Source organism: Spea bombifrons, chromosome 3 (assembly GCF_027358695.1).
Source record: "Spea bombifrons isolate aSpeBom1 chromosome 3, aSpeBom1.2.pri, whole genome shotgun sequence".
Taxonomy (NCBI): domain Eukaryota; kingdom Metazoa; phylum Chordata; class Amphibia; order Anura; family Pelobatidae; genus Spea; species Spea bombifrons.
This window is the reverse complement of record NC_071089.1, coordinates 81,443,102-81,515,190: the sequence shown is the minus strand read 5'-3', so window position 1 is coordinate 81,515,190 and position 72,089 is coordinate 81,443,102. Positions and strand designations below refer to the sequence as shown.

The following is a 72,089-nucleotide window of genomic DNA, read 5'->3' as shown; positions in this document are numbered from 1 at the left end:
GGAAAAAAAAAAAAAAAAAAAGGGGGCGGAACAGCCCTGGTGGGCAGAGATCCCAGTACTGGAACCAGGTGAAAAAGGGGGAAGCACAAGGGGAAGGGGAGAAGAGGGAAATCGGGGAAGAAAGGAGAGGGGACAAACAAACGAACAAACAGAAAAAAGAAAAAAAAAAAAAAAGGGGGGGGGGGAGAAAGGAAAGAAAGAGACCACTCAACGCACCAGAATGATACCTCATAATGCTGCTATCCGTCCCGTGGAGCCGTCAGCGTAAGCAGAAGACCTCCAGGGGGTCCACACCTTCAGGAAACTGTCAGTAGTGTTGTGTATGTAAGCAGTGAGTTTTTCCATGTGCATGATATGCCAAATTTTAGCTAAGATTTGCTGTCGGGAAGGGATGCACGTATTCCAATTTTTAGCGATAGAGAGTCGCGCAGCCGCGCATATCCTGTGAATGAGACGTTGGATGCACCTGGGGAATCGGGGGTCAGGATGATCTTTATTAAGCAAAGCCGTTAAAGGGCACCTATCTACCCGTGTACCCACAAGTTTACATTTCCTATTTCTAATGTTAGATATATGGTCTTTAGACCAAGAACTCTAGTATTTTTGCAGCAGGTGCAAACAGATACAAAAAAAAACAGCTAATTTCCTGCTACTACGCATAAACATTACTTTATATTTCAATGGTAAAGCTTACAGGAATGTAACCTACACGTATTTTGTGCCTCACACTGAACAGACCAGGAAGTTGCAGATTCCACCATCACATTGATAAATAAGGTGGTATTGGCACCCTTGTTATTTCTGACCTTTTCGCTCCAGTGGCTCATTTATAAATCTCCCCTTTTCAGAAGGTAATGTATTTAAAATTAAAAGAAAGCTTGACTTATTGGATTATTTAGTACATTCCTGCGAGACTTCTTTTGTGGATTGCAGACGATTAATGATTCCTGCAGAGACAACGAACAGATGAAACGTCAGTAGACGTATAAAAAACCGGTAAACTGTGTAGCAGATATTGCCAAAAGCTATTACTATATAAATCTGACTTTTCCAGCTATTTACTATAACCAGAAGAATTTCGTCTAATCTCTAATTAGTGGCAGAAATATTTCAACCAGGGCCAGTGTTAGCAGCAGAAATTGAGAGTGTGTATTCTTGCCTGTGGTGCACTTGTTTATGATCGCCCTGGATTCAACACAAACAATACTTTGCAAAAGTTTTAGACAGGTGTAAACAAATGCTGCAAAGTAAGAATGCTTTCAAAAATATACATGTTAGTAGTTAATTTTTAGCATATAAGAAAATGCAAAGTGAGTGAACAGAACAAATTAGTTACTATTTTGTGTGACTACCCTTTGCCTTCAAAACCGCATCGAGTCTTCTAGGTACACTTGCACTAAGTTTGGTATAATTGGTATAATCTACAAAATCCCCAACAGGTGCTAATGTTCATCAATTTATTATGTAGGTTGAAACACAATCATTCGCTGAAACAGGAACAGCCAAACTCACTGACAAAGTGAGGTTGCTGAAAACAGTTTAATGTCAAAGGTCATACACCATGACAAGATTGAGCACAGCAACAAGACACAAGGTAGTTATACTGCATCACCGAAGTCTATTCCAAGCAGAAATGTGCTGTCCAAGATCCTTTGAAGCAGCACAAAGAAACAGGCAATGTTGAGGACAGTAGACTCAGTGGTTGGGCTAGGAATCTTGTGCAGCAGATGAAAGACATGTCATGCTTACTTCCCATAGCAATCGGAAAGATGTCCAGCAGTCCGGACAGCTCAAAACTGGCAGAAAACAGTGGGACCCTTGTACACCATCTATGAACCTATCAGAGAATCCTGGTCAGAAGTGGCCTTTATGCAAGACTTGCGTTCCAAAAAGCCATACCTCCAATGTGCAAATAAGGCTAAATGGCTCAATTTTTCACGAAAACTCAGGAACTAGGGTGTCAAAATGTGACAGCAGTTACTCTGGACTGACGAGTCAAAACGTGAAATATTTGTCTGTAGCAGTTTGTTCACGAAAGGGCTGGAGAGCCATATAAGAACTAGTGCTTGCTGGCAACATGGTGGATGTTCCTTTCAAGTTTGGGGCTGCGTTTCTGCAAATTGAGTTGGGGATTTGGTCAGAATGAATGGTCTCCTCAATGCTGAGAAGTACAGATACTTATCCATCATGCAATACCATCAAGAAGGCATCTGATTGCCCCCAAATTTATTCTGCAGCATGACAATGACCCCAACCGTACAGCCAAAGTCATTAAGAAGTATCTTCAACATAAAGAACAGTTGTTACCTGCCGAGTTCCTTAAAACACTGTGTGCAAGTGTACCTAGAATAATTGATGCAAAGATTGGTCACATCAAATACTCATTTGATTTACATTTTTCTTCTGTTCAGTCACTATGTATTTTGTAAAATGATAATAATAAAATATTAGCATGCCCATTTTTTTTAAGCATTCATACTTTAAACCTGCCTAAAACTTTTGCACAATACTGTGTGTGGACATATTAGGTGCTATTGCCTCCAAAAATAATAATACATTAAAGAGAGGGGATGTCTTCTTGGTTTGTATTTGAGACAAGATGGTTTAGCAAGAACATGTGAAGTAAATCATGATTTGTTATATAGTACGCAACTTATGCCACCTGCCTGTTATCATAGGTTCTGCGAATGACACTGGTTTTTCATTAAATCCAGACATGTGCTTCTATGCATTAGACCCAGAGGTACCGGAAACCTGTATGTGTATAATGATCTATATGAACACTGAACAGAATCCTAGCAATGTTTCTATTGAATCAGAGCTTGTATGTGTGTGTGTGTGTGTGTGTGTGCATATATATATATATATAATATTGTGAAAAAGTTTATGGCAGGTGTGAAAAAATGATGTAAAGTAATAACGCTTTCACAAGTAGACATTTTAATAGTTTTTTTAATATTCAACAAAACGCAAAGTCAGTAAACAGAAGAGATATGCAAACAAAATCAATATTTGGTCTGACCACTCTTTGCCTCAAAACAGAATCAATTCTTCTAGGTACACTTTTTTTTTAAGGAACCCAGCAGGTAGTTTGTGCCAAACATCTTGGAAAGCTAACCACAGTTCTTTGGATTTAGGCAGTTGCTTCTCTCTCTTGATGTAATCCCTGACAGCCTCTATGATGTTGAGGTCAGGGCTGTGTGGGGGCTATAACATCACTTCCAGGATTCCTTGTTCTTCTTCTTAAAGATAGTTAATGGTTTTGGCTGTATGTTTGGGGTCTTTCTTCAGAATACATTTGGGGCCAAGCAGATGCCTCCCTGATGGTATTACATGATGGATAAGTATCACGTCTGTACTTCTCAGCATCAAGGAGACCATTAACTCTGACCAAATCCCCAAATCCATCTGTAGAAATGCAGCTCCAAACTTGCAAGGAACCTCCACCATGCTTTGCTGCAAACTCTCATTCTTGTATCGCTCTCCAGCCCTTCGGTGAACAAACTACCTTCTGCTACAGCCAAATATTTCAATATTTCAGCGGCCCAGAGCACCTGCTGCCATCTTTCTGCACCCCGGTTACTGTGTTGTCGGGAATACTTGGCCTTGTATCCATGTTAGAGGTATGACGTTTTGGCTAAAAGTATTCTGTGAAAACCCCTTCTGACCAGACTTCCCCAGACAGTAGATGGATGTATCAGGGCCCCACCGTTTTGTGCCAATGCTAAGCTGATAGCACTACAAGTCTCAGTCTTGTCATGCTGTATGACTTTTGACAGCCTAACTTTTCCTCACTCCTCCTACACAGCGTTTCAACCTACATATTAAATTGATGATCATTCGCACCTGGTAGGTATAACCGTTTTATCATACACTTTAGTATATGCCTACAAAACCCCTGAGCTGTCACACCATATATTGATGTGACTTAGATTTTGATTCTGTTCACTCACTTTGCATTTAGTTTAATGATAAAAATAAACTATTAAAATGTCTATTTTTAAAAGCATTCTTTCTTTTTTTTTCACACCTGCCTAAAACTTTTGCATAGTACTATATATACACCCAACTTTTTATAATATAAAATATTTTGCCAAGAACAAAACAACTGTTATTTTGGCGTACGGTGTTACTAGCAAAGTGTGTAGATTGAAGTTTTTATTTTAAAAAAGTAATGATTAAATATTTCTGTTCTTTTATTATTGAATACACAAAAGATAATTTATTTAAAATCTTTGACAAGTCCACTTTGGTGTAATAGATTTCAATGCCCATGTTCCCATTTGCTTCAGTCAAGGAACTGAAAGCTGATGCTTAAAAAGAACAATAAAGGAGTATAAAAAACTAAGCCTTTAGTGGTGCACAATGGTACAATGTCAGGGAGATGCTGCGACACTCGTAGTTAAGATAGATCCTATTAAGATTGTGTGGAGGAAGCTTACTTATAATTTGGTGACCATAAGGCTTGCTCTTTTAATTGGTAATGCTTACATAAAATGTACCGTGCAGGGAAGCACTGATTTTAATGCTGCCCCAGTCTCATCAACCAAATGTACAAGCCTGCAAAGAGGATTCTCCACTAGACATGGCCTCCAGCACCATGTCTCCATGGTTATTGTGGGAGGTGAAAATCCCGTACTCACTCACAATGAACTCGGCTCATTTTGATCAGTCTGTCACCCATTTGCTGCCCACGTCCTGTCCATCTTATTCAAATGCCCCTCATACAGAGTGATTTTTAATGTGTATTTTCCAGCACGCCATGTGCCTAGGGGGCAGCTGGAGTACAAATCTAGTTCTAGTGATTGATATAAGGAATTATATTTAATACAGAAATGTATAGTTACAAAAAAATGATTGTTCATAGAAGCCACTTTTTGTGTGATGTAGTAAGACGGACGTACATTCTTCTTTTTTCTCACTATTCAGCACATTGATATAAGATTGTGCAATGGCTCTTCTTGTTACTCCTTTTTTCCAGTATGAGTCCATTAGCATGCCAGCTGTTGTGGACTACAAACGCCTAGTCGCATTCATCAGCTGACCAGAGATTCTTTATTCTTGAGCACACCATCCGCTGCTATAAATTCTCACTACCTGGAATATCTGGCTAAGCATCCTGGGATTTGTAGTTAGGAGCAGCAGTGATGCCAGTTGTTATCAATCCCTGGTGCTGAGACACAGATCACAGAGGCTGACCAGGATAGCAGAGGAACATGATCACCAGAAGCAGAGTCAGACAGGGATCGGTATCTGCGATCTACATTGAGACAAGTGTGCAATAGCTGAGCACCCCAGCCCTGTAATATAATGGGAACACAGTTCAAACCAAAGCACGAGGATATGTTTCATTCCAATCACTGCACTGTGTGTGTGGAGTTAATCTCAGATCCTCTCCCGATATATCTCTGCACTAGTCAGTAAAGTATAAATACTCTTTGTACAGTCACACCTTCTGTAACAGGCTAGGGATCCCTTTCACTACGTGTGTGAGAGCATTCATCAATGTATATGTGTATATGCTTCGTGTAAATGTGTGCTGTGCACAATTCCAGGGGATCGCTAGGAGAATAAGCTGCACAATAAGTGACTCAAAGATGCAGGCATCAGCGTAAATCAGAGAACCCTGGTATGATGATCCAAATGTGCTTCTCAGCCACAGGGTAGTTAGCCAATGAACAATATTTACATGGGGATCTCTGTAATCGGCATCCAGAATGGATTTATCTCGAAAGCCTTTCCTTAAAACCCAAAGGTGTAGCTGGAAAAAAAAACCCACTGGCACCCTCTGCTTTCCCATTAGCAAAACCTCTAGAAACACTGAAATGCTTCTAGAGTCGGGTACTTTAGGTCTCCTATTTATTTTAATGAATAAAGCAGAAATCCAGTGGTGCCAGATGATGTGTTAACCCTTGCAGCCCTTGAGTTGGGGTGTGGACTTTTTGCTTTCTGAGAATAAATAAAATAGTGGTGCCAAGGTGTGTGTTTGTATGTGTATGTATATGTATATATTTATTTGTGTATATATATATATATATATATTTGTAAATATTTATTTATGTGAATATATATTTGTGTGTAGATACATATTTGTAAATATTTATGTGTATATATATTTATTTGATATATATATATATTTCTGTATAGATATATATTCCTTATTTATGCTATTCTCTTGCCCTATTTATATATACATATATATATATATATATATATAAGCAAATAAACTATTTGAAATGGAGCTTTCTAGCAAAAAAGGGTTAAGTCATTTAACTCGGACTTGCTGTTACCTCCTATCTATTAGGTGACGTCACCAGTTTGGGTTTATAAAATGAATGGGGTGTTGATATGAGTTCACAGTGTGTTACAGGAGCAGGAAAGGAGGAGGAGGGATTTGAAGCCAACTCCAGCGCTTCTGCTAGTTGTATTTTTGTAACAGTAACACTTGAGGATTTTTTTTCCACTCTGAAGAAACAAAGTCCTAGAATCAGGATGCACTTCTTTCACATACTCGGTTGGGGACTTGTGCTGGCTGTGCTGTGTGTGCAGATGGAGGCAAAGCCCACTGCTCAGACACATCAGAAGGTGAGTGCTCACCTGGAGTCTAGGACTCTCACTTGCATTGCTTCTCTTCTTCTCTTAGTTGTATAGGAAACACATTCTCCAAGGTAGGTCCTCTTCTTCATCAGTTAACTAACGGCCCTGATACCTCCTAAAATCCACCCAATCTGGAACCTCCTTGGGAGGCTGGGGTGGGTTCAGGACACAAGTCCCCTAGACTGTTATGTTCCACTTGATCCTGCTTGGAGACAGGTGTATGGAGTGGCCATTGGGACCTTAAAGAGGGTGGTGTGAGAGGACTGAGACCTGTATGGAGAGGAAATCTGGCATTCTGTATGTCAATGTGTGCAATAAACCATGTTAATATGTATCATTGATGTATGCTAATGCACCTAATTACATATGAACACATTATATATATTTTCTTTTATTTTTGTACATGTTCTCTAAAGTAGATGTGGCTGCATGGTATTCTTTTCCAGTATATGTCTTATTTGAACTAAATACTGAAACAGACACATTGAATGAAAAATGTAAATCTGTATGGTTGAAAATTCTGTAGAGATCAAACCAGATTGATCAAAAAAGATTGGCATTCAAAGTCTTGGCCATTTTTGATCCAATCTTTACCACCGTTGGGGTGCCCTCTGACCATATGAAGGGATGTTGACAAGTCCCTATAACATCATCTGAAAACCTGTCTAGTTAGGGAATTATATTTTATATGGAACTAGAAATCAGGTTATCCTGTTTGTCCTTGGAGAATGCAAAAAAAAAACCTAAGCTACAAATTAAATTCTAGAACGAACGCAGACACGCATTACATCCCGTAGGAGGATATTTGGCTCATTTGATTTGTAACTGTGTTGTCAAGACCACACATACAGACCACTAGTAGGACTGTGCCAAATCCACGCTGACAACACTGTGACCTACTCCAGGTGTCTGGCTGGGTACCAGAGGATGCTCTGACATATCCCCCACTCTCCCCCTCTTCAGGTCCACAGCTGGTAAAGACTGAGTGCCCAGTATTACAACACTAAGTATGTAATCTAACCCTGGATGGGAATTGTCAAAAATCACAGTGTAATATCTATAAAGATAGCAGAATCTTTTTTTTGTTGTTTGTCTGAGGCGCAGGAAATGATGATCTGTCTTATTTGGATTACGTTTTCAAAACATTGCATCTCTGTGTAATTGTCACTCTAACCTCTCATAACCTCACCTCTCAGTGCAACAAATATTCATAAATGCACATAGTTCATAGGTCCGATCACCTGTTGTGTTGAAACTCTGTTTAAATAAATTCATGCAACTAGAAACTATTTGAATGACTGCATGCAAGAAATAACGTCACCCTAGAAAGACTTAAGTATCATGTGTACGTAAATACATTGATAGTGAAAAAATTGGGCTTGGTGGAGCAGCGTGGGATAAATTGACTTATTCAACTCTGGATATAACTTGTGTTTTCTAGGTAGCGAGAATCATAGATACAAACTATATTCATTAACGAGCGTCCCAGAATTAGTTCAGCAGGTGGCTGTCTGACATATTATATTTAAATCAGAGACACTTGGTATTATGGATGCACCTGCTAGCTTAAAAAAAACACCCTAGGAGGCCATGGAATTAACCTCTTCCATGAACATGCTACTGTATGCACTTATGCTGTGCAGCTGTTTCACGTGGACCTTCAGAATGTCTGCATTCATGAGGGTGCCCGTGGTATATGCAGTGGTTTTCAAGATTCCAACATGGTTAAAAGAGTATGTAATAATATACAGTGCGAGTAAGGACAGATGATATGAGGTAAAGCCAAGAGTGTGCTCCAAACTGTTAGCAGTCTATTAAAGTGCATGTAACAGACCGCAATTAGTTTAATATTCCTGGTATTTGCTTTAAACATTTTGTTGCGGTTGAAACTCCTGTAATGTTAAGGATACTGAAACTATTGTGTTGGCTCTGCCGTCTATCCTGGGTTATTGTTTTAACATTGTGGTTGCCAACAGAACGGTTTTAGCTATGCTGTATATCAGGTGGTAAATGGTGTTCTTTGGTGTCATCGATGGAAGCTAAGGGGTTAATCACTGCGTTAGTCCCACAGCAGGTGATTCAAATAATAATAAAAAAAAAAAAAGATGAAAAAAACAAGAACCCTTCAGCTCAGAGTCCACCATCCAGTCAGCAGAAATGACTCCCTGGGCAACCAATATATTTTATGGCCCAATATACCCCTTTTTATAAGGATTGGACGTGTTAAACGTGACAAGCATTTCACCCCAAGAACAGCTCATTTGAGGATGGATTTGGAGTAAACTATATAGTAAATAGGCATACATAGTCTCTGACTGCCGTGGATTATAACATTTAGATACTATGCTTAGCCAGCCAAGAACTGCATTTAAACCAGGGATAGAAAACCAAGGGATGTCATGCCTTAACTAGGGATGTCGGTTATAGGACGTGTTCTGCTATTTGGAGACTGGCGGAACTATTCCACAAAATCTGTTAGAGCCAGGGTTCACCAATCCATGCCTTTATACTCATGGATTTGGGGATTGATAAAGATTAAGATCCTTGTTCTACTGTAAAACACAATGGGAACCACAAATCAAGATTTAACAATGACTGCATTTAATAGGATTCCACTGTCTTTTCAAATGTAGTTCTTTTCTTTTGTATATCGCTTTCTTAATCTCATACCTCTTCTCCAGGATTAACAGTATATACCTCAGATGGTAACTACCTACATGAGAAAGATGTAGAGCATAATTAGTTTTGATTTAATCTCACCACCCGTGTCTTCCTTAGCTGGTTGCGGTTACATACAGCCAGTTAAATAATAGATCACTCCCAGAAACCCACTTATCAGCGATGTTACTAGAAACATAGAAAAATAGAACCATTCGGCCCATCTACTCTGCCCAACCAACTAGTTTTTTTTTGTTGGGTCAATGAAGATATGTGGATGACAGAGGCTTTAGGTCGCCTCAAAAATGTTAGAACAGAATTCACACCATTATCTAGATATGCTACCATCCTATATTTTGTCCATTCTAGAATGTTTGAACTATACTTATCAATTAAAGCTATTCCCTCGGCCTCATCCGAACTGTCGATAAATTTGGATTAAAAGCTTTAACAAAAGATTTGGCCTTATTGTAACTTGACAAATATGACCCATTGAAATAATTTATTCCTACTTTTTTCTTCTATATTTTGCAGTCACTTCGGGCTTTGTTGGGTGAGGAATTGGCTGAATATTTAGCTTCTGGAGAAAGAAACATCGACCCTAAAACTCGTGCCAGGCTTCTACGGGACCTGCGTGCTGACACCCGTTCCAGAGCAGCCTGGGCAAGACTACTAAACGAGCACCCCAATACCCGCAAATTTAAAGGCATAAACAAGAAAGGTCTATCCAAAGGATGCTTTGGCCTCAAACTGGACCGAATCGGATCCATGAGCGGCTTGGGGTGCTAGAAGTTGGAGCACCATCTAGTGGCGGTAAGTTAAAAGTACAATTGTAAACTACGTGCGTATATACAAGCTTATACATACATAGTGATCTTGAGTAACAGTAACTGATTTAATCAGCTGTATGTTTTCTGCAGATGTGATATGTTAGCTAGCACAGATTAAATGTGCAACCGTTGGGTGCAAGTAGAAAAACTGAAATTCACACAGAAAACCTTGAATGTATACAAATTGTACTGGAAATTCTAAATGTGCGTTTTCAATTGTTTTAGATGGAAAATAATAATTTAATTACAGGTTGCTGGCTGAACCGTCTGCTCATGTTCCTTGTAGGAAATAATACTGTGTCAAAAATCTGGATCTCCAGCCAAAATGTTTCTTTTATGCCATAGAATAGGAACCATAGAATAACCAAATTGTAAAATTGTGTTTTACAGAAGATTTTTATTTCAAATTGATCTGTTAAATATTAATAAATACATGTTCAAATATTTTCTGATTGATTAGATGGTCACTGAGTATAACTTCATCTAGAGTAACAATGTAATGCTTTAATTTTTAAATACACACTTAAGTATTTATGGAAAAATGTGCAATTGCTGATAATAGGGATGAATTTCTGGGGTATATATATTAAAACTCTAGCTGATTTGCAGCAAGATGATACATTTTATCTCCCTATATTCAGAGCCAACTTGGTTCGTTTTGCAAGGGAAACTCACCAGTTTTTGCCCTTCACAATAAATAAACCCCCACTTATATTTCACGTGAATTATAAAAGCACACAGATTAGTTCAGTGCAAATATAGTATATTAACTCGGAATAATCTGAAAAGTATTTAATTGCACTGTGAAGTTTGCAATATATGTGAGGTGGTGGGAGGAATAGAGACAACTCGAGGAAAATGAATGATTTGAAGCCAAAGCTGTGCTTCCCAGGATCCTGGCAGTGAAAATCCCAGGCTGTGTTATTAATAACTGGGATCATAATTCCATCTGCGTTTTTCCATGTGCTGTTACAAAGCTTGAAGTGCTGTATGAGAGAAGTCAGAAATCTGGCTTGCCACATACTAATAGCCGCAACTAATCCAGAGTGTTCTCTCTTCCAGGCTCCGAACACTGACAACGGTTTTCTGATCACTGGTCGTTATCCTGTCTTAGAGTAGACGCCCAGCTGAGAATCTTACGTGTCCATATGCAAGAGATTTCCTCAGCGGGGAACAGGCCGGTACGATGGGACATAGGACCTGCTGTTACCACATCTCTGTCTTCATTCTGTTCCCAGCGCACAAGAGCCATACACGTGCGTGTTGTGTTCACATCTGTAATGAGGGCTGCCTAGATGTTTACATATCAGCGTTCCGACACGTGCTTCACCTTTTGGTGGCCAAGCAGACTGTCATGCGTGTTTTCCACGTGTAGGAGGTGTCTAAACTCTGTATGTGCCAATCCATTCCTAGCTCATGGCCTGTTGACGTTTCCGTCTCATGGACATCTTCTCTAGGTCACACTTAAACCCCTTTTATGCCATTTTGGTTTTAATTCATGTAGATTAGACCCATCACAACTCAAGGTGTTCAAAATAAGTTTTCTGCTTCTGACTGGAGTGTAATAAGGCACATCAGGCGTTTAGCTGCCAGTCTTTGTCAGATTTATGTAAAGTTTACCTATTCAAACAGGAGTAAGATAAAACCATGACGCATTTTGGGTCGTCTCCCGAGTACTATCACAAGGGAAGGTTAGTTTGTTTAATTTAATTTTACTGGCTGCTCAACTAATTCTAATCCTGTGTGTTAGACGTCACTTTTGACAAAGCTAATTAAGTAAATAATTTGTCGATGCTCCGTATGACATAGCTAAGATGTAAAAGTATTGTTTTTGTGTTTTTACTTGTAACCTAACTAAAGCACTGTTGGGTTCACAGTGCAGCAATTGGTACAGGGAATTTACAGTTTAATCGAGACTCCTGCAATACATAACTTGCAGCTCGGGCAAAGTTACCAGCAGATGATCCAGACCAAATTATCCATCAGTGTTGTGTGCCATTGGGTTGCTCTGGGGATTAGGTTCTTCAACAGTTTTAAAGTAGAATTAGACAAGAGGTAAAGAAAACTGCCCCTATATATCTATTAAACTCTGTAACAAGCCAGGTTCTTGTCGGCATTAGACGGCTACAACCGAATAAGCCTTGGAAATAAAATCTTACGTTTCAAACTACATGGTTTACTTTCAAGTAAATGAGTTAATATAATGCTGTTTCAGTCAATATTGGATTATTAAGAAAATGAGTGGGAGATTAATCCCTTTTGTGTTAGAGGACTGGGCATTGCATTTGCCCATCACTCCAGCATCCAAAAGGTAAACAATATAACTGACAAAGCCTGTTCTAAACTGAGTGGACCAACAAGCACTCAGGCTGAGCAGAGCACATTACACTCGCACTCGCGATGAATTGTTTCACATTGGGGGGCCTCACACGCCTTGGCAAAAAGTAATGGCTCCTTTCCAGCAGCATAAGGGTTAGGTTTCCTAGAACATTATGTATGCAAGACAATATGACATAAAGGAAATGCTGGCATAGCTGTCTGTAAATTCACACCTCGCATCAATGTATTTATGTTGTAAAGCTATTTATATTGTTTATAAAGAGATATTTATAAAGAACTTTTATTTATGTAATTAAATGAACGGGGTCAAACATTGTAACATTTTTGTCCTAAATAGTTGAAACATTTTAAAGATAAAAGAAAAAGAAATGTTCATTCCATTTATAGTCGTGAGTTGTCGTTATTTATATTTAGATTGCATTCAGGGAAGCAGATAGACTGGACGCAAGGCTGTCAGCTTCCACAAGCACCAAGACTTTACGTGTCATGACGTCTGCTCTGTGTGAGTGTCTGTATGCGTGTGTCATGTGTGACTGTGGCCTTTAAGCTTCTATAGAGAGTCTTCGCATCTATGTGTTGGTTTCAGAAAGATACTTTGGGGATCAGATAGCTACTATCATCTGGCTATACAGGTTGCACACTTGTTAACGTGTATAGGTAACTGGAATATGATGAGGATTAAATCAGTTTTTACCATTGCACACCACTCCGGTGCTGAAAATTTTTACTATGGCTTGGATCGCATCTGTCTGAGCGTGGTATGTCAGATCACATGCTGTTTACCACAGTAGCTAGCGTTGAAAGGCTGATGTGGGGATCTAACAAAGATTTTCAACCAAAGCTCTGTTGGCTCCAAGGCCTATCAACAACTATGCCCATGACATTCCTAAACCACATATTGTTACCTGTACAGCTGACTTTTTTCAGGACTATTATCATTGTTATCTCGCATCTTTAATGCACCCACATAATTATCCAGCACAGCAGAATATGCTAATGGGTAAACCCGATGGACTTTATTCACCGACTAATACATAATGTCCAATGTGAGTTTCAATACAGCAGAATAGCCTAAGTACATGTACTTTTGTTAATGCCTTTGAAACAAGATTTACAAAAAAAAGGTTTTTTTTTACATTTATATTATCTCTAAAATGAAGAGGCAACACCAGCAATGCAAGGTAACCTAATAAACTAGATTTAGGAACTGGAAAAGGTGGATCCATAGGGTACACTTATTCTTCTCCCACTGTGTATTATGTATGTCAATTTACACATCTGGAACCTGTGTCTGTGGACATGTATAAATACATAAATGGATTAATACATGTATATGTAGCGCATGCAATAAATGTATGCACACTGTGTATTTTTTATGTATTTTATCTTCAATATGTGTGGAATGCTCAACACAGCAAGTTCTTTCTCACAGTGTTTGTTGAAACTTGCCTCCACACACCATGCTAAGCTATGTGCCTTTGGGACACAGATCTCTACACTTTTTACACTTTATACAAACCACTCGCTGCCTCTCAATACACAGTACTTTGCTTGAGTCTTACTCCTTCTACTTCACGCTACTCCTTGTAGTATGCAGACACCTCGTGTTATTAAACTATGCCCACTTACCAAGTTTAGCTGAAATGAGTCCCGCTGAATTCTCCAGGAACTTGCTACAAACACGGTCGCAATGTGTTTTCCAGCACTTAGACGCTTTCATTCCTCTACATCTGCACCCAGAAAAAGATCCTACCAAGCAAATCTATTCTAAACTGGTGAATCCAAAAAGGGTACCTCTCACCACTTCTAATGTTCTTAATGTACAGGTATTAAGCACACATAACTTAGTACCTCACGTCGGATACCAGAATTTCATCGTTACTCCTTCAGAGGCCACGAGCTGTGTATTTTAAAATACATACGTCACAGAGACAAGTCATCCAAGTATTCAAAAATAGCTTTTTCAAGAAGCAGAAAGGGAGAGCATCAACCCTCTCTGAAAACGCAGACATTAATATACCTAATCTAATAACATAAGGATACATGTTCCTACTATAATGACTATAGTGACAAATCACCACTTCCTAATACATCAACAACAAACTACTGAAAGGAACAAAATGCATCCACACATGAAAGATGTTCATGAAGATTCCCATGGCTACCCACAAAAGAAAGGCGCAAAGGCATTAGACATGGGTCATCGTCTGTCCCTTCTCCACATTGCAGCGTGCTTTGTGGAAACAAAATATTTGTGGATATATATATATATGTATATAGATACGGTAAATGTGTGAACACATTTAATATTCATCAAGTACATGTAGTAGGGTATTCTGGGTCTCTGTGCCCCTGTGCCTGAGCTGGTCTTATTGGTTCATGAAATGTAAATCTGGAATTCACTGATATATTTCAGATATATTTCTGCGACCCGATAAACCAAGTTGCTCCGTCTGTTTGCCGGTTGCCGAGACACCCATACTGTAATGTGAAAATAGACCTCCAGCTATCTTTACTGACCTTTTTGGGGGAAACAGAAATATCTTTACTTATAGGCTCCAGTAATGTAAATTAATTCGTTCTCCTAATATATTCCAGCATTCAAAACCTAATTAAACCCTGACTCAATAGCAAATTGTGTTCCACATACATTTCCGCTTGCTTTTTTGTCTTAAACGTGCAGTCTTTTAGCTCTGCTCATTATGCTCATTTTTATTCTTTTCATTTATAAAATAATACATTTTATTCTTAGTTTTTCGGTGACAGCCTTTTTGCCCAGAGCTACTGAAACCTTTTTACTTTGTAATTTATATTTGCCATAATAAATTGGCATCACAATCACTTCCTCAGACTCTATGAGCACATTGAGCACAACCTATTCTCCACAAATTGGAAATGTAGTGATACCTTGGAAAATGGAGATTCATTCTTCTTTTGCAAAGCCTTATTGCCAGTGCTGTCTTTAATAATCCAAGGGCCCTTAGTCTCCCTAGTGGCCACCCAGTCCAGTTGTACCAGTCAACAGTGAGAGCCTGCTTTAAAGATGATATTGAAACTGTATATTAGTTGCAGTAAAATGGAAAACCTCATCTCACTGCGTTATTATTATAAAGTATAATTCTCTGAAAAGGGGAAAAACGTTAGCACCTTATAATACATAGTTTTATAATACACACTATATGACCAAAAAAATGTGGACACCCCTCCAAATTATTGAATTTAGGTGTTTCAGCCACACACACTGTATAAATTCAAGCACATAGGCAGCCATCTCCATAGACAAACATTGGCCGTAGAATGGGTCGTACTGAAGAGCTTAGTGACTTTGTCAAGTTCATGAAACGTCTGCCCTGCTAGAGCTGCCCCGGTTAATTGTAGGTGCTTTTATTGTGAAGTGGAAGCACCCAGGCATAAAAACAGCTCAGCCACAAAGCGGTAGACCATGCACAGTCACAGGGTGGGACCACCGAGTGCTGAAATGTGTAGCATCGCTCATTAAAGAGTTCAAAACTGCTTCTGGAAGCAACATCAGCACAAGCACCGTGTGTCAGGAGCTGGACTTTAAAGCAGCGGAAATGTATTCTCTGGAGTGATGAATTACTAGGCAAAGTGTCAGTATAAGGACACCAGTGTGAAGCCCCATAGAAATTCATTAAATCATCTACCACAGACCCCAGTAAAGGTCCACCATGAGCAACGTTGGTGACGACCCCTGTACCTAGCGGAAAGCATAATTCCTACTGTAAAGTTTGATGGAGGAGGGATAATGGTGTGGGGCTGTTTTTCAGGGTTTGGACTAGGCCTCTCAGTTCCAGTGAAGGGTAATGTTAACGCTACAGAATACAAAGATATCTTAGACCATTGTATGCTTCAAACTGGGTGACACCAGTTTTGGGAAGGCCCTTTCCTGGTCCTGGCAATAAAGACATGATTTGACTCATCTGCCTATATTATATATTGTTATATCTCATCTCCACAGTGAAATAAACACAATTTTTATTGGTCTATCTCTTCTTACTTCCAGATATTATGAGGATTTGTGCCTATTTGTCCATTTGAGAGGTCAGGTATTGGTGTTGGATGAGAAAACAGAAATTTAAAGGAACTGGCAATTCAGGCAAATATCCAAGACTTTCCAAGTTATTTCTCCCATAATTTAACATAATAGGGGTTAGAGGCTGAAGAGTTCCTGATAAAAAGACCATAAATCCTGGAAAGCAGATGAACTGATGGAGGAACCAGACACAAGCAATTGTTCAAATTCGGACTTGTCCAACCGAAAAGCTAGCGTGGTGAATCTGATTGGGAGGTAATGACAAATCTGATGATACTTGAGTCGATAGAAAAGTGGGCATTCAAAAGGGGTTAATTGTAAGCACTGACTCCCAATGCACATTTTTTCACCCTTTTGAGATAAATGCATCCGCCAGGGTCATGGTGGTCACCTGAGACATTTGTATATATTTTGTATGTACCACCCTCCAGTTACGGTGATCTGATTACCCTTGGATAGTGCTAAGTGAAGACAAATAATAGATCTAGCTCAAAATGTATATTTTATAATGCATGGTAATGCATGGGGAGGCTTATATGAGCCTCATGACACCTTCCAGAATCTAGCAGACAAACAAGCTCACGGTAAAAGACAGTGTTATGAAAACATGGCATATGGCAGGAAGGGGGGTCGAATCGTGTATTGATTTTCAGCAAAGTTGAAGATAAACAGTGCGATTGTTTAACAAATATAAAATATTTCCGATTCAAAGAGACTGTATTATGGAGTAGTAACAAAACATAAAATATCAAACACCCGCACGTTATGTTTTATATTGCAATTAATCCTAGAACAGCTTTATATTTGCATTAGAAAATCCACAAGTTGAAATTATAGTGCCTTAAAGAGAAAAATCCTACGGACTTGACCATTCAGTTCTTAGACCATTTAACTAATTTATTAGTCCAACTAAAAAGCCAAAGAGGTACTGCCCTTCACATTCCATGTAAAATGACAAGTCCAATCCAGAAACAGTTCATAAAAAAAAACAAAAAACGTATGTCCCCCATTGGACAGCATCAACCCTAGTTACAGGTTGGTAGGTTGGTAACTGTATTATGAATTAACATGCATTACGTATATGCATGATGTAAAATTATTCAAAGCATTGACTCCTAGGCACTGGCAACTCTCCGCTTGATGTAACCAGTGTTTTTAGGGTAAATCAATTTTTATTTTAAAACGTTTTTTTTGTTTTGGAGGAGGGGTACAGAAGGAAAAATTAGGGAGGGGGGGGGGGGGATCAGGACAGCAACACCAGGTGCCAGCGAAGAGGCACCAGACAGCATTGTGGTAACAAAATCAGAAACATCATAACAGTTGAGCAGGAGCGCATTAGCAGTCATGTGCAAAGTACACAGAGAGACAGGGCAAAGTACACATCACTCACAGTGAAACGCGCCGCGAGCTCGCCCGGAGAGACGAGAGAGGGAAGCAAACAGGAAACAACAAAGCAACCTAATTAGGGATGGAGAAGTCATGACAGCAGCCTCGAGCGCCAGTCGAAGAGCCCCAGACAGCGGTGCGACAACGAAATGAGAAACATCCTGACCATAGAGGAACTGGAGCAGGCACACATAGTGAGACATGGCATAGTGTAACATGGCATAGTACAGAACTGTCTCATGGAAATGATCTGCGAGCCCAGTTTGAAGAAGGGGAGGGAAGGAAAACTGACGGGGAGAAAGAACCAAAAAAAAAAAAAAAAAAAAAAAAAAAAAAAAAAAAAAAAAAAAAAAAAAAGGGGGGGGGGGATAGATAGGAAACGGAGAGAACGAAAGCGAGGAAGAATGAAAGAAGGGAAGAAAGCCCAGCGACCCAGCCGCCCAACCCAGGGAGGACGTGTGTACGTCGCTAGTCTAATAGAGGACGAATATCAGGCCCCGACACAAATTCCAGCCAGTGGAACCAAGTGAACCTGTACCGCTCGATAGACTCATCGGACAGGAGTTGCAGCTCATCAAAGACGCGTATCTGTTCCACCCGTAGAACCCAATCTTTAAGGGTGGGTGGGGCAGGACTGCCCCAGCGTTGAGGGATCAACGCCTTGGCTGCCGTCAAGAGGTGACGGATCACCGATCTCCGGAACCAGCGCACAGGGTAGGGTATATGATGAAGGAGGAGGAATTCAGGCGTAAAAGGGATGGCCCTGTCCGCAAAGCGCTGCAAGTGCTGATGAACCGAGGTCCAAAAAGGAGTAAGCCGAGGGCAGTGCCACCAGAGGTGGAGAAGGGAGCCAGGAGACGCGTCACATCTCCAACATCTGTTAGGTACATCTAGGCGGTAAATGGAGGTCAGGGCCGGAGGCCGATACCAGCGGGACAACAATTTGTACGCCATTTCCCGGTCTCTGTTGCTCCTAGAGCAGCTATGGGTGATGACACAGATCTTCTCCCATTGTGCCTCGGAGAAGACGACCTGCAGCTCAGATTCCCAGCCCCCCATGAACGGCGGTGACGTCGGGTGAAAGGACACAAGCAAAAGGCCGTATAGCCTAGAGATGCCATGGGGCGGGAGCGTAGAGGCCACACAGAGCTCCTCAAACTGCGTGCGATCTCGCAACACAGCGTGTTTCCGGGGCAGAGACCGAAAGAAACTGCACAATTGTGCGTAACGGAAGGAATCGAAGAAAGAGGGGGGCGAGCGGGGGGACAGTGCAGCTAAGGGCTTAAGGCCTTCGGAGGTCAGAAAGGAACCAATCCCCTGTCCCACCCCAGCAGGGGAAGCCGGGAAAAGGTCGCGGCCCATCCCGGCAGGAAAGTCAGGATTATCCCTGACCGAAGTCAATGGGGAGGGGATAGAAGAAAGTCGCGTCTTTCGAAGGATCTGAAGCCAAGTCTTATAAGTGGCCCAGATAAACGGGTGAGACGAAGTGATCGCACGACCCGTCGGAATTGACAACCACGGCAGGACCTTCATGGGGAGATCCAGCAAGGCCGCCTCGACGCCCACCCATTGCTTATGGATCGGACTATGTGCCCACTCCAGAACTCGGAGCAGGTGACACGCCCTATAATAAGAGTGGGGGCATGGCAGAGCAAGACCACCTTTAGACTTGGGGAGTATCAACGTGGTAAAGCGGATTCGGGGAGCACGAGTACCCCACACAAATCGCAGAAAAGCGGACCGGAGCAAGTTAAAAAAGGAGGGAGGGACGGAGATAGGGAGAGCCTGGAACAAATAAAGAACACGGGGCATAATATTCATCTTGATCGTATTAATGCGGCCAACCCAAGAGAGCGCCAGCTTCTTCCATGTAACCAGATCAGCCTGGAGAGCGGTCAGCAGGGGCGCAAAATTATAATGGAAAAGTTGGGAAAAGTCAGGGGACAGCCAAATCCCAAGGTATCGGATTTTGGGGCAACGCCAAGCATAGGGAAAGGAGGCCTGAAGCGGGAGAGCAGCCGCCTGGGGCAGATTCACATTGAGAATCTCTGACTTAGATGAATTGATTTTAAAATTGGCAAGGGCACCGAACAGGGAAAGCTCTTTAAGAATATTAGGGAGGGAAATCCCCGGGCGGGTGACAGCGAATAAGAGGTCGTCGGCGTAACCCAGGATTTTATGGTGCGTGGAACCCACTTGGAGTCCACAGATATCAGGGTTCATCCTGATGGCCTGAAGGAGGGGCTCCAGGGATAGTACAAAAAGCAGTGGAGAGAAGGGGCAGCCCTGCCTAGTCCCATTCCGTATAGGGAAAGGGTCAGAAAAGGAGCCATTGATCCGTACTCGCGCCGTGGGTGTAGAGTATAAAGATCTGATCCAGGTGAGTAAACCCGGACCAAATCCCATGTGAGTCAGGGTGGAAAACATAAAAGACCAATCCACCCTGTCAAAAGCCTTTTCGGCATCGGTAGAGAGGAGGACTGTCGGGGTAGATGTGTGTTTTGCAAAGTGCATAAGGGAAAGAGCCCTAATAGTGCTGTCCCTGGCCTCACGACCCGGGACGAAGCCCGTCTGGTCAGGGTGCACCAAAAAGGGCAGGAAAGGTTTAATTCTATTAGCAAGTATCTTGGCAAATAGTTTTAAGTCAGAGTTCAGTAAGGAAATAGGACGATAGCTACCGCATTGCTCGGGATCTTTGCCCTCCTTAGGGATCAGAGTGATGGAGGCCGATAGGGTATGAGAATGGATACGACCGCCCTCTAAGATAGAATTGAAGGCATCCACGAAGCGAGGGGCCAAGATATCCCGGAACGCAGAGTAGTAACGTAGCGGCAACCCGTCAGGGCCGGGACATTTGCCAGAAGGGGAGGACTTCAGGGCCAGTAGGAATTCCGGTAAAGTGATCGGAGAATCAATGAGAGCCGCCTCATCCGTTTTGAGCGACCGGCTAATTGTCTTAGACAAGTATGCCTCGACAGCAGCGGCCTTACCGGAAGGGGAGCTGCCGTGCGGGTTCAGATGGAGATTGTACAGTGCTTCGTAGTAGTCCTGAAAGCAACGGGAAACATCAAGGGGGTGAGAATGAATTCGGCCCCTGGAGGAGCGCACCCTGGAGACATACGTAGGCTTCCTAACCGCGCGAAGAGCCCTGGCCAAATATCTGCCGGGCTTGTCACCGTGCTCATAAAACAGGGCCTTGGTTTTCAAAAAGGAGCGTTGTAGGTTGTTGTTGAGAATTGAGGCCAATTCACTACGGAGAGCTAGGAGGAGCTGCAGGTCACCCCCCGATAAAGAGGACTTATGCGCCTGTTCCGCCGACGCTATCTGAGAATAAAGCCGATCAACCCGTTCGGCCTCAAGCCTCTTACGTTGAGAACAAACGCTAATGAAGTGGCCCCTAACTACACATTTGTGAGCCTCCCAAACTGTCAACAGCGGTGTCTCAGAGTTGAGATTGTCATCAAAATAACATCGGAGTACCTGGGACGCCTCCGCGCAGGACAGCTCGTCAGACAACAAAGATTCATTAAGCCGCCAAGATCCCCCCGAGGAGCGAGGTACTGAGGAGATCATGGATACCGAGACAGGAGCGTGGTCTGACCAGGTAGCCGACCCGATGGCAGAACCACGCAGGAGCGTGGCAAAACGGCAAGGGAGAAAGAAATAATCTATGCGGGAATAGGAACCGTGCGCCGTGGAATAAAATGTATAGTCCTTATCAGTGGGGTGCATGGCCCTCCAACAGTCAACCAGCCGGTGAGACGCTAGAAGGGAGGTAATCTTTCGCAGGACGTGACGGGGAGTCCGCGTAGTCCCAGTCGAGGTGTCGAACTCAGGGTACATGGCTACGTTAAAATCGCCGCCCAACACCAAAACACCCTCCTGAAAATCAGCGAGAGCACCTAAAATGGCACGGAGGGCAACATGCTGGCCCCGGTTGGGCAAATAAACATTCGCAAACGTATACACCTGTTCCAAAAGTTTCCCCTTAACAAACAGAAACCGCCCCTCTGGGCCCACCCGCGTTTCCATAACCAGGAAAGGCATCCTGGAGGAAAAGAGCAGCGCTACCCCCTTGGTCTTAGCCATTGGGTTGTTACTAAAGAAACCAGTGGGGTACGAGCGACACGACAGCCTAGGAGCCCTGTCCCCATGGAAATGAGTCTCCTGAATGAAGGCAACATCGACATGTCCCCTCCGCAATTCTCGGAAAAGGGTGGAGCGTTTTTCCGGGGTGTTCAAACCGCGGGCATTGATGGACAGCAGGTTCATCTCAGCCCAGGCAGGAGAGGGCATCGGGCAGGAGGAGATAAAGGAGGGACAGAGAGAAGAGAACAGCAAGAGGGGAGAGAAAGGAGAAAGGAGGAGGAAAAAAAAAAAAAAAAAAAAAAAAAAAAAAAAAAAAAAAGGGGGGGGGGGGAGGCCGGGGGGAAGTGGATAAGGAAGTAGGGCGGGGAAAGGAACAGAGGGGGGGGACAAAGACACTAACTACGCCAAGCGGGTACTATCAACCCGACAACACCAGGGCGTCACAGTGTAGGGGGTGAGTCTACCACTGCAAGAAGGGTAGAACACAGAAAGAAACAAAGTCAGTGAACTCGTGAACCAAAAGCGGACCGCCGCCCGCAACAGTAAATAACAAGTGTCAAAACGCCATGGAGAGAGAACATGAGGGAGACAGAAGATAAACATGTAGTCGGAATAAAGGCACAGATAAGAGATCTAATGGTGTGTGCACATCACAATAGAAGAAGGAGATGCGACACGCACTACAAAGACAACAGTGTGGAACCCAGTGTGCGTAACATGTGCAACAAACAATATATAAAAATAAAAATAAAACACAGCTGAAGTAAAAAAAAAAAAAAAAAAAAAAAAAAAAAAAAAAAAAAAAAAAGGGGGGCCCAATAGTAGGGTAATTGGTATGCGAATGTAACGCGTGCAACAGGCGCACCCGGGAGCACGCCATCAGCTGCTAAGAAAGACACAGGTGAATAAGTGGGTACCAGAACACAGTAAACACCACCCAGGTGAGTGAGATAAAAACACAACATTAGTAAGAGGCACAGGGCATGTATCAGACGCACCAGGAGGCGCGCGAATAACTCGTAAGAAAGATACCTGAGCCAAAGCGAATAACATGGCACAGTAGGCGATACCCAGGGTGCCCAATAGGGGGCCCAAAAGTAGTGTGGAAAGTATGTAAGCGCAGTGCGTGCAACATGCGCATCTAGGAGAGTGTGAGCAACTTATAGTAAAGGCCCAAGTGCAAAAGCGAATACCAGAGCACAGTAAACGCTACCCAGTGAGGCGAGATACAATAAACATAACAAAAAAAAAAAAAAAAAAAAAAAGGGATAAGAAAAAGTGTGTTGTGTATGTGGGTGTAGAGGATACAACATGCATACCTGGGACAGAGTTACCCCAATTTGCTGCTATTGTCCCCAGGAAAGGCACAAGTGCACAGAAAAAAGAAAGAAAAAAAAAAAAAAAAAAAAAAAAAAATAAAAAAAAAAAAAAAAAAAAAAAAAAAAAAAACCAGTTCTCGATAGCAGGGCAGGATGTAAGTAAGTGCAGTGCATGCAACAGGCGCACCTGGGAGAGTGCGACCAACGTATAGTAAAAACACAAGTGCAAACGCGGATACCATGGTGCAGTAAACGTAACCAGTGTTTTTAAATCCACTCCTCTTGAAGGTCTGCTCCATAAACCTCCACAAAACTAAACTTGGGAACAGTTACAGCCTTTTTGGGTTATTTCCACAAGCTATTTTTAAGATTAAGATGTTTAATGGGGTAAAAGTTCTGTTGTGAAATCCTTAGGCACAAATAGACCTAGTGCTGGCGAAAAGGGCAAGCGAACAGATATGCCTGGCATTGGTGCCACCTGCGGTTTGTAAAAAGAGTCATGTTAGGGATAAATCCTGATGAATTTGCAACCGTCTGGTTATTATTAATATGGCTATTCAACTAACTCTACTGAATTAAACTTTTAAACTAAATAAAGTATTACAAAGAGCATTGTAATCAAACATAATACTTCTGGGCATCCAACCCCTTTGAAGAAACTCTTTAATCATTCTGAATTTTAGGGAAAGGTTTTCATGTGACAAAAGCTGGCACTGATGTTTGTTGCCATAGAAACCGAATACGCTTCATGCTAAATCCTGTGTTGTTCTCATATTATTAAATCTCCAGAGGAAACAATAAAATTACATACCCTTTGAGGTTTATTTGCTCAACATGCTACAGAGCAGCAATTAATGTTTTGTTTAAGTGGAACATTACTTGTAAATAAATTCGATCATATATTTTAGATTTTTTTTTCCCTTGAAGTCATCCAACCCCAGAAAAGATAAATATTAAATCATATTGAAAAGAAAAGCACTTATAATGTAAGTGAAAGCCAGTCACACAAGCTATGGGTCTCTTCCTTGGAATTTGCCTTTTAGTTTCCAGTTTAGATTCAGTGTTTGCCTTCTATGTGTCTATTGATGTTCGTACTCAGTGACTGTGGTTTTGTCTGCTCCACTTGCATTCGGTTCCTTTGTTAGTCTCCGGTTCTGCTGCGTTTCATCAGTTTGCCCTCCAACTGTAGCAGGTGATACCCTTATTATGTGCCCTTATCACAGGTGGTGCTCAGGATAAACAAATGTTAGTTCTTGTCCATATTTTGGGGAGCCCTGAAGCCTCAAAAGAGGCCCAAGTCATGGTGCACCTCAGGCCACCCTCCCCAGTAGCTGTTGATCAACAGAGGATAGGAGTGATGGGTGACCGCTGGCATAGACCTCTGTCAGGACTGCTGTGAATTGTATGAAAGATATGAAATGCGATGAAGGAATGTGTACTTTGTTGTAAAATCATATTATGATGCATTCTCCCCTAGGAAATTATAATTTACCACTTAAAGGGTTAAAACTGCAACAAAGGGCTGCCTTCTAGGTATAACGGTTATGAAGGCGTTAAGGTATCATTGTCCTGTTTCACTAAGATAGGGTTGCGGGAGAGTTGTGGTTTTAATTTACTTTATTGTTCATTATGAAGGGCCAACACTGACAAGTTTCTCCAAAAAAAAAAACCAACTCTGCTTATAGTGAATAAACCCCAAAGTTTGAAATACACACACAAGTAACTTCCACCTAAAACAGATAAAGCTTTATATGTTGATTTGAGCGTGGGTTATCTCGACTTCTGCATATGATCTCGCAGATGAGACTATTAGTTTATGCCCCTTGGACAACCATAATAAATATGTATCTGCTTAAACATCTGAGAGAAAGACACTTGATGTGGTTTTGTACGTTTTTAATAATTATTTGGAGATTAGAAGCACAGAGAGGGTAAATGTGTTTCATTAAATTGGCTCCACACCACCAGAGCTGGCAAATACCGTATTGGCTCGAATATAGGCCGCACTTTTTTCCCCCACTTTAAGTTTTTAAAGTGGGGGTGCGGCCTATATTCGGGGTCTAGCGCCCGACGCCCGGGACATGCAGTCCCGGGCGCCGGGCAGGCAGCGGGGTTAAGATACAGATCCCCCGCAGCGGTGCAGGGGACCTGCATCCTTCTCCCCGATACGCTCAGACAGCCTCCCCTGCCAGCACTTCCCACGGGGGGGGGGGGTGCCGGCACGGGAGGTTATCTAAGCGTTTTACCTCTGCCCACCCCCGACTTACCGGAGCAGACTCCCGGGTGTCTTGCGGGGCCGGCGGGAGACATTTACGCAATACGCAAATGCAACTTCCGGTAACGGTACCGGAAGTTGCATACGCGTATTGCGTAGATGTCCCTCGCCGGCCCTGAAGACACCCGGGAGTCTGCTCCGGTAAGTCGAGGAGGGGGGGCAGAGGAGGACAGCGGCAGCGTATCGCGGGGAGGGAGGACAGCGGCAGCGTATCGCGGGGAGGGAGGGGCGGCAGCGTATCGCGGGGAGGGAGGGCAGCGGATCTCGGGGAGGGAGGGCAGCGGATCTCGGGGAGGGAGGGCAGCGGATCTCGGGGAGGGAGGGCAGCGGATCGCGGGGAGGGAGGACAGCGGATCGCGGGGAGGGAGGACAGCGGATCGCGGGGAGGGAGGACAGCGGCAGCGGATCGCGGGGAGGGAGGACAGCGGCAGCGGATCGCGGGGAGGGAGGACAGCGGCAGCGGATCGCGGGGAGGGAGGACAGCGGCAGCGTATCGCGGGGAGGGAGGACAGCGGCAGCGTATCTCGGGGAGGGAGGACAGTGGCAGCATATCTCGGGGGGGGGGACAGAGTGGCAGCATGTTTTTTTTGGTGCTTTTTTAAAGAAAAAAAACTTTTTCTTTAAAAAAGCACCAAACTTTTAGGGTGCGGCCTATATACGGGGGCGGCCTATATCCGAGCCAATACGGTACATACAGGCAACTGAATGATGTCTACAGGGCAGACATGTGGCTGCTATCCCCATACAGGATTAATGGAGGGGGCTTTTTGGTGAGGGAGTACAATTCTCGATCCCTGACCAATGTTTTGCCCTCTCTGGAAGTTTCTAAGACCTAAGCGAAGCAAGTCATTAATTCAATGTCACAAAAGCTACAAATGTGTTTATTTTTTCTTTTCAACTCATATTCTACCTCCAGAGTGACCACTGGAGATATAAACATTACCAAACTCACCTTAGTTTTTGACACCTGAGAGCAAACAAGCGCTTGCAAAATCGACCATAGTTCCTATACCTCCCTACTCCCGATAACTTTCATCAGTTTGCAAAGTGATTTTAATATTTTTTCCATTCTTAGGTATAATAATGGTGCCGTGTTTGTATTACATGGTACCTCATTGATTGTAATGCTGTATTCCCTCCTATATATGAAATGATATAACACGTACAATTAAGATATTTAAGATTCTTAAGGCGAAATGGGAAAAAAAAGGAAAAAAATACTAGAGGCAAAGGGGCTTTTATAGAGAATTTTGGACAGAATGGTTCTCATTGTGGTTTAGATGTTTTTACATCTTCAAAGATTACTAAAATACAGCCATTGTAACCACAGGCTAACAAGCAGTGGCTTTGATAATGTTCTTACTGGCATAGGATCTTGCCGTGCATGGAAGTAACTCTCAGCAAACTTCTTTAGGAGGGAGGAGGATCCGTGAATTGTTAGGCAACGTGTCCCGTTCTGCATGGACAAGGAGTCGCAAAACCAAACTGGGTCACAGCACAGTAAGTGCTAATGGGTTCCCTGTTCCTCCTAGCGGATTGCGTCTCTGAGGGTCTTGGGTGGGAAAAGGCTGATACATTAGCAACCGATGGTTTAGTCTGTAAACAAAATGGGAGCAATCATGTGCCTCCCAGAGCCTCCTCCCTGTTCTCGGCTCCATTAATGGCGACTGGACACCAGACCTTTAACCTTAGACATCTTCTTGGTGGGCTGTCGCTGCTCAGCAAGAGGGGGACCCTCCCGTTCCGCCAGGTGCTGATCAGTGTCCTGAGCAGATGAAGAGGCTGTTGCTTTCAGAGTCTTCTTTATATTTGTCACCTAACAAAACATGAAAAGTTAATTTTTCCTCCAAAAAGACTTATTTTTAGAGCGCCAACAATTTGCACGATACATATGTTCAAGGGGTAAGACACAATTGACAGACAGGGGTTCAGTAAACCAATAGTGATTTCCACTGGTGCCCATAATAAATTCGATGACAGAGTTAAAAGAAAGTATTTTGAATAGTATGAGAGCTTGGAAGCTACAGCAGCATGAACCAGTGGATATAGTACAAAAGAAACATCTCAATACATGGAAAACAAAAAGGAGAGAACAAGGCAAATGTGCAAGCACGTTAAAATGGCAATTCAGTGCCCTCTGCTGGAAAAACAATAAATACCAAAGACTTGCAATTCTCAGTCACCTCTGAAAACACTACTCTTGTACATTTCTTTTGAGACAAATCCAGCTTATTGAAATATATATACATGTCTGCCGAGTTGTATAGCTAGTGGCGTAACAAGCAATAAGAGGGAGATGTTTATGCCACTGTGCAAATCTCTGGTCAGGCCTTACCTATAGACCTGTGTACAGAACAGAACGGAAAAAAGTTTGCATGATTTAAATTATGAGGCAGACTAAAGGATCTTTATATGTATAGCTTAGAGGAGAGAAGAGATGGAACGATTTAAATACAAAAATTGATTAAAGAATGTCCACGAGAAAAAATGATTTCTAAAAATGTTGGGACACAAGGGACAGAGGCTTACACAGAAAGAAGTTCCACTTTACCGAGAGGGTGGTAGATGGTGGAACAGCCTAACAGCAGAAGTTGTAGATTTTTACACAGTGAGGGAATACAAACCAAGACCAAGGTCTGAGATTTTCCACCCACATTTTTGAGGCACATAACTTCTTCCCAGAGACCCCCCCCTTCATGATGCATGGCGATACCAATGAGCTGAAACTTGCAACTATCCTGAAAACTCCATACTTAGTGAATACATTCCCTGGTCACGTTACATACTTGCACATGTTGACTCACCTCTGTTTCAATCTGCTGCTGGGTCCGAATATGATTCTCCTTGTATTGATTAGCTCTTAGAACTTGCTGTTCAATTCCCATTAGAACAGCTTCACAGCCATCACACCTTAAACACATGAAATGGTTAAGAAGATTCAAAAAGTATTTTCCTGAGTTCAAAACCACATGGTTATATACTGGACCTGTTCTGTGTTATTCACCTGCTGGTACTGTAGCATCTCACAGAAGAACACATGGAGGAAACAAATTAATTGAAAACGAAAGGACCCTTGATCAGTTTGATTAAAAGAAAAATGCCTGAAGCCACTTGAAGGAGCCACACTACTAGAATACTATAACGGATATCCATTCCAAAGCTCACCCACCTATTGTTTATATTTATACCATTTAGATGGCAATGGGATTTATACCTCAAGATTGTAAGCTTGCGAGCAGGGCCCTCTTCACCTAATGTATCGGTTTGTCTTAGTCTGTCAATTCTCGTCTTGTCATACCCCTTGAATATATGTATTGTATTAAACGCTGCGTAGATTGTTGGCGCTATCTAAAGAAAAGATAACGCTATGCTGCACCTGGACAATTATATAAGTTGATACTGGCTGGTGTGTGTGTTGGGAAGTTACTTAATTTTTTTTAAATCTTAAAATCGGTTATTTTTCATTCTCCTATACATGGACATAGAAAGAGTAATTAGCACCCTAATGGAGTTAATTGCAGAAAAGGCTATTACGATTTTTTTTGTCAGCACAAACGTGTACATTGATGGGCTGGTATTGATATACACTGCTCCAAAAATTAAAGGGAACACTAAGATTATACATCCTAGATCTGAATGAATGAATTAAACGTATGACACACTATCGTCTTTACATAGTTGAATGTGCGGACAACAAAATCACACAAAAATTCTCAATGGAAATCAAATTTATCAACCCATGGCGGTCTGGATATGGAGTCACACCCAAAATCAAAATGGAAAAACCACACTACAGGCTGATCCAATTTTGATGTAATGTCCTTAAAACAAGTCACAATGAGGCTCAGTAGTGTGTGTGGCCTCCACGTGCCCGTATGACCTCCCTACAACGCCTGGGCATGTTCCTGATGAGGTTGCGGATGGTCTTCTGAGGGATGTCCTCCCAGACCTGGACTAAAGCATCCGCCAACTCCTGGACAGTCTGTGGTGCAATGTGGCGTTGGTGGATGGAGCGAGACATGATGTCCCAGATGTGCTCAATCGGATTAAGGTCTGGGGAACGGGCGGGCCAGTCCATAGCATCAATGGCTTCCTCTTGCAGAAACTGCTGACACACTCCAGCCACATGAGGTCTATCATTGTCTTGCATTAGGAGGAACCCAGGGCCAACCGCACCAGCATATGGTCTCACAAGGGGTCTGAGGATCTCATCTCGGTACCTAATGGCAGTCACACTACCTCTGGCAAGCACATGGAGGGCTGTGCGGCCCCCCAAAGAAATGCCAACCCACACCATTACTGACCCACCGCCAAACCGGTCATGCTGGAGGATGTTGCAGGCAGCAGAACGTTCTCCACGGCGTCTCCACATCTGTCACATGTGCTCAGTGTGAACCTGCTTTCACCTGTGAAGAGCACAGGGTGCCAGTGGTGAATATGCCAATCCTGGTGTTCTCTGGCAAATGCCAAACATCCTGCACGGTGTTGGGCTGTAAGCACAACCCCCACCTGTGGACGTCGGGCCCTCATACCACCCTCATGGAGTCTGTTTCTGACCGGTTGAGTGGACACATGCACATTTGTTGCCTGCTGGGGGTCATTTTGCAGGGCTCTGGCAGTGCTCCTCCTGCTCCTCCTTGCACAAAGGCGGAGGTAGCAGTCCTGCTGCTGGGTTGTTGCCCTCCTACGGCCTCCTCCACATCTCCTGATGTACCGGCCTGTCTCCTGGTAGCGCCTCCATGCTCTGGACACTACGCTGACAGACACAGCAAACCTTCTTGCCACAGCTCGCATTGATGTGCTATCCTGGATGAGCTGCACTACCTGAGCCACTTGTGTGGGTTGTGGACTCTGTCTCATGCTACCACTAGAGTGAAAGCACCGCCAGCATTCAAAAGTGACCAAAACATCAGCCAGAAGCATAGGAACTGAGAAGTGGCCTGTGGTCACCACCTGCAGAACCACTCCTTTATTGGGGGTGTCTTGCTAATTGCCTATAATTTCCACCTGTTGTCTGTTCCATTTGCACAACAGCATGTGAAATTGATTGTCCATCAGTGTTGCTTCCTGAGTGGACAGTGTGATTTCACAGAAGTATTGTTTAAGTGTTCCCTTTGAGCAGTGTATATATATATTTTATTTTTGTTACTGATGATTGCCTCTATAATGGTTAATAATTACACTCTGGTATATAATGTTTTTAAACTACTGGTAGATATGAATGAGAAAAGGAATATTTTCCTATATTTAGCTAGTTTATTGTACATCTGATGTACATGGAGGATCAACAGTTGCGTATTCCATAGGTGATATATATTGGATATAGAAACAGAATAACATAAGAACCATTCTGCACACCTAGCTGTCCATTTTTCCTGATCTAAAGATTCTGACAGCAATCAGTCTTTGGTCTTGTTCTAGGTTCAGGGCTGGCTTTATGCGTATCCCATATAAGTTTAAATTCCCTTGCCTCTACCAATACCCATTTAAACTACTGTGATTCCAAATGCTCTTAAGGGACTTCATAATGAATCATTTAGGAGACTGGAACATTTCCTTACCACTCCTGAAGAGTTTTCACAATGCTGCTGATATCCTTCTTGGGAATGTCCCGTCCAATGCAGAAGTCCACTTCCAGCACATGGTTTCGCTGATCAAGTTTGCCCTGAATGATGTCCGTGTAAACAGCTTCTATGATCAGATCCTCTAGCTCTCTAAGATTCCTCATCTCCAAATCCTTCAGCAGCACAGAGTAAGGAATACACTACGAGAGATGTATGCAATAAACAAATTCCAGTTTATACACATTGTTTGGACTAAACAGTTTATTGCTAGCTGTGATGCAATATCAGTCGTTGCTACTTTTTGAAGAATTCACATCAAATCTTTTATTACTGGTATCAGATTAAGATCACATTTTCCAAAATGTTTTAAAACAGTGCTCATTTTTGTACAGTATAATGTTTTCAGGAATAGCAAAAAGTAACAGTTCCCCAAAGATGGCAACATGCCAGGTAAGATATTAACATATTTACAGATATTTTTCACTTTATTGTGAAGCTAGCTCCAGGAATCTCTTACCCCCTTTATCATATATCAAAGGAAGACAAGTCTTTTTTGATAAAGCATTAATAATTAGTACGATTGGCATCCTTGCTTAGTTATATCATCTTATTAACAAGCCCAGCAAAAACCACAAATAGAGATGCAGAGCAACAAAAAAAAAGCATATGATAATTACATGTCTATACCAATCACATTTTAGGGTCTGTGCATATTTGGAACCAATAATTGGGTATGCTTTTTTAAACACTTGTTTAGTAATTTATTACACCAAAGTATTATTATTAGGCAGGTACTAGTTTATAAAGAAAGGCACACAAACACACCTTGTTGCCATAACAATCATATATAGATGACAGAGGTTATACCTGGGGAAATCTGTGCCATTTTCCCATGAATGGAGGACAGCTGCTACAACCTATGATCATAATTCATTATTTATCCAGGACAAAATGTCCCACTATGTAGCTTATTCTGAATACAGATTGGCTGTGGTGGGTGATAACTCCTTGTTCTTTGTTTGCAGGTTTAGTTACTTTTTTGAATATAATGCAATTGCATCTGAAAAATATCCACTGTGGACACACTGATGCGATGATGATGAGGATTATTTCACTATGGCTATGTAAAAACACACTGTATTGACCAAAACTACAAAGATCACCCCAGAAACAAAGAAATAAAGAATAGCTGCCCATTACAATATCATGTGCATTGCTGCCATTTAAAGTACAAAAACACTTCAAATGTTTATATACCTTCATCCTTGATGCTAAGCTCACGATAGTCAGATGTTTCAGTTTGTTCTTCTGTGCTGCGGATAGCTCAGGTAGACTGCCCTTATTTGCTGAACAAGACAGAAGAGTTTCACGGTAAACCAGCAACAATCAATATATACCTATATATCTATATAACTAACTGTCCCAAAACACAAGGCACCCAGAGTTTATATCAAAAACACATTCACTAACATTTCAGATTAAAGACACAAAGTCCAGTGATAATTCATGGTAAGCCTTTATCAAATAATATAATAAGGACCTCACCAACACAGACACTAAATGTAAAATATGGTTCAAAATAGAAGGAAGCTGAGTGATAAATAAATCCTTGCTCTAATTTCAATATGGATGGCAAGGTTATGAGACTTGTTTTGACATCTCTTTTGTGTCGGAGTTCCGGTGTTTTTTTATGTTGCCGTTATCCAAACGCCTTTTACCAAGATGCGAAACATGAGTACATACGGTATAATTAACAAAGTTAGTCTATGTTGGTGCTAAAAGAAGTATAACTCCATCCACGAGGCCAATCAAACATATAAGTGGCTTGTTACTCCCCCAATTTCAGCGAGGATTTAGAACAACCTTCGTGTAGCTTACTTGACTGTGATGATCTTGGGGATCAATGTCATGACTATTATATACCATCCTAACTGTTTGGATAAAAACTGTCGCATTGAATATTTTCTGTGTGATACTTGAAGCTCGTCTGACAGCTCAGCGTACTCACCATTTTTTCGGTGGCTGCTCTTGCACTGAGAAATACTTATAATAAATTTTAAGGCTCAGATATTTATGACACATTTTGCATCCAGGGCGTACACATTCTTTAAAAATGTTGAATGGTTTTTCCCTTGTTTGAAGTAGAGAGAAATCGAGAAAAAAAAATGTTTTCTTACCAACATAATCCGGATATGTTCCATAAGCAAACAAATTCAGAAGCTGTAAGTAGCCGGCATGTGGCCCATCGGCAAGCTTTATTAGACAGAAAAAATAAACAAAGTTGGGAACGAAATATCCAGCTGTAAAACTCGCATTAATAAAACAATATATAAATGTACAGCGCTTATGTGTCATCGCTTCCAGAATAAAAGGAAATGTTTTACAATAAGAAAAAAAACAAATACCCAACATACATGTAATCTGTGTTATTAAAGAGACTGTACCATTTCAGATATATTTGTCATTTTGGTTTTACTGCTCCATTTTACAGTAGAGGATTGTTGTGATCATCAGGAAATATTACTTTACTGAAACGGTAGTGGATGCATGGAATAGCCTTCCAGTAGAAGTGGTTTAGAAAACCAAAAGTTACATAATAGTATATCACACCACTCTACAAACAATTACTAAAACATACCACAGTCCATGATATTAATACAGTGAAGACATTTAAGCAAGCATGGGATAGGCATAAGGCTAAGCTAGATATAGGATAAGGCCAGGGACTAAGGAAAGTATTCAGATGGGCCGAATGGTTCTTATCTGCCGTCACTTTCTATGTTTCTATTATCCGAATGCTTCCAAGTAACTGAAAACCCCAAGCAGCCGATCACTATTTCTCGAACATCTAAAAGTCGAATTGTCAAGTCTTCTAACCTTATTATAGTAATCTGACGTTTTTAAATAAAGCTTAGTATTTCACATGTACGGCCATTTACATTCAATAATTCAGAAGTCACGTATATTTTAAATTCTACTCTAATCTACCATCATCACTCTTCCTCACCTTACCCTTAGCATTTACAGATCTTGATATCTGTTAGACTAGGCCAAGTTCTGGGTGCTATTGAACTCCTGTATTTAGATCACTTGTGCAATGGCCTCAGGTTGTGTTAAACCAACACAAAAATTCAGTCAATTTTAGATATTGAAGGTTTTTAATGTTCAACTAAGATTTTAACTACTGAACGTATGCAGGGTTGTTGATCTACAACTCCCTTGATTTTCAGCCAGTAGATGGAATACCAAAATCACCAGAGAAGCCAAAGGAGTGTTCTCCCTGGATGGACCATTCTAGTGGTTGCTAGGACACAAAAAAAAAATTAATATTGCCATATTTGTCCTTGAGACAACAGTCCAAAGTCGTCAGTGACACCTTTTATAAAGCAAGGTTGGTAGAGTATGTTGTTCAGTTTCTATGACAACAACCTATCAATGCCTGCTTTTGTGTCACATGCCAATTAAGCATTTCAAGCAAAACTATGAACAATGCAAAATTAGACATTAAATGTTTCTAACATAGCATTTAGTTACAAAACTGTTACATTCGGCAGCGTGGGTGGGATACCTTCTTTATGGACTTTTATTTGCTATGATGATAAGATCACTTTTCAAAAATGTGCATTAGAAATGCACCTGATACCTGATTTGCCTACACTAATACAAGGATCCTTTTGAAAGAACAGAAAAAAATAGCAGTCTCCAATAAATGGTTGCTATATTAACCAAAGGCAATTATATAAATTAATTTACCAAAATAAATATATTTATTCTGCCATCTTCACTGAATACAACCAGATATTTATTTTATTCAACGTTAAGTTGAAGATATGTGTAATACCTCCACCCATTATTGTATTATTTTTCTAGACTCTTAACTATCATCAATACACATACAACCGCAATTGACTATTTGATAATTGTCTAAATGTTTCTTACCTCTTGCACTGTGGGTAAATCTAAAAGCTCCCCGAACACATAAACTCCCGGAGCTTCCAATACTTGGTTTATAAGAGCCGGAAGAGCGGAGCCTTTCGTGCCCTTTGCTAGTAAAATAAACTGCTCCAGAAGGCTACTCGATGGCTTCTGTTCTCCAGCCATACTAGTAGTTCTAATTTAAAATCTGGTAAAGGAAAGAAGGCATTAGAAAACCAAAGTTACATAATAGTATATCACACCACTCCGCAAACAATTACTAAAACATACCACAGTCCAAGAAGTTCCTAATATCCTTCTCTGCTATGAGTCATAAGAAGTGCTTTCAGTAACAAAGCCCTATTAAAATTAATATAGATCAACACATGAGTTAAAGTAGGCTGCATCTTCAATAGGTGACAGTGACTACATTCAATTTACTCTCCCCCGTGGCAGTGGCTTGATGGGATCATGGATGGAAAATATACATCACTCGTGCCCAGCTACTAGCCCAGACACTGTCCTCAAATACCACATATCACGAGTCAGATATAATAGCAGCGGACCCGGCTTCCAGCATTACCCTCACCCCTTCACATTTCAGCCCTATCAGGTCTCCCTGATTTAAACGCATTTCTCCCTTTTTCTTGTGCCGGTCACCGGGGACACCAGACCGGGCCCGGCCCGTTATCATCAGGCCTCACGTCCTAGCCTCTTCTAGGTAACCATAAAAATAACCCAAACTTTTATCTTACACTCCCCACACCCAACCCACCAGCTCCCGCAACCCCTTGCACCTAACGGCACCGCTGTTGTAGTCAGGCTGTTCTCTCTTAGGAGGCACCGAGCAGTTGTCAGGCAGCCATGACAGCGCCAGGTCCGGTGTGACTACCTCTCCGCCGGAAACAAGCGCTCAGCACACAATGTTCCGGCGGAAACACGACTGGTGCACAGAACACTTTTCCTGGCAAAACGAATTTGGTTTATAGGGGACGGATGTTTTTCGAAACATAATACATTGTTATGGTTTTTTTCTAGTATACAGATGTTATTCCTATTTAATCTCTTTCCAATGTATATTATCTCTGTAAATACCCTCATGGGTTGAAGACACTGGGTTCTCAAAAGTTGCAGATAACTGTCATAAGCGAACTTTTTGTTTTTGGGATAAATCTATTCCAAATTAAATATGGAATAAGTAATGAGAAAAAAAATAATAAATGGATGCTGTTTCTTAATAAATACAAAATGCCCCAAATTACTGCAGATTTGAACTTAAAATTTAAAAAGCCGTATGAAAAGAATGCTGAGGTTATGGCATTTGGCTTCTGAGTCGCATGTGCCAGGTCATTCTTTAAGTAACCGACTTCTCTGGCACACCAAAAAATGTCACGTGCTGTCCCATTGAAACCTTAAATTATTAAGATTTAAAGATATTTTGCCTGAAAATGGAAGAATTGCTCCAGGCTGATTTTAACCACCTTCCAGTTCTCTGAGATTACTGTGAAGCCAGGAGCTAGACGTCCTTCTAGAAAGTGGTATTGTATGCTTTCCATTTTAGAGAGTTTACTGATCTGTAGCACAGGTACATCTTAAGTGTTTGTATCCCAGGCCAACCAACCTCTGCTTGTAGCGCTCAAATTTACAGGCAATCATGGGAAAGCCAAGTAAGAATCTCGGATTCATCAGAGTATGTTAGAAGGGGGGCAAGGAAGGCTCAGACAAGTTGTCTGGGGCAATGATGGCACATATAAGCTGTTTGAGGGCAGCAATAGCACATACCAGCTTAACAAACCCTTATCACCATTCTGGCTGAAGGTCATAGGCTTTTAGTCCAGTGCAGAGCTCAGTTGACAATCTTTAAAAAAAAAAACTTTTATTGAAAGAGGAAATGCGCTGTACATTGATCAAGTACATAGGCAATGTGTTTACATGTTACAGTGCTGATTATTACATACAAATGTTCAAAGATGAATCCACAGAACAATCTTGATGCTGGCATTGAGCGGTATCTCACTCAAATGGGAGCATGATATGTCTTCACAGAGATTAGTATTGGAGAGTGCAATGTATTCCAACAAAAACAAGAAAAGGAATGCCCAAGATTTATATAAAACATGCAAAAAAAAAAAAACCATAAAAATATATCGTTACTCAGCTCCTGGCAAGAAGGGATTTACTTTTCGTCCCACCCTGAAAGAACAAGCTAAGGGGGATGGAAACCCTTTATGAGATGCGTATCTCTCAAGGGCTCAGACAATTGTTCCTACATGCAGACAAGTAGATTTAACAGCAGATCAGGCACAAGGATTCAGTAACCATCCTGACCAATAAGTGGCTTATAATCTAGGATTTACGACTATGACAAGCTGGAGGCATATCCCACAGTGGGTTGCAATTATCTTAAGGTCATAAAAAGGATGACAGAGAAGATCTGCCCGAGTCCAAGAATGGCATGGTTGGTGTCAGTAATTATTGTCCCAGGTGACCTCATACAAGCCAATGTATTGTTGGTAATGGCCCAATTTTGGGACCAATTCTACAACCACCAGGTGTCCCCCTCATTGTCCTGATTTAAAGTACTCCCGGTAACTGTACATCCACTGTGAGGAAATTGGGAATTTCCTGTGCACAAAATAAATAAGAACCAGGGCTTTATGTTGGAATCGCTGTTGTAACAGAGGCTCCAGCATTCCGAATGACCCCAAATGCCAGCACCGCCAAGTCCCCCCAAAGATCCAGATACATCACTGGGCCTGCGGGCCGTGTTCCCTCATCTTCGACACACAATATAATTTCCCCAGGTGTGTGAGGACCGCGAGGGAGCAGAAGATCTGCCGGCCAGCGGACTTCCTCCTCCTAAGCCAATGAGTACTGTGTGTGTAAGTATGTCACGGTGCGAAAGTATGTCACTTTGTGTATATAAATATGTTACTGTGTATGTTAATGTGCATACATATCTATGTAAGTGTGATAATGTGGGGGGTTGATAGTGTGTGTTAGTATGCTACTGTGCCCCTTAGGCAACAAATGTAGCAGTGCGTGTGTAAGTACAGTTGTATCTGTGTAAATATGTCAGTGTGTGCATTGGTGTAAGTGTGCGGGAATGTATGTGTGCAGGAGGTGCTTGGGGCCCCACAGTAAGTCTTTTAAGGGCCCACCAACATTGCATCCCCATGTAGCTAGGGCAGGACATGAAGTGTAACAGTACCGCATCATTAGGCCAGAGGTGTGCTGTGACATTGTATCCGGATGGATGTGGGTAGGAATGGTCAATGAGATTCCTGGAGGGCGAGGTAATGCTTTCATCTCCATCTGGAGATAGTGTCCTTGGTGATGGGAATCCTGCATCATCTGTATTCCAAGGCGCCAATCCCTCTTCCTCCCCTGAGCCGGAAGCAGTTGTAACACGGTGCTAATCTCAAATTTGGGTGTTATTAGGTGTCTAAAAAGATGTGAGGATTCAGGACCTATGACGGGCTGTCACCTGCTACGTATAGATATGAGATTGGCCATGAAAGGAACCGAGTTTACATTCCTACTCGTGCTTTCAACTGGTGTATACAGTTGTAATTTAATATGTCCTAGCTCGTTACCCGTACTATTTTCCCCGTTTCTATGCAGCATCACGTTGCTGGGCTCAATGACGCGGATACCCTCAACCTATTTTTCCGTTGTTAATCCCGCCCCAATGTGATTATATTACGTGAATTCGAGTGTTAATTTGTGCGCTAGGAAGTCACTCAACATGGATGCGATGCCTGATTGGTCGAGATTAACGTTCGGTCGGCCCGCAGTCAAGGAGGAGCTTCTCACGCCTCGGGTAATCCTCTTATCCGGACCCTAAACTGTTACCCCGAGAAAAAGCGGCCTTCGAACCCGGACATTGATGATTAGGGGCCCAGTGCGATCTGTCTACATATCTGTCAGCGCCTTATCCCTCCCCTATACCGGAATTTCTACAAAGCTTTGCAGGAGCGGGACTGTCCATTAAGTGGCATTGGACTGAAACTGACAAACAGCCTGAGTTGACAGTCACCGGCCCCTATAATAGACCTGACACCGGCTCACATCACCTGGTTGCCTGTCTGCACCGACCAGCTTGGGGTGCTCGTTCTGGCCCACTTCATCTACCTGGGCTGGATCGGGAGCTCCTCACCTGTTAGTACCGACCACACAGACAGCTCTCCTTACCGGAACCGTAATGCTACTGCGTTCGGTAGTAAACCGCTCGATCCATACGGTATAAAGTAGCCGAATCATTTTAATTCCAATTCTGTAAACGGCGACAGAAGCTTCCGTAACTTTACACAATTTAAGATCTCTGGGATTCGTCGCATTTCTCTGATCACAACTGGCACCAGAACTCCATCATTTAACAGTATCTAACACGAGTCATCTACCGGACGTAAAATAACCCAACATGTCTAAGGATGAGCGAGCCACGGAGATCCTGAAAGGATTCAAACTGTATCCAACTTTAAGCGTTTGGGTAACAATATGGGGGAGATTGATTATGGTGTAAGTGTATAAGACTATGGGGTCCCTTCGCTATACGTAATGAACACCCAACCCCAGTGAGCCCCTGCTGCAAGAACGGCTTGGCTGGCCCTGGATAATGTATGGTTAAATCAGTGTGATATATTCATCTTTTCATGAATGCAGTATGCAGGGTCAGTTTAGCCTTTTGTTGGAGAGACTTCCCTGTCCTTTTAGTAAAGAATGAATAGTAATTGATGGAGATGAAACCACTGCTCTCCCTTTGTCTATATACTGTGTTCTCTTTAGTATGTGCAGGTTTTTGAATATTGTGATGTGTACATAAGAAGTGGGCACAATTTGCTAATTTAAAAGGAAGCGGCTGCTATTGATGGTCCTGTATGTCCGCATGCCTGCCTTCTCTTAAATTGGATCCATGAGGAAACGTAAGATACTTAAAAAGTGAATGGTAGTGGGGTAACAAGCTCTGCATTTAGCATACCAGTGGGGGTACATCTACTAAGCAAGAATTGTTTGAAAACGTCAGAATTTCCTTGTTCCGGAACAAGTGACACTTAGCAATAGAATTTCCTTGCGTATATATAATTGCTTATTAAACATGCAAGCGCAACACACAATCGGATACAATAAAAGAAACTACAGCTGCCAATACTAAAGAGATAAACAAAACACACTTAAAAAATAGTCATTCATAGGAGCTCAAATGTCTGGGTCAAAAAGAGGTATTTCCTGACATTTCAGCAAAAAGCTTTTCTCAGAGGGATGCTCGAGCTCCTGCTCCGTGAGAAAAGGCTTTTGCTAACACATAGGGCGATGATTTTCTTGCCGTAGATTGTGACATTCTGAGTAAATATATATATATTTTTTTGATGAGCTTGTAGTTGATCACGTATTAGTTGGTGAGGTATCTTTATTGTGTCTGATTATTGTACCCAATTCTATATTTTCTGTGTGTTTGGCCAAACATCTCCTGCCATGTCATATGTTTACTTCCATCCAGCTCCATTTCTGGTTTGGTGAGCATTGTGTGGGGATCGGGACGCTGGGGGTGGAGCTTGGGAGGTATGCGCTACTGTGTATGTAGGGTCGTGCTGTTCTTCTGAGCTCTACCTCTGTCTCGTAGAGCTTGGTGGGACAGAGGAGAAAAAAAACAATGGATCGAATGGATGTGTGAGATGGAGAATGAGTGTTGGTCTGAGCTTGTAATTGTGTGTAAAGTTGTGTGTGAGTTACACAGGCTGATAGGGTAGGTGCCAAATAGAGGATCCAGGAGGCCTGGTTCACAGAGAAGCAGACGAAGAAAGAAGACCAAGAAGAGGCAAGAGAAGAAACGTAGCTTCAGGAAAGGAGACACGGAAGCAGTCAGTGGAGAAGGTAGGAAAACAATGTGAAAGAGTGTGAGAGCATGAGAGGGTGTATTAATCATGATATAGCATAAAGGATATGGGGGTGGTTTTGGTGGGGCATCCTCGGAACCAGGCAGCACAATGTCTTGGCCCAGCCCTGTTATCAGAGTTATACGTGTGTGGGGGGGGGGTCCATAGCCATCTCATAAATGTTTTAATGTGTTTAAATAAAACTACTTTTATTGGAATCTTTCTCAGCATATAATGGAATACACTTTTTTTCAACAGTAATCAAGACCAAGCATGTAAATAAGAAATAAGGAGATGCATTTAGGGGTAAATGAAGAAAATCTAGTGTTTATTTCAGAACATGGGATACCACCGATTCCGTTAATGTATTGAAAAAGGACACTAAACACAGCCACTTGTGTGTGAATCTAATATATATTCCAGCGGCATAAATCATCTGTGTTACAAATGTGTTCGCTGGATAACTGGGTCTCTTGAAGGGACTTTAAAGGTGCATAGTTACCAACAAGGGGTATAATTGAGATCAGCTGATGTCCAGGGCCTGCTAAGTCTCTTGGGTTTAGAAACATCTAAATATTTCATACTAGGATGGACAATTGTACACTTCACGGTTAACAGGGCAACTAAATAGTATAGTCATGTCCCCAAGAATCTCAAGTAGTGGCTATAGAGATATAACGTTGTTGAAAAGAGTTGCCTGATGGTGGTTGATTGTGTAGGTACCAAGTACAGGAGGCACAGGTGGACATAATGTGCTACATCTTATGGGGGAAAGCAAATGTAAATAGTTTTTTTGCATGTCTAAGAATGGTTGAAGGAAGAAGGGGGCGAGAAGTAGGCTGTAATCCTTCAAAAGGAGGCTGACACAGCAAAACAATATTCAGCAGGCAGATGATACATTTTAAGCAAAGGCTTTAAGAGGTTTTAATTTATCCCTTTGGTTTAGTAATATCTGGCATACATGCTGAGCATTATACATTTGCATGAAGTTACTATGCAACTAGATTGCGAGAAGGAAAAAGATAAATACATTCTATGAGTAACTGAAAAGTATGAAAATCAATAGAACTTGGGTAAAGTGGCAGAACTTGCAAAATGACCAGTCCTGACGGTATCTCTCCCTCTCCTCTCCTTTCTTCTAAAAGCTGCCTAACTCAACTACCACCAGAGAGGCACATCAACATATTATAATAGAGAAATTGGAGATGTAACCCAGGTCTCTGTGCTTATCCCTCTGGATGTGATGCCGAACTGTTCATTCTCACATGGCCTTCACAAGTCATAAGAACTATTACTAAATCAGGATTTAGTTTTTTTTTAAAGGACCCCTGGGAGTTTTTCTGGCTCTCAACTGGATTATGTCAATTGAGTTTTCTTCTGTCCACACGATTAGCAGATAATTACTTGTCATCAGTAGACTTCATATTTTTGGAGTAACTGTTGGGGGGGGGGATAAAAATATGAGAACAATGGTAATTAAGGCATAGATCAGAAATAGTTCATTCTTCTGAAAGAATACTTCAATTTGGCAAGTTTTACTTGTTTTTTTTATTGTGTTGTTTGCTACCAGGCAGAATCTCAGAAGGTGTAACATGACAGATTTCTAATCCTCAAAATATTTTAAAACCTTTTCTTTCTTAGCTTTGAGATCTAAGCCAAGTAATCCTTGGATAATTCCTTACTTCTGATTAGTGTGCAAAAAATGGTCTATTTTGAGTTTTCCTATTTTCCTACTGCTAGTTTCCTTTTAGAAATACTTTATATGAGCTAGGCAGTATTATGACACTTATTTACATATGATTTGCCTTCATACTCCACACCTTTCTGGCTGTAGCATTTTGTGCTGCTTATGAGTTTATCTGGTCGGATGTAACGAAAATGATAGGGTTTTTTCTTTTCAAAAATTGCTCAAATAAGTGATAGTGCCACAGTAGACAACGGATAACCGCTTTTTGGTTCCTCTAGTGGTGCGTTTCCCATGTGGACTGGATCTTCTTGGACACCCTATGTTTATCTAAAAAACATAAACATGGGACTGCGTGATTTAAGTATTGGTACCGTACCTAGTCCCATCCCATGGCTGGTGTTATATTTCCCCATCACATACCCACTTGCTGTAGGCCAGGGCATTTTAAGGAAAGGATTAAAAAAAACAAGCTATATTGAATGGTCCAAAGTGCTTCTCATTGAGTTTTCCATCCCAGCATTGTGGTGGCACAAAAAGTGCTTCCACCAAATACACCAACGTGCTGAGTACCCCGGGCAACCAAGCCAGGGGCTCCAACATGTACCTCGGCCTTGGCAACCTACTTGGCCTTAAGGTCAGAGGACCAAGTTTTCCCTCTCACTTGAGCTTAGCCAAAAAGCGAACAAAATTAGTTGCTTGCAGCAAGACTTTTGACAAGAGTTAATTATTGGCATATTTAATGCAGATTTTGTAAGATTAGAAGATGCAAACCTATTTAAAATAATGTGACAGTTTCAAACGAAATATAAAATTTCAGGCTTTACGTTTTTACCTTTGAGCGGCCAAACCCTGCCTCCAGATAACAATATTTTGCTGACATGAATTTGAGAGGTAAAATTCCATATAATTTATTATGCAGCGATTGGTCCTTCATAATGCTTCCTTATCTTACAACTTTCATTTTCATATTTTTCAGGGGCTGCTTAATTCTAGCCTGTAGTCATGTGACACAAGCATGGGCCACTGATGAGTTGAAATGGTTTACTTACAGCGCAGCCATAAAAGTTGTGCCCCTGTGTTTAATACTGCCAAGCTATTGATGCAACTTTCTCGTGAATAACCTTTTTGTATCTTTGGCTACTTAGTGTAGACTTGCTGTTACATGAAGTTAATCCTTTGTGCTCTGTCTACCAGCCTGCATTTGGCTGATACTCTGCAAACCGTTTGCCTGTTTAATTATTTTTTAAATAAGCCCAAGATATAGATTAGACATCCTGATGTATTTATTATGGCTTATGGTAAATGTGGCCTAGTGGTGGGAAGTCGGCTCTTTATCGAAATGTTAGGTTCACTGGAATCTCTGTCTGTCATTGACATATCTGCCGTCGCCGCTGTGTGGAAATGGCCTTCAAGAACCAACGTACATGTGATATTTTTCTTCGTCTTCTTTTTCCTTAGGCAATTGTGAAAGTAAGGTTGCCAAGTTTGTGTTTTCCCTCTTGTGTGACATATCTGTTCTAAACCTGTTTACTGCTACTTGTACCCTTGAGTGTCTGTCCCTTGTTGCGTGGCTCATGTGATTAATATCGCAAAGCTGATGCAATTATGCCCCTTTCTCTATTTAAACTGTGTTATATCAGTACATGAGCCAGATCTGGCAACTCTTTCTGACTCTTTCAGTTTATCTGCCAAGGCCAGCCAGATCCCAGAAGTATCTAAAATTTAATATTCTGCAGGGTCAGTCATGGCGGCTTTTTTTTGTCTCTGCAGATGGTGAAGCAAGCAATAAGTTTCCATATTTTTAAGCAAAACAAGTAGACTTTCACATACAGTACATTTCCCTTGACATCTTTCCATTTTTATGAAAGAAATGTAAGGCTGTTGGAATAGGCTCTCGGGTAATTGTTTTCTACATATTTCTCCTTTTTATAATGCTTTGTCAGCTTAAAAAACCATACATCAGACAAAAGCTGTTTTCCCCTATGAATTGTCTATAGCTTCAGTAAAATGTATAGCCTTTTGGCTATTAGTGGATCATGAGACCTAGTTGTTGGTAACAACAATTTAGTTGCCATAAAATTCCAACTTGAAGTTTTCATATCTGCCCATACAGCATACTTTGGATGGACATGTCCTTGAAGGTCCTCATACCAAAGCCGCAGTAGAAATGTGTAAGCTGGAAACTAGTTAGAAATTGTCATTCGCTCTATACTGTTTCAAGTGGAGTTTCTTCATCTTGTAAGTTTTTCGGTTTCATTATTTCTTTTGTCCCTGTGAGGGTCCATCATTTTGTTATGATGGTCTGTAGTAACTCATCCAATGTCGAAGTACACAGTTATGTTGCTTGACAAACGCATTTTTGTTTTCCAGTAATTTGTACGCCCTATACAAATAATTTAAATTATCTTTTGTAGCCTAGACCTGCGCTTTTCTTTGACTGTTTCTTCTTCTTCTTCAAGTATATATACCTGCCAGCTATTTAGTTGTGATTTATTGGCAGACGCGCTCCTGCCTCATGCAAAGACCCTGGGAGAAAGGATTATTGCTCTGAGTAACTGCTGTTTCTGTCTACTGTTTCACTGCTCCCATTGCACTGGAAAAACTACACAAGGCATGCACTGGCTATTGCAAAAGCGGCACTGATGGGAGATGCTATAATATTTACTTTTTATTGTAGTGTTTTCTGTTTCTAATACCAAAGGATCTTTATTGGCCAAGTCATTTCCCCCTCCCCAATATGATTTGATATATTTACTTGATTAATAACACACAATCAGTGCTTGCTCTGCTAATGGAAATATTGTGAGTCTCTTAAGTTTTGGTTAGCTTTAGTCATGTTTACTATGTAAAGCTGACTATAGCTATGCACGATGCTAAGCTGTAAAAAGCTAATAACTGTTCAGACGACCATTATGTCAGACTCTCTAAACCTCTCTGGTGGGAGTAGTGTCATTGGTTTATGTCTGTGTTCTTAAACCCTTCAATGAACAATTATAAAGACCTGTACTTTTTCTTAACAGATGGCTTGCTGGCCCCTTGCTCCAAGGGCCAGCATCTGTAGACGTGTTGAGTGGAATTGCACTTCACAAATAACCTTGCCGCGGCGAGTACATGACATGCACACGTTCTTGTGGGAAAAATAGGGCCAGCTTTACTTTTGCACAGCTGGGGCCAGGTTTGTTTTGTGCCATAAGCATTTGATGGTCTTTTAATGCTCTCAGGAAGAGTGTGAATACGTAGTGTCATTGTGGGAAGAGTTGGAGGAAGACAGATTCCAATAAAAATTTTGAGATGAGCCTCCCACCATCTGTTTTGATATAAATGATTTAAAAAATCCACTAAATAAACCAGAAAAAATAAGCTACATCTGTTTATATTATCGTTTCCTTTTGTAAGTATTTTCTGGCTGCTTCCAGAGCAGATTAAGTTTGAATGGGGAGAAATAACATTGACTCAAAGGGACAGAGTAACTTGAGTATTGTACCTTTTAAATGTCTAATATGGTATTTTTGATTGTAAATAATTTACTATTATAGAAAATCATACAGCCATAATGTAATATTGTAATACATAGCTTTATTTAAAAGATCAAAATGTTACTGACAAGGCAGGCACCTTTTAAAATTAATACGGAGAGCTCGATAGGTATATCATAAAATAAACGTCGCGTTGTATAGAGGGGTTTATATAACTTGTCTTCCCGGCTCTCCACGTCCTCCAAACTGTCTGTTCGGGGGACACCACATGAACTTAAAGGGTACGCTGAGCTATTGAATGCATTAAAGCGATGGCTGGAGTGCCCTTCCAGGGTCATTGTGGATGGGTGCATTAATGCATCTCTTAGACCAGAGAATCTTCTTGTCACTCATGCCCTTTGTATTCCTCTTTTCTTCATCACTTCTACCATGCCTATTGGACATCTCTTAGGTTTGCCGATTTATTCCAGTTTTCCTTGCGAGCTGCCTGAATTGCACCTCGTGATTTATTATAAATTTAAGTATAAATCATAACTCTCTGTAGACATGAGGAAGGAAGCATCTCTTGGAGGTTAAAACCTGGTAAAGTTGGACGTGTTGTGTATTTTTGAAACTTTCAAACATATGTATTCCATAAAGCCCACGCACATAATCCTCACACTGTAGAAAAAGGGATTCTGTTCTGTTCTGTTTTACCAGGTTTCCATTTCGGCAGCAGCAAAAACATTCTTAGAACCTGGCATTGCTATTACTACCTTTCACAATTCTTTGAATTTTTTTATAACGTTATTAATTTCCTTTTAATTAAATGGCTTTTATTTCCAAGGTAAACAACATTTGGCCAGAAATAAACAATGTCCCCAAAATACATATTTGGTACATGGGTGCACCCGGAGGCTGTATTTCCCATTATAGACAGTGGACCCCTGGATTGGATTACATACTTCCAGCAGGCAACAGCAGACACTAATTGCAGTGCAATATCTGGTTCCCTTGCCTGGATTTATGTTTCCCTGTACAGGGTGGCAACAGTGAGAGAGCCAGAGCTCTGTAGATCCCAATTTCCCCGTTCCTGTTCGCTCTCTGAGCAATATTAGTTCTGATGGCAGGATTGTCTAAATTGGTGTGGTTTTCTGTTAACTCATTTGCATATGTTTTACATATTGCGTTTTACATATGGTGTGATGAATGCTGGTCAGAACTCACCGCCAGCCTATTGAAAAGCTCTTGGTGTCTGGTGGTGATTGTTTCCTCTTTAAAGTTAGTTCCTGTTTTGCCTCGATATGAGTTCTGTCTTGTTCTTGGGGTAAGCCTTTTGGCTAAGATCAAGTGTAGTACCTTATGGCGAGAGGGGGAACAACTTGATCCTCTGGCCTTGGGGCTGAGGTAGCATGGAGCCAGAGGTGTCTTATTCAAGTACCCAGAGTAGTACTGGGTCGCCTTCACAACCTTGCGCTATTGTTGTCGAAGTGCATACACAAAGAGCACTAATGGCCCGCTACAGAAGCACCTTTTCACTCCTTGACCCTTATGGGCCTGCATGTGATAACCAATTTTTATAAATCGACCACAGGGATATGGCTGGACACTTATTGATTAGACTCACGACTTGCACTATTCTTAGTGCATGTGTGACAATTATGCTTGACTTCACGGCTTTATTTGAACACGATGAGAACACTGCCAGAGACTTGCCAGGTTCTTGTCCAGTGATGATGGATTCCAGTTCTTTGTTGGGAGAGGTAGTGGTTGCCTTATGGCTCCCTACCTCTTCCTTACAGTGGTCCTCCTCTTCGGCGGGAGACCAAGAAGATCCGGCCCTTCTGCAGGCAAAGAATGTACGAAGGATCAGGCCTCTGCTACGGCTTCCTCACAGAAGCATTGGGGTAAGCTTCGGTAAAGCCATCGCTTCTCGGCCTTTTGGCTAAGATCAAGCGAGTACCTGAAAGAGAGGGAAAACTTGGTCCTCTGGCCTTAAGGCTGGGGATGACGTCAGCGAGCCTGAGGTGTTATAGCATTCCCTAGCATGGATCCACTGGAGTATTTGGCACTGTGATGAGTGTGTGGGGGGCACACTCCCCCCCCCACTTTGCACAAGTTGATAAACATGTTGCATTCACCTTGGATCCCCTCATGATGCAGGGCACGTTTGATTCAGGTTTCGGATGAGTTAAGCACCCTTGGGTCGCCTGAAGCTCAGCCCCCGAAGACTCAGTCCAGTATCGGTGGGGGGAGTGTGCCTTCTCGTACAGGAGGACGAGAAGACTTTAGTGGATCTCCTTTCGAGAAGATCCTAGAAGATCCGGCCCACCCGTGGCTTCTGCTTTGGTGGGAAGGAAGGGGATGCATATCCCTTTCGGGAGTGCATGCTCCAGAACACAAAGATTGGGGACTCGGCTCCACTGTGGCCTCCACAGTTCAGATCACCGCAGCACCTTTTCTTCACGATTGATGAACGCATGACAGAACCGAAGAGCACAACCTCGGGCTCTCAAAGAGAAAAAAAATTGCTGTAAGCCTTGGCCTTTTGGTTAAGATCAATTGAGTACCTGTGAGAGAGGGAAAGCTTGGTCCTCTGGCCTTAGGGTTGGGAAAGTATGAAGCCTCGAGGATGTTTTAGGTCCCCAGTGTCTGGTCCAGGACTGGGCGTTGTGCACAGGGTGAACGTGTGAGGTTAAGCGCACTTTACTTTTCATTGTGTCACATATCGGTAAGCACCTTTTACCCCTCGGGACCCTCCATGCTCTCTTTATTTTTGTATGCACTACCCCCAGCCTTTTGGCTAGTTATGCGGTGCATACTAGCATAATTTTTTTATCACACCAGCCGAAAGGCTGGGGCTTCCTTGGGGAGCGCTTTGTATATAGCTTTTGTTTCACACGATGTGAAGAGCACAGAGCACATGTGGTTTTTACTTTTTTGATGTTTAAGTTTATTAATACAACCGGATGCAGAAGCGGACGGACACAGTACATGATTGTTTTTGAGTCACTGAAAAGCCATGGTGGAGCTGGGTCCCCTAAAAAGGTCGGGTTTTTCTGGTGAGTAGGGGAGTTAGGTAGCTCTTTTAAGTGCCCCCCTCTAAACGAGTATTTCAGTGGACCAAGAAGCCCTCCCGCAAGCCTTATGGCCGGGGAGGGAAGGAAGGGGCCGCGTATTCTTCGGGAGTGCGGGGAAAAAAAAAGAGACCTGGTGTCCAATGTAGCCTTATGGCACTTGATACTTTTTTTTCTTCACAGCGAAGCAGTGACCTCGGGGCTAAAGGAAAAAATTGGGGTAATGTCTGGGCGGTAAAGTATTGCTATGCTTCTGTATACTACAGTGCCACCGAGGTTCCCAAAGAGCCTTGTTTTCTGCTGTCGTGTTCCATGGCCATGGGGAGAAAGAAGGATCATCTGGCGGGTGTATCCAGTCGGTGTACAGGTCGGTCCTGTCACAGTACATATACAGGAAAAAACATGCAGCATAATAATAATAATACAAAATATGAATTAGTCAACTTGCTTGCAGATCTGGCAAAGTCCAAATGTCATTAAATACATTTTTTGAATCTTTTAAGGACCTATTTTGAGATGCTGGTTTTCAGAGGGCTTGGGATATTTCAGGAAATCTACAAGAGGGGAAAGATTCAGCTTTGCTTCCCAGAGGATGGCTCTTGGTCTTACAAATTCAGTAAAGGAACATAGTCAGGAGCTCTGGGTATCTGCACGTATTCACAGATGTACATTAGCATGTCTGGGAACCCGAATCCTCTGGGTCACTGTGAATGTGACTGTTTTCCAGTGATGTCATCAGGACTGCCCACTGACATCAGCGGGCAGTCTTGGCTGCGTTCCACAAGGGTAGGCTCTCTGGGTAGCAGGAGCCCACACGTTCCCAGGTATGTACATTAGGAGAAGGTGTTCTGCTGCCATTTAAGCAAATTAAGTTTAGAGAGTCCTTAAAGCATTAAGGGGAGGGAACTATACCAGCTTTATGCAAAGCACTTGTAGATTTCCCAATAATAAGCATAAACTAAATAATGCAATAGTTGTTTTTAATTTCTTGTGCTAAATACGAGTTTTGTTTAGTGCTATAGAAACCTAGAGCTGCCCTTGAACCCTGTCATTTGCAAAGAATTTTGCTGCGCAAGCCAAGGTGCTTTTGTTGACAGGAATGCCAGTATCAGACATGTTTTCCATTGACTATTATGGAAAGATGATGGGTCGGTTATTCCAGAACTGCACTTCACTTTTGGGAGTCAACTATTACTTTGTATTATTATTTATTGTTTTATATAGCGCCATCAAATTCCGTAGAGCTGTACAATGGGTAGACAGGACATAACAAGTAGCATGTAACATAACAAATTGACTAACAGAGAAAACAACAGGTGAGGAGGGCCCTGCTCAAACGAGCTTACAGTCTAGACTTTTTCATTTATATGGGGCGTTTTTTAACCCTTTAATGACAAAGCCTGTAAATATACGGGCTCAAAATGCATTGTTTTCAATGGGTTTAGGGACCGCCCATTGTCCTTAAGGGGTTAAAAGGTTCCAATATCTTCTCTTTGAGTTAAGTTTAGTTTTTTGTCTTACTAGTCACTGTTAGAAATGCCTTTCAATTGATTGTTTCAAAGTGTGCTGTGTCTTTTTGCCTACGAACAGCAGCTTCTAATTATAGTGGCCCCTAGTGGGGATGAAGGTATTCTAAGCCGTGTAATCACATTAAGAGATAACTGCTTGCATAGAGAATTGGTATACGGCCTGCCCCTGTGTGCATGCGTATTTCATAGCAATTGTGTGAATAATATCTGTCTTTACAGTATTGAAGGTTCCTCTGACAGTTAAAGTACATTTACATTGACTTCTCTACTTCACCAGTTTACAATAGTAATAACCGGCCTTTTCCAGATTTTTTTTATTTTTTTACCTTTTAAGTCTGAATCGGGTGTCCCAAAGGGTAGGGCCACAGTGAATAACCAGGGGATATGCAGCCCTTGGTCGAAACCAACGGAGGTTCTTCAAGAACCACTGAAGTCTTCAAGGAGGGTTGATGGCCAGAAGGCACCCCCCATACACATACATACACTAAAAAAGCAGAGTCTTCAGGGATCCCACTCCACAGTGGCATTTTAAGTAAAATTAAAGTAAAATCCATATCAAAATAAACACGTGCCCAAAGAAATTAAAAATGGACACAAAAAAATACAAATCTGCAGAAAGCACATACACATCTCATGACACGATATGCTAACTGGTTAAACCAAATGAATGCATATGAAGATATTTAAATCCTTAAAAAAAACAAAAAACACTCTACTATTATCCATATTATATTTTAGAAATGTCGACCTTTTTCTCCATATAGATATTCACTAAACAAAGTTATGTGTCACTTGAAGTGAAAGATTTACGTTATAAATTATGAAGGGCTAATCAAAGGAAGCCTCTCTTGTAGTAAAGGTGGAATTGATCCTGTATAATGTATAAAATGTTAAATTAGAAGGTGATTCTCATTATTGGTAGGCATTAAGCAGGGCCATATTTGCCATTTTTAATAGAGACGGTTTTCAAAATCCAAGATACCTTCATTAATTCGGGTTGTTTTCCATACTGTGGGGAGATGATGTCTTTCATTCTGTCTGGAGAGATAAATCACGATTAACCTAATGCACTGACTGCATGTTAGACAGTATTATGCTCCTAATAGTCAGGAGCATAATATGTGTTTAACCCATCTGTCAAAAGCTCACTTGTCCTTAGCCTCACCAGAAATTGGATGAATCTTCGTGATGCTGAAACAGGGAAAATCTTGTGGCAAGGAACAGAAGATCTGTCTGTCCCAGATGTGGAGCATGAAGGTACAACACTATAGTAGTCGATATTCTGTGCATAGCACGGACATGTTTTGTTTTTTGATTGTTTTTTCTTTTTTAAATGCCAAAAGCAGAAGCCGAGTTAACATCAGAGAATACCTGAGATCATAGTGTATTATAACTGTATCCTATTTAGACACAGATGTAAATACGGTATTTATGTGGTCGAGTGGCTGCTTAGATCTCATTTTTTTAGTGGAAAGGGCATTGATGTTTAATGGCTGTATATACTGTAATTTCCAAATGTTTTTTGTTAAGAAGTCGGTCATGTACCCTCTCTGTGTTGCCTTTTCAGCTCGCGTACCCAAGAAAATTCTAAAATGTAAGGCTGTGTCCAGGGAGCTAAACTTCTCATCTGCACAGCAGATGGAGAAATTCAGGCTAGAGCAGAAAGTCTACTTTAAGGGCCAGTGCCTAGAAGGTAAGCTGTCTTAAATGTCTTGCAACAAGACACGGGTGCACTTCTGAGAACCAAGGGGAAGGGGTTGTGTATTTGTCTTTATTATTTTTCTATTTCATGTGAATACTAATCCTGTTTGTGCTCATTTTCAGTCATTCTAGCTGACTTATAGCTATTGTCAAATGAAAATCCTTGTGCTGCATAGGAAACCCATTATACCAGTATTTATTGTAGCAATACACTATATGGACAAAAGGGATATGTATTGGGCGTTTCAATCTGACCGATTGCCACAGGTGTTGCAATAAGTCAGTTTGTGAAATTTCACCCCAGTCAACAGTAAATGGTATTATTGGTATAAGTGGAAACAGCAGGACCTGCAGCAACTCGGCCACGAAGCGGAAAACCATTTAGTGCTGAGGTGCATGGTGCGTAAATGTCACCAAAGCTCTGCTGACTCCACAGTTGAAGCATTCCAAACTTCCACTGGCATTAATATCATCACAAAAACTGCAGTGGGAGCTTCATGGAATGGGTTTCCATGGCCGAGCAACTGCATGCAAGTCTCACATCACCAAGTACAATGCCAAGCGTCGGATCGGGTGGTGTAAAACTCACTGCCAATGAGATGCCAGGAGAACGTTACCTTGCTGACTGCATTTCGCCGATTGTATAGCTTATTGGAGGAGGATAATGGTACGGGGCTGTTTTTCAGTGTTTGGCCCCCTTACTTCTAGTGAAGGGAAATCTTAATGCTTCAGCATACCAAGACATTTTTGGACAATGCTCTGCTTCCAACTTTGTGGGAACAGTTTAGGGAAGTCCCCTTTCTATTCCAGCATGACTGTGCCTCAGTGCACTAAGCAAAGTCCATAAAGACACAGTTGAATAAGTGTGGTGTAGAAGCACTTGACTGGCCCACACAGAGCCCTGATCTTAACCCATCGAACACTTTTGGGATAAAACGGAACAGAGGCTGCAAGCCAGTCCTTCTTGTCCAACATCAGTGCCTGATCTCACAAATTCTCTACTGGATGAATGGGCAAAATTCCCACAGAAACGCTCCAAACTCTTCCCAGAAGAATGGAAGATGTTATAGCTGCAGAGGGGGGACCAACTGCATATTAATGTCTATGTACTATGTGATGTCATAAAAGTCCCTATTGGTGTAACGGTCAGGCGTCCCCAATACTTTTGCCCATATAGTGTATACCGAACTGTCCTCGGTCACAGTGATTAACGTTACAGGTTCAGGCCCATCAAGTCCTTAAAAGTGCTCTTTGACTTTTTTGCAGTTGTGTTTTATTTTTCCAACTTTTTTCGAATGTAGACGTCTTAATTTGCTTATATCTCATATTTAGCTCTCATTTGAAAGTAAATGAATTTGCCTCATTGCAGTGAAGCATTTTCAAATTTTAAATGCACAACAATAAAGTGTTGTATGGCTCTTCTGCTATAAGGATATGATAAAAGATTTAGTTGAATAATGTCCCAGAGAGTGTAATCTTATTGGTCAAACTGCTTTAAATTCTTATTCTCTTCTACGTTCCAGAATGGTTCTTTGAGTTCGGCTTTGTGATCCCTAATTCAATGAACACCTGGCAATCTTTAATAGAGGCTGCACCTGAATCTCAGATGATGCCAGCAAATGTTTTAACGTAAGTTTGTAGAGTTAGGCTTAAAACAATGCGGTTATATTCAATATACATGGATGAGTTGTTCTTGCTTAAAGAAATTTAACACATGCAGATTAATGCAAATGGCCTTTTTAATTTCTAGGTCCACTAGAAAAAAAATGCAACTGGGCAGAAATGAGGCCCAGTTCTACATTTACCTTTTTAGGTACTTTCTGTATTATTGTCAAACAAACAAAAAAAATATTAAATGCTTTATAATTATAAAACTAGGGTAGCTGTGGCAGCAGCAGTTACACCAGTCCTTTTTGGACGATGGGGCCCAGTGTGTTCGGCTGAATGCTAACATCAAGGCCATAAACCAGTTGTACTTTCTATTTGAAAGAACTGTGAATAATATAATTATACTAGATGACATATTTTTTTAAATACCAATAGGATTATAGAATGAAGAATTTCTGAACTCGGTTGAGATGGACTATACAAAAAGCTAGAAATAATAGTGAAGTGCAACTTGCAGCAACACTAGAAACGTTCATTACCCCATATTAATTAGACTGATAAATACTCGTTATCCTATGTAAACAAAAGCTTCCTACTTTGTTTTTATTATAAGGTGAGGATGAAGGAGCTATTGATGTAATATATAAAAGCACCTCTAGATGGCGCTGTACCTTTATTATAGATAATCCATAGAATCCCAGAAAATGGGTTGTTAAAACAATAATTCCAAATGTTAGCAACGTGTCACTGTGATAAATCTGACCTTATGAAGCCATTAAAAGGTGAAACGCGTAACCTATAGACTAGTCGCAGATTGCTGATACAAGGAAAACTACTTTAGGTGAACACGTCCTGTGGGTGCTTTATCATGCTCCATATGAAACAATTCAAGCACGTTCTAAGTTCTTACTTTTGCATCTTAGATGTTATCTCCTTTAATAATATGTGCTTTGCCTGTTGGAATGATCTCTAATACTGATACACAGTGACATCTTGCAAAATACTTCTACCATGTTATCTGTCTGTCCTCCCAAACATTTAATTCTGAACTGTATGTTAAAAGGAGCATTTTAAACTTCAATATTCATTATGGAGAGCAAGTTTATAAAGCAAGATCTGCTGAGCTTCTCCTATATAATTTATAATTCAATGGCTGGGGATACATTGAAGGAATCTCACTGATTTAACTATACATTATACAGGACCAGCCAAGCTCTTCCTGCAGCAGAAGCTCAATGGGGTTGATTTCACATATTATTTCAGCAGGAAAGACCCCTAAGAACATCTATGTGCAATTGTGTTCTTAGTTCCAATGTTATATTTTAAACAAGTCAGCACAATGAATTGTAAGTGACTTATTATTATTATTTTGTCTTATCCTAATAAAACTCTATTTTTTTTGTTATATGTAGTGGTAACGTCGTCATAGAAACAAAGTTCTACGATGATGACCTCCTTGTTAGTACTTCCAAGGTCAGGCTCTTCTACGTTTGAAGAAGGAATTTTCTGGATTCCACCCATTTTTTTTCTTTTCCATGTTTCCATATTTTATTTTATTTTTTGAGACGATTCCATAGGTGCTAAGGACATATTGGCATTTGGTTCATCATACATGTTCCCAATTACAAAGAAGTGTAACAACAAGCCCTTCCATTACACTGCGAAGTAAGAAAAACTGTTAGGTCCCCCACGTTTAGGGCAAAGTACGTCTGATCTGGAGTCCGTTCATCCATGGTTAATACTGCTTCTCGAAGTACACTGTCCTGTAGCCTTTCTGGAATCAAGATGAACTGTTTATTGCTCAGACTTTTCCACGGCCCAGGTCCTTTGCATTACAGTTCTACCTGGTCCTACAGTATTATAAACAGAAGTAGAGCACTATTATCAAGAATTTGTGTGCATTGTTAGGATTTGATACGATTCACATTATACTAGGACTAAACAGCAGAATTTTGTGGTCATCCATTTCCACAAGCAGTAAAACCTTAATATTTTCTTGTTTTGTATAGTTAGGGTTAAAGAAGATTGTACCCCAAAACCTAAACATCGACTAATATTGTTCCCTCTAAGAACAGTAAATTAAATCAATAAAAAAATCCAAGCCATATATTAAGAAAAGAAAATATGTAGCATCTTTTCTAGTCTCAACTTGGTAGTTTGAGTGTCCCCTGGATTGTTCTTTTAAGCAGGATATCTGGGGTTCCTTGGTTTACTTTAAAGTTCTGCTACAGCAATACTTGATTCCTCTAAATCGTTGGCACACAAAGATGCGTTTAAGCCTGGCAAAACCACACACCTCTTTGCACTAGAACTATTATGGATTTGGAACCATTATGGATTTGGGCAGTGCTTTTTTTATTATCAAATGACCAATTAGCAGTGTATTGTGTGTTCAACAATCTATTACTGAGTAATAACTGTGCAATAGGATATGATTGGTCACCTATAGTCACATCATACATTTAGAAGAAAATGCTTAGGTGAAATATATTATTTATACATATTTGGAACAATAATCAAACGAATTTAACAAAATATAGGATGTATCTACAGTTTTGTCTTGTTTCTCAAATGTTTAACAAAACACTCAGTTAATTAGTTACTGGCTCCTTGAGTCTGTGTATATTTTGAGAAATACAGGTATATGATGAAAGTACCTCCTTTTTTTCTAAGAATGTGTTGATTTTTAATGTTCCAGAAATTGAGTGACCATTTTAAATAAACATAGATATGGGTTAATTGATACAGAACTGTATTTTATGAAACTTGAATTAAGAATTTGTTCAGAATATAGTTTTCATGTAAACTCCTATTGCAGTCCATTTTGCATGCACTCCAATGCACTTTTAGCATGCAAACTAGTGCATTAATTCTTAAGACACTGGAGTTAGAAATTACTCGTCCGCCTCTTTTATTGCCTCCCACTGGTTGTATTTACCAAAAGAATGAAGCGTACTTGCATATGTTGATTCTATTTAAGGTACAGGTTGCCTATAATGGAGCAAACAAAGTGGGAGATGCACGTATTAGCTAGCTAGACACGCAAGACACCATGCAATCCAACAGCTCTTGTGTCTTATTAAAGTAGTTTAACGCATTGGCAAACATACTAAAAATTCTGATTACGTTAGTTGTATCGAAAGCAAGAGAATAGAAAAGACCAATACCCGTCAGTAAAAAATTACTTGTTAAATGTAATATAAATGAAACTTTACTGGCTAGGTATTAATCAGGTTATGGCATGGTCAAGTCATCTGCATGATTTCCTCTATCTGTTACATTACTTGAAATTGTTTTATTTGTTTCAGAATTCCATTGTGAGGAGTTTACAATGTTTACACAGATATTTAGCAAGACAAGGTTTTTTGTTTTTTTTTTGTGACTAAAAAGTGGAGGTTTAACAAAATGCGTTAGACTCTGTTGCTTATAAAGTGAGCATGCAATATTCGGCAGCTATTCCCTGTAACACCCTAAGACATTATTTGACAATCACATTATGGTAGAGAATTTGAAATATTTGCCTGATAGAGCTGGTGCTCGAGAGCTGCAAACAGGCCACAATATGTGGAAACCTCAGCTAGGGCATAGCCATCTCCATTGGATGAAGAAGAAAATATATATATATATATATACCGGTGTGTGTGTGTGTGTATATATATATATATATATATATATATATATATATATATATATATATATATATATATACTGTGCAAAAGAATGCTTTTAAACTAGACATGGTAATAGTTTATTTTTTTAATTTAACAAAATGCAAAGTGGAAAATCATAAGTCAAATCAATATTTGGTGTGACCACTCCTTGCCTTAAAAACAGCATCAATTCTTCCATGTACACTTGCACACAATTTAAGGAACTTGGCAGGTAGTTTGTTCCAAGCATCTTGGAGAACGAACCACTGTTCTGTGGATTTAGGCAGCCTCAAATGCTTTTCCCTCTATGAAACAGTGAGACTCGATGGTGTTGAGATAAGGGCTCTGTAGGGGCCATACCATCACCGTTCTTTATGTGGAAGATGGTTATTAATGACTATGGCTGTGTGTTGTCATGATACTGGATACATTTGGGGTCAATCAGATGCCCCCCTGATGGTATTGCATGATCGATAAGTATCTGCCTGTACTTAGCATTGAGGACACCATTAATCTGACCAAATCCCTCCACTATGTTCCACTGTCCCACAAACACTAATTCTTGTACTGTTATCCAGCCATTTGGTGAACAAACTGCCTTCTGCTACGGCCAAATATTTCACATTTTGACTCATCAGTCCAGAGCACATACTGAAATTTTTTCTGCATCCAAGTTCCTGTGATTTTGTGAATACTTAAGTCGCTTGGCCTTGTTTTTCCACTTTTGTGACTTTTTGGCTACAGGTCTTCTGTGAAGACCACTTCTGACCAGGCTTCTCCAGACAGTAGGTACATTTACCAGGGTCCCACTGGTGGCATTCATGGACATCTTCCCATTGTGAAGGGAAGTAAGCATGATGTCTTTCATCTGCTGCATTGTTTCTTTGGCTGACTGCTGCATCCACAGTCCTCAACGTGGCCCATTTTCTTTGTGCTTCTTCAATACAGCCTGGGCAGAGCACATGGGGAAAACCCCACTTGTCATGCAATTTCTACTTAGGAGGGACCTTGCTGATGCAGTATAGCTACCCTGTGTCTTGTTGCTGTGCTCAGTCTTGTCATGGTGTATGACTTTTGCTATTCAACTGTCTACAGCAACCTCACCTTTTTAGTGAGATTGGCTGTTTCTCACCTGGTTTTATTCCTTCTACACAGCTATTTCTGTTTCAATTGATGAATGTGTTTCAAGCTACATATTAAGTTGATGATGATTAGCACCTGTTTGGTAAAATTGTTTAATCATACACCTAACTATGTGCTTACAAAATCCTGGATTGTGTACCTAGAAGAATTGATGCAGGTTTGAAGGCAAAGGGTGGTCACACCAAATATTAAGTTGATTTAGAATTTTCTTCTGTTCACTAACTTTTTGCATTTTGTTAAATGATAAAAATGAGCTATTAGCTTGTTTTCCGGTAAGGGTACAAGTGGTCATCCTGTGAAACTGAACCAGGTATCCTATTGCGTGTTACAGGGCAGTGTGATACAGACTTGCAAGTTCACTCTGACACACTGAAAATGTGATTATTACTTAATAAAGCAAGATAATAAGGTAGAATACATGTTGTATTTTTTTCTATTCTGGGAAAAATAACACAATTTAATGTTTCAATACAAGATAACAATAATCCCTCACCTTCTGTTTAAATCCCACTCAACCTCCTGATAGACTGTAAACCTACAAGATCAGATCCCTCATTTCCTTCTGTACCAGTATGTCTCATGTATGGTCATGTTATTATTTTCTCATCTTGCCTTGTTATAATAGTGCTATGGAATAGTAAAGTATAATGGTGTCAGGGCTTAACATGGAATTCTGTATACCCTTGCTCAACCACAAATTATTTAATTGGTTTCAACCATTTTGACTGGCCTGCCTCTGCTGGAGTAAGGATATCCAGCTGGTCTATTTGTGACCAGTGAGGCTAATAATGCATACATATAGTACTTGTGCTGAGTGGTTAGTCCTATCCCTGTTGTCTACCTATAGCTATATCCCAACCTTTAACACCTATGTCCCCTGCTGGCTTCACAGAATGTTACAGGTAGGCTTCCTCATAGATTATATTGAGAAGAAAATTTATATTTTCTTCTCGCCAAAATCTGATGAAGCCTACTTGTAACGTTCTTGTGTTCTTCCTGCCGGATGTGAAGCATTGAGAAGTTCCAAGATAATACCAAACACTTTGTAGCACTTTTAGTTATTGTACACATTCCTTAAGTTTACTATATTGTTTAAGATGAAACAGGCATCATGTAACCCTTGTATAATAGTCATTTAAACAACTTTATTAATAAAAAATCAAACCAGAAACTCATTTGTGTGGTGTGTCCCGATGGAAAGAAATGTGGGAAAAAATGAAAGTGAAGTACTGTAAAGGTATGGAGAAAATACTCTTTACTTTTTAATTATCCTTTGAAATTGTGTGCTGCAGCAGTCTGTTTCACAAACTCCTTCATTACTTCACTACATAAACGGTATTATAGTTACCAAAATAAACATAACCATTTGATGTTTTTGGCAAAAATATTCTTCCCTACTTGTGCTCCACCAGGGCTGGAAAATATAAACATGAAAAAAATATTTCAAGATGCCAGTTTCTGTCAAGAGGTGGCTGGATGATTTTTCTGAAAGGACAAATGTCTCCATGTCCATATAGTGGTGCATCACAGGAAGTTCCTAAGGTTGTGTTTTTTCCCTTGCCATTCCAGGTGGCACATGAGAAGAAGGCTCCGCCTACCAGGTAGGGCAGGAAACACTATAAAAAAAGGAGACCTCCCCCTTCCTCCCCAGTGTTGTTTCCTGCCCTACTCAGGTAGCGGTTAGGCTGTAGCTTACCTTTTCTCTTCTTTTTTGTTTTCTTGGAGCCCCGGGGGGGGGGGGGCGTCCTTTCTCTCCGATCCCCGATAGTGATCCCGGTGGATCCAGGGTGATGCGGCAGCCTCGGAGGCTGTAACTCCGCGGTCCTCGCGGTTACTCGAGGCTCAGTCCTCGTTATATGCTGCCCACAGCCCAGGGGGCTCACTGGGACGTGCATCCCCGGGCTCCGGTTCTCTCCGTCCCGGGGAGGAGGAATCCTCAGCGTGAGGCACGGCAGGAGAGCGCTCCGGAGGCGCTGCGAGTGGGACTCTATAGCCGGCTGTGCCGGTTTCACGGCACCCGTTTTTTCATTATTCTATCTGCATTACTTCCGGCACTGCGTCCGGGGTCACGAGAGGTCAATTGACGGGGAATTTCCGGATGTGGCGTTTTCCGGGCCTGGGCGCCTAAATGCCTCTATAAAAACGCCAGAATGGGTAAGATCTTTCCTTGCTCTCGTTCCTGTGCTGTATTATTGCATTTTCTACTCCTTTTTTGTGCCTGCCTGTGCCTGAGGATTGTATATTGCCTTTTTCAAGTAGGTGTTTCCCTCCTGGGTTGTAAGGAGATTTCCATTGCCTATTTCCATTGCTTTCTGTGGTCTCATCTTTGTGTTTTTTCTCCTCAGTCATGTCAGACAAAAATCCAGACATCCCTCCTGAGGCCTCCCCACATAGGAAGTCTGTGGGAAAAACGAAACACAAAGCCTGCTCTTCCTGTAAAAAGACCCTACATGACCCTATGGCCAAAATGTGCAGCTCCTGCTCTCGGCCTAAAGACGTTTCCGCAACAGAATTTACCTCCTGGTTGAAGGGAGAACTTCAGTCTACCTTTGACTGTTTTCGGGCCATGGCAAGCTCCACTCAGGCCCCGGTGTTCTTCCAGATACCCTGGAAGATTATTCGGCTCCTTTTTCGGAATACGACTACCAGTCGAATGACCCCCAGTCTTCGGATGAGGAGGGGGACATTAAGGAGGAAACCTTTTTCTTCCCAGTCGAAGAAACAGGGAAGCTCATCTCTGCAGTCAGATCCACTTTGAATCTACAGGATGACATACCAGTCTCAAAACCGGATCCTTTTCAGGGTCACTCTAGGAAACCGCAGACCTTTCCAGTTCACGATTCACTTTCAGCAATAATCACGGAGCAGTGGAGATATCCTGACCGGAGATTCTTCACGTCTTCCAGAATCAAAAAGCTGTTCCCTTTTGATGGTAAGAATTCTGATGCCTGGGAAGTTCCGAAAGTGGACACCGCAGTAGCCAAGGCTACGAAGAAAACAGCCATTCCGATGGAGGACGCGTCCCATTTCAAAGACCCCATGGACCGGCGGGCTGAGAATGCCGCCAAGAGGGCTTTTGAAGCAGCAGCGGCGAACTTTTGTCCAGCCATTGCAATAGCGTCAACTTCTAGAGCCATTAAGATCTGGCTTCAACAAGCGGTGGAAGACCTGGCAGCTATTCCAGGAACTGAGCAGGTCGCAAGAAACCTGTCCGACACCTGCTTAGCAATTGACTTCATCTCCGATGCCTCCATTGAATCTGTCCGTGCATCTGCTAAAGCTACGGCACTTTCAGCGGTTTCTAGACGAGCGCTCTGGCTTAAGTCGTGGTCTGCAGATAATGCCTCAAAACACAAGCTGTGCAGCATTCCGTTCCAGGGGAATCACCTCTTCGGCAGCGACCTCGACACGATTCTAGAATCCACCACGGGCGACAAGCACTGGTTACCTCAGAGGAAAGGACCACCTCGTTTCAGGTCTAATTATTATAGAGCTCCAAGAGACAGGGAGTTCTACAGGCCCTCTACCTCCAATCAAGACTACCAGTCCTTTCGGGGTAAACCCTACGCAAGAGGTAGATTCCAGAGAGGAAGAGGCAGAGGCAGGGACGGTAAATCAGGAAGGTTCTGACGCCAGCAGGCTTCAAGTAGGGGGCAGGTTAACCGGGTTCTTTCATGCCTGGGAAGAGATCACCTCAGACCCCTGGGTCCTTCGCATCATCTATCAAGGCTATGCACTGGAGTTTACTCACCTACCTGCCCAGAAATTCCTGCTGTCCATGCCTCCCGCAGATCCTTGGAAAAGAGCGGGATTTTTCTCCACACTCAACAACTTAATTCACGAAAGGGCTCTAGTCCCGGTGCCTCATCTAGAAATAGGAGAGGGAACCTATTCCCACGTCTTTGTCGTGCCAAAACCATCCGGGAAATTCAGATTAATAATCAACCTACAGTTGGTAAATGCCTGTATAAAATACAACAAGTTTCGGATGGAATCCCTGAAGTCCGCCACAGAGATTATTTCATCGGGGGACTTCATGGTCACTATAGACCTTCGGGATGCCTATCTACATGTCCTCATCAGGGAAGACCACGAGAGATTCCTCCGTCTGGCCGTTACACTGCCCCAAGGTGTTCGTCATCTTCAGTTTCGGGCCCTTCCTTTTGGAATTGCTTCAGCACCACGGATCTTCACGAAACTCATGTCAGTGGTCGTGGCCTTCCTGAGGCAAAGAGGCATCAAAGTGGTCCCATACCTGGACGATTGGCTCCTAATTGCAGCCTCGGCATCATTGCTCCAATCCCATCTAGAGTTTTCCCTCAGGACTCTCCACAACCTGGGATGGTTGGTGAACTATCTAAAGTCAAAGTTACTTCCAAACAGACGTCGGACCTTTCTGGGAATGATCCTCGATTCAGAAGTACAGAAGACGTTTCTCCCGCAGGACAAAATCCTAAGATTACGGGAGTTCACACAGGCGGTCCTACAGAGCAAGTCAGTGTCCCTCAGATCCGTCATGTCTTTGCTCGGTCTAATGACCTCCTCCATCTCGGCGGTTCCCTGGGCACTGGCTCACGCAAGACCTCTTCAGCAGTTTTTACTGGATCACTGGGATCGCTCCAGGACGTCCCTATACAAGAAGGTCCGGCTTTCTCCCTTCGTTCGGGAGTCACTCCATTGGTGGCTGTCAGCCAAGAAGCTTTCACAGGGACTCCCTTGGCAGACAAGAGATTGGGTGGTAATCTCCACCGACGCCAGTTTGACAGGCTGGGGTGCTGTCATGGGAAGCCTTATTACCCAGGGAACCTGGTCTCCTCAAGAATCAAGCCTGCACATCAATCTTCTAGAACTGCTGGCGGTCTGGAGGGCTCTAAGGTTCTGGTCTCCAATCCTGCGGCACAAGTCCATCAGGATCCTTTCGGACAACGTCACCGTGGTGGCCTACCTTTCCAAGCAGGGTGGCACCAGAAGCAGACGCCTGCAGACCCTGACTGCTCAGATCTGCTGATGGGCGGAGTTCAGTCGCTGTACTCTCTCCGCGGTCCATATCAAGGGTTCACTGAATCAGGAGGCGGATTACCTCAGCAGGAAATCAGTACCTCCGGGAGAATGGTCCTTAAACAAAAGGGTCTTCGCCTTCATCACAAAGAAATGGGGTACTCCCCAGATAGACCTGATGGCCACGCATCTGAACACTCAGGTAAAGGAGTTTTTCTCTCTTTCACCAGTCGGCCGTCCCCGAGGCCTGGAAGCACTCTCGCAGACCTGGGAGTTCGATCTCGCATACGTTTTTCCTCCACTTCCCCTTATCTCCAGAGTGCTCCGGAAGATTCGGGAAAATCCTCAAAAAGTCATCCTGGTTGTTCCTTTATGGCCTCGAAGAATTTGGTTCTCGGACCTTACCACCTTGTCCATAGACAAACCCATGCTTCTTCCTCAGGTGAAGGATCTTCTCGTTCAAGGTCCTGTTCTCCACCCAGATCCCTCCCGATTCAACCTCTCCGCATGGCTTCTGAAAGGGAGATCCTGACCTCTAAAGGATTAGCTGCACCAGTGGTGAACACCATTCTCTCCAGCCGCAAAAATTCTACGACCGCCAAGTACCAGAAGGTTTGGGAAACATTCATCGCCTGGTGCAATGTGCACGAAGTATCCTCTCCATCTATCCGTGAGGTGCTGCGCTTTTTTTCTAGATGGCTTTGATAAAGGATTCCAACCTGCTACTATCAAGGTCCAGATCTCGGCACTGAGCAACTTCTTGGACTTCCATCTGTCTTCCCATCCTTGGATCTCCAGATTTTCTAAGGGAATGTGTAGACTTCGCCCTAGGCTCCGTCAGTCGGTCCCGCCTTGGGACCTTAACCTTGTGTTGCACCAACTCACCACTTCTCCCTTCGAGCCTCTAGAGGATACCTCTCTAAAGCTGCTCACCTACAAGGTTGTCCTCCTAGTAGCCCTCACTTCTGCTAGGAGGGTGAGCGAGCTCCAGGCTCTCTCCAGAGTAGAACCTTTTCTCAGGATTCTGCCGGACTGCATTATCCTTCGTTTGCCACCGGAGTTTCTCCCTAAAGTAGTCTCTCCTTTCCATTCGGATCAGGAGATCGTCCTGCCTACTCTCTGTCCGGATCCCAAGAATCCCAAAGAACTGGAACTCCACTCGCTAGACCTGCGGAGATGTATCCTGTCTTATCTCTCACGTACGTCTGCCTGGAAGAAATCTGATTTTCTCTTTCTGTCCTTTGCGGGGACCCGCAAGGGCAGATCAGTATCCAGGGCTTCCGTGAGCCGCTGGCTTAAAGACGCAATCACTTTATGTTACGTCTCCGCGGGAAGAGTACCTCCCTCCGGCCTGAAGGCTCACTCGACCAGATCCGTCTCGACTTCCTGGGCTGAACTCTCCGGGGTGTCTCCGTCTCTCATTTGTAAGGCTGCGACCTGGAGGTCGATTCATACGTTCGTAAGGCACTACAGGCTGAATCTTCATCTCTCAGACGAGTCTCAATTTGGTCGTCGTGTCCTACAGACTGGAATCCTTCCCTCCCTATCTTGCTAATTCTTCTCATGTGCCACCTGGAATGGCAAGGGAAAGAAAGAATTCTTACCTGGGAATTCCTTTTCCTTGTCCATTTCCAAGTTGGCACACTTTTTCTCCCACCCATTAAATTTACTTTGGCTTTTATTTGTCTGAGTCTTTCTTTTTAACCACACTGGGGAGGAAGGGGGAGGTCTCCTTTTTTTATAGTGTTTCCTGCCCTACCTGGTAGGCGGAGCCTTCTTCTCATGTGCCACCTTGGAAATGGACAAGGAAAAGGAATTCCCAGGTAAGAATTCTTTCTTTTTTTTTTTTTTTTTTTTTTTTAATGCACCTCAACAGCATTATGTGCCAAGGCTTTTACCAAGTTAGTAGTGGTTATGGTACCAAGTTGAGACCACTCTCAAGATGCTGGATGAGAATCCTGGGTCTGTTAACTGCCGCTATTCCAGCCATTGCTTGAGCCAGGCTTCTTGTTAGACCCTTGCAACAAGTGATCTTGCAATCCTGGAATGGAGACTATGGCACCCTGGGCTGCTAGATGTTACTTTTTTTTTTTTGTCTACAAAAGTCAGAGAGAAACAATATTGCTGGCAGAATGTTCAAAACCTGAGCAGAAAATCCTTAGTAACTCCTCTCTATTGGGTTGAGGAGCTCATCTAGGAGTGGTTGAACAAACCAGGACAGTCCTCAGGATTACATTCACATACCAACACCATAACACTGGTGGTATATATCAACAATCTGAGAGGTACAAGGTGCGTAGATTGTGGTGCCTGACTTTTCAGATTCTTTCCTGGTCAAATAAAAACTTTATTATATCTGCAGTCCATATTTTAGGGACCGAAAATGTTCTAGCTGATAGGCTAAGGAGGGGGTTGTAACCCAAAAGACTCTGTATATGAATGTTTTCCCAAATGATTATAAACAGGATGTGAACACCAGAAAAAGAGTCAATGGGAACAAGATATAATGCAAAAGTAGCCCGCCCACTTGGGTTTCTCTCAACAAACTGGACCTTCCAAAGATTTTAGATGCTCTGTCTGTGCCTTGCAATTACTGTCTGTTCTGATCCCTCTCCCATTTCTCTAGTAGTGAAGGCGTAAGACAAAGTTTGTCAAGTACAGGTTATTCTTATTCCTCCATTTTAGCCCCGAAGGATGTTTTTCTCATCTTCTTGGATGACAAAGGGGAGTTAATAGAAAATTCTCAATGTAAAAAAAGCCTACTTCACTCCCAAGAGAGCTCTCTGGTTCCACATACACAAGTACTTGGTTTCTGTAGGGGACTTATTGTGGCCCCAGGGGCTGGATAAAAAGGTCATTCAGATTATGCATTAGGCAAGAAAAGGTTCAACAAGTTTATTTAAGAATTTGGCCGGTATTTCAAAAATTGTGTGCTTCGGAGAATATTGACCCTTTATCTGCTACAATTTCTGAGATTGCGCACTTTCTCCAGGCTGGTTTTGAGAAAGGTCTTCAACCAAATACTGGTAACTGTTGTAGCTTTAAGTGCCTTCTCCTGTAGCTTGGCACTTAATCTTTTGTCAAACATGTTAGAGACATGCTTAAGATTAAACCTCCAATTAGGGATCTATAGTATACAATCACAGACTTTTAAGACTGTTCTTGGGGCCCATTTCATCTGCCCATAGAATTGGAGAATTGCAAGTTCTGGCTGTAGGTGAGTCTTTATGCTATTTTCCGTCAAGACTGTATTGAGTACCTTATTTTTTTCAAACCTAAAGTTTCCATTGCGATTACTCAACCACGAAATTGTGCCACCACCATTCTTTCCAAATCCCAAGAATGAGGAAGATGAAGGCAAATATAAATCTAAGCTAAACAAGGCAACATTTATTATTAGATGTGCCAAAACACATGCGGAGGAGAAAGTTGACAATTTAACAATTTCAGATATATAAGCTGAAAAGGAGAAAATGTAAACAAGGACTAGTTAGATAAAAGACAAATGAAGGTTATGTTAATGGGGATAAAGATCTAGTTTGTTGCCTAGATAAATACTTCTGTTCAGTTTTAATGTAAACCGACCATGAAACAAATGAAAAACAAAAACCGCGATAGTGCAGACGTCAAAAAGGCACAACTATTGTGTTGCCGTTAAGAAGGGAAGTATCCCCCGTTTTTGCTTATATTTTATTTTCATATAAGGGTAGGCACTGGTTTTTCACATTTATTTTACACTATACACAATTTTATTTTATAGTAAAAATGTATGGTAAAAATTTTTTTTTTTACTGTGGAACTAAAATAGTAGACCAGGGAGGAACGCTAGATATAGCCTATCTAGATTTCAGTAAGGCATTTGACATTGCCCATCTTGTAACACTTATGGATAAATTGCAATTGTTAGTGATAGGAGACAAAAGGTTATAGTTAATTTTGTATATTTAGAGGAAGGTCTTGTTTACTAGTAAGGTACCACAAGGATCAGCACAGGGATACATGTTAAGTATTTCTTAGATTCTTTTTCTTAGATGAGACAACGGTCTAAGGACCCATTGGAATCTTCAAGGAGGATTGGTGGCTGAAAGGCACAGCTCCCCAGAAAACAACGTTTTTTTTTCAAGGACCCAGCTCCATTGTGGCACTTCCAGTGAACCAAGTGACCATGTCAAACACATGTGGACAAAAAACACACAAAAGGTGTGTAAAGTGATGTGTGCGCATACAGTACAAGTGCCATATGCGGCCCCAGGCCCGGACATTTTTGATGTGAAGGTAAAAATGCAGGTGAAAGGGTCCAAGGTTCTATGGTGCTCTTATAAATCTCAGGGTCAAGTGAAATCACATAATGAGTACCCTTACGGACCAGACCACGGGGCTCCAAACTGTACCTCAAGCTTCCTGAAACCCAATCTCCCTTAGGCCAAATGATCCTTCTCCCACAGGTACTCACTTGATTATAGCAAACATGCCGAGAAGCAGAAAAAGAGAGGTTTTGCCACTTTATAAATCTGTGGTCAGATCTCGCCTAGAGTAAAGAAGAATAAAAACCCATCTGGCTGCAAACTGAAGCTAGGTGATGCAACAAGGTAAAGACCCCAAATCACATCAGTAATAGTTTCAACAGAAAATACACTTTTTAGAGTGACAGTTAGTCATGACTTCAACCCCACTGAATTGCTGTGGCATGACCTCAAGAGAACTATTTAGACCAGACATCACCTTTGGTTGAGGTAGTAGCAGCTGTAGGAGGGTCATTAAATCCCAAGGTTTAAATACTTTTTCCACCCTGTCAATAAAGACATGAAAATTATACAGTATTTGCTCGATTATAAGACAAGGTTTTTTTCAGAGCAAATGCTCTGAACAAGACCCCTTGTCTTATAATCGGGGTCGTCTTCTAATCAGACCTTAAATAGGTCTGACTATGAGACTAAGATCCAGATCCCCCGCAGCGCTGCAGGGGACCTGGATCCTCCTGTCGTATTGCCCCCCCCAACTTACCGGTGCTTCTGACTCCCCGATGTGTAGACGGGGCAGCGTGTAGACCTCTACGCGATTCGCGTAGACAACTTCCGCTGCAGCCAAAAGGAGGTGTGGTTAGCAGCGGGGGTTGTCTGCGTCCATCGCGCAGACCTTCCCCGGCTGTCAGTGAGGAGAGTTCTGGTGCGGAGAATTCTCTCTGACAGTCGGAGGGTGTAGGCGCGATGGACGCAGACAACCCCCGCTGCTAACTGCACCTCCTTCCGGCTGCAGCGGAATTGCCTACGCAAATTGCGTAGATGTCTACCTGCTGCCCCGACTAGTACACACCGGGGGATCAGAAGCACTGGTAAGTTTGTGGGGGTGTTAAATGGGGGACATCCGGCATTTCTGTAGGCAGAGTGCTCTATGAAATGCCTTTTAACCCCCTTAATGCCACTCTGCCTCCTGAAATGCCTTATACCTCCCTATATGCCACTCTGCCCCATAATATGCCTTTTAACCCCCTAAATGCCAGAGTGGCATATAGGGGTATAAGGCATTTCTGGAGGCAGAGTGGCACATAAGTGGTCAAAAGGCATATCATGGGGCACAGTGGCATATAGAGGGTTAAAAGGCATATCATGGAGCAAAGTGGTATTTAGAGGGTTAAAAGGCATATCATGGGGCACAGTGGCATATAGGGGGTATAAAGCATTTCTGGGGCAGAGTGGCAAGCCTGGGGACAGAAGTGCATAACTGGAGGGGCAGGTTGTAAAATAAAAGGAAATAAAAAAAAAATTCTCAATCATAGCTTTCATTAAAAAAATAAATAGTTTACATGAATTAACATTTACTGGTAAAACTTTTTTCCTATAGGGTCATCTTATATTCAGGCTTTATCTTTTTTCATAAATTTAATATTCAGATTTTGGGGGGTCGTCTTATAATCAGGGTCATCTTATAATCAAGCAAATACGGTATTTACACCATTCAGATGCTGCTCTCCAACTTTTCTGAAGATTTTCTCCTGTTTTTGGGGGTACCAGAAGATAAACATAATGACAACCTGCTAAAACAGGAGAGTGAAATTTTTTTTTCCAATAAAGACAAGGTACACTGGGATTAGATTAGTCATTCCTCCCATCCAACCAACCAACTACAACATTTATTCAAAAGATTTGGAAAGAAGAGCAGTTTCAAAATGAAATGTGCCAAGGTTGATCAAGCTGACAATTGGAGAAAGCTATACAAAAAACAAAAGCTGTCTGCGCTTCTTACCCAAATAAAGTTGGCAACAAATATATAAACGTAATATAAATGAGAGGTTTTGGTTATATGAATTGGCCAATGCATAATTAAGCTCACCCGCCACGTCAAGGCACACTCTCAATAGGGTGAGAACCTACTCTCACCTCCTACATAGTGGGCACACAAAGCAGTTTATACTGCTACCAAAACCTTATTAATGTGTTGGAGGAGGTGCAATTAAACCTCCTCCCTATTAACCCCTGGACAGCAAGCTGCAACCAGACTAATGAGGAGCCAACAACCTCAAATATGTGCAAACAGGGAAAAGAAAAAATGTCGGTGCGCTAAGCTAGTCACAGGCTCAAATAATACAAATGTATAATATCAGGCCTACCAAACAGGTGTAAGCATGCTGCAAAAACAGTGTATTGGCTGTACAATGTATACAAAAAACAAAAGCTGTCTGCGCTTCTTACCCTAATAAAGTTGGCAACAAATATATAAACATAATATAAATGAGAGGTTTTGGTTATATGAATTGGCCAAAGCATAATTAAGCTCACCCGCCACGTCTGGTTGCAGCTTGCTGTCCAGGGGTTAATAGGGAGGAGACTTTTGTTCTGTTTGAGCCATTCAGAGGTGGACTTGCTTGTGTGCTTTGGATCATTGTACTGCTGCATACCCAACTGCACTTGACCTTTAGGTCATAAACTGATGGCTGGACATTCTCCTTCAGGATTTTCTGTCAGAGAGTAGAATTCATGATTTCATCAATAATGGCAAGTCGCCCAGTTGCAGCAAAGCAGTCCCAGACCATCACACTGTCACCACTGTGTTTGACCGTTGGTATGATATTCTTATTGCGGAATGATATGTTTCTTTATACCAGATGTAACGGGACCCATAAATTCCACCTTTCAATCGCCAGTCTACAGAATATAATCTCAAAAGTCTTGAGGGTCATTAAGAAGTTTTTTTGACAAATATGTCAGCAGTGGTTTTTCAACTTGCAGCTCTCCCATGGATGACATTTTTGCTTAATCTTTCTTAATGTGAAATTGAGTTATTTCCATGTTAGTCTGTGATCTTTTGTGACCCCCTTGATGAGTCTTTGATGCCCTCTTGAAGGATTTTTGGTAGGTAAGTTTTCTCTATTTGTAGATAATGGCTTTCATGGCCTTAGAAGTTACTTAGTAACCATTTCCAGTGATAGGCCTTAGAAGTTACTTAGTAACCATTTCCATTGATAAATGTCAATGACTTTGTTTCTCATCTGTTCTTCAGTTCATTTAGCTAGCGGTATCATGTGCTGCTTTTTGAGACCCTTTAGCCTACTTCACTTCGCAAGATGGCTTCTTTTTTAATTGTGTCATGAACTGGGTCCATCCAGAAGACTGTAATGACCAACAGCGCCCAATGATGGAATTCCAGGAGTCACCATGCAAGAGTGGAGTAACGGGACCAGATGTAGGGTAACCACACTTCCCTGAGTGTTGGGCCATCAGGATTGTGTGGCCACATACCAGGACGCTGAGATAGCAGCGGCAGGTATCCAGTACAGAGAACAGGATATAGAGATCTCTGGCAGCTACGGACAGAAAAGGCAGGGGAGAGCCAAAGGAATAGAAACAGGTTGCAGAATCAGGAATACAGGTTACAAGGACAGACTGCACACAAGATACGGACAGGACACCCCTCTGCTGGGGCTCAGGACAGAACACCTCTCTACCGGGGCTCAGGAAAGGACAACAGAGTACAGGACTGACAAGCCTGACCAGGTTTCACATGACAAGACTATACAAAAATTACAGGACTAAACAGAATAGACTAGACAAGGACATGAACCCCTTTCTAAGATAACAAGATTGGACATTCTTTCACATATTATGGCCATAGCATGCTTAGCCCACCCCTTCACCAAAGTACTCCAATATATCGGTGGGTCCTAACACTAAACCCTGCCTACTGAATTACTAATAAACAAACTAAACATTTAATCTAAACACATATCAGAGAAAGACATACCTGCAGACTGAGACAAACATAATGGGTGGGGCACACCTTATAAAGGAAACAGAATCTGAAACTAAGGGCAGGACTGGATTCTAAGAATCCGAGGTTCAGG

The 72,089-nt window shown here is 41.9% G+C and overlaps 3 protein-coding genes across 3 annotated transcripts; 2 read left to right on the top strand and 1 right to left on the bottom strand.

The window, feature by feature from the left end:
- Positions 1 to 6,379: 6,379 nt before the first annotated feature.
- NPPC (natriuretic peptide C) lies at positions 6,380 to 12,255 on the top strand. Its single transcript, XM_053460903.1, has 3 exons — positions 6,380 to 6,585; positions 9,790 to 10,068; positions 11,148 to 12,255. Exons 1-2 carry the CDS (start codon positions 6,493 to 6,495, stop codon positions 10,042 to 10,044), a joined length of 348 nt encoding a protein of 115 aa, XP_053316878.1. The 5' UTR covers positions 6,380 to 6,492; the 3' UTR covers positions 10,045 to 10,068; positions 11,148 to 12,255.
- Positions 12,256 to 26,413: 14,158 nt separating this feature from the next.
- COPS7B (COP9 signalosome subunit 7B) lies at positions 26,414 to 35,929 on the bottom strand. Its single transcript, XM_053459383.1, has 7 exons — positions 35,825 to 35,929; positions 35,052 to 35,235; positions 33,290 to 33,365; positions 32,370 to 32,458; positions 31,110 to 31,312; positions 28,353 to 28,458; positions 26,414 to 27,364 (listed from the first exon to the last, which is right to left on the bottom strand). The coding sequence occupies exons 2-7, from the start codon at positions 35,211 to 35,213 to the stop codon at positions 27,206 to 27,208; spliced, it is 795 nt and encodes a 264-aa protein (XP_053315358.1). The 5' UTR covers positions 35,214 to 35,235; positions 35,825 to 35,929; the 3' UTR covers positions 26,414 to 27,205.
- A 2,884-nt stretch (positions 35,930 to 38,813) lies between these two features.
- PDE6D (phosphodiesterase 6D) lies at positions 38,814 to 55,527 on the top strand. Its single transcript, XM_053459674.1, has 5 exons — positions 38,814 to 39,497; positions 51,820 to 51,908; positions 52,219 to 52,344; positions 53,876 to 53,981; positions 55,373 to 55,527. Exons 1-5 carry the CDS (start codon positions 39,451 to 39,453, stop codon positions 55,452 to 55,454), a joined length of 450 nt encoding a protein of 149 aa, XP_053315649.1. The 5' UTR covers positions 38,814 to 39,450; the 3' UTR covers positions 55,455 to 55,527.
- Positions 55,528 to 72,089: the final 16,562 nt, after the last annotated feature.

What these genes read in the sequence shown, in the direction of transcription:
- NPPC (XM_053460903.1), top strand. Translation starts at nt 6,493, where the DNA reads ATGCACTTCTTTCACATACTCGGTTGGGGACTTGTGCTGGCTGTGCTG. An exon ending in CTGCTCAGACACATCAGAAG is followed by an intron (nt 6,586 to 9,789) that starts GTGAGTGCTCAC and finishes TATATTTTGCAG; the next exon opens with TCACTTCGGGCTTTGTTGGG.
- PDE6D (XM_053459674.1), top strand. Translation starts at nt 39,451, where the DNA reads ATGTCTAAGGATGAGCGAGCCACGGAGATCCTGAAAGGATTCAAACT. An exon ending in ATCCTGAAAGGATTCAAACT is followed by an intron (nt 39,498 to 51,819) that starts GTATCCAACTTT and finishes TAGCCTCACCAG; the next exon opens with AAATTGGATGAATCTTCGTG. An exon ending in CCCAGATGTGGAGCATGAAG is followed by an intron (nt 51,909 to 52,218) that starts GTACAACACTAT and finishes TTGCCTTTTCAG; the next exon opens with CTCGCGTACCCAAGAAAATT.
- COPS7B (XM_053459383.1), bottom strand. Translation starts at nt 35,213, where the DNA reads ATGGCTGGAGAACAGAAGCCATCGAGTAGCCTTCTGGAGCAGTTTATT. An exon ending in GCTTAGCATCAAGGATGAAG is followed by an intron (nt 31,313 to 32,369) that starts GTATATAAACAT and finishes CATCTCTCGTAG; the next exon opens with TGTATTCCTTACTCTGTGCT. An exon ending in GTGAAAACTCTTCAGGAGTG is followed by an intron (nt 28,459 to 31,109) that starts GTAAGGAAATGT and finishes CATGTGTTTAAG; the next exon opens with GTGTGATGGCTGTGAAGCTG.